The 69,048-nt window shown below is 32.7% G+C and overlaps 1 protein-coding gene and 1 long non-coding RNA gene across 5 annotated transcripts; one reads left to right on the top strand and one right to left on the bottom strand.

The window, feature by feature from the left end:
* Window positions 1-25,113: 25,113 nt before the first annotated feature.
* Window positions 25,114-27,046, bottom strand: LOC141451617 (uncharacterized). 4 transcript variants are annotated; one of them, XR_012456956.1, is made up of 6 exons: window positions 26,877-27,046; window positions 26,635-26,774; window positions 26,477-26,551; window positions 26,103-26,349; window positions 25,492-25,969; window positions 25,114-25,403 (listed from the first exon to the last, which is right to left on the bottom strand). XR_012456956.1 is itself a non-coding variant. In XM_074123080.1 (6 exons), exons 4-5 carry the CDS (start codon window positions 26,325-26,327, stop codon window positions 25,838-25,840), a joined length of 357 nt encoding a protein of 118 aa, XP_073979181.1. In that variant the 5' UTR covers window positions 26,328-26,349; window positions 26,477-26,551; window positions 26,635-26,793; window positions 26,877-27,035; the 3' UTR covers window positions 25,114-25,403; window positions 25,492-25,837. The 4 variants fall into 4 exon arrangements, 3 of the variants coding, with proteins under 3 accessions (XP_073979181.1, XP_073979182.1, XP_073979186.1); XM_074123080.1 differs by having other exon boundaries at window positions 26,635-26,793; window positions 26,877-27,035; XM_074123081.1 differs by having other exon boundaries at window positions 26,521-26,551; window positions 26,635-26,793; window positions 26,877-27,035.
* LOC141451628 (uncharacterized) lies at window positions 27,047-39,784 on the top strand. Its single transcript, XR_012456962.1, has 2 exons — window positions 27,047-27,709; window positions 38,208-39,784. It is a non-coding gene; the product is annotated as an uncharacterized lncRNA (long non-coding RNA).
* The last annotated feature ends 29,264 nt before the right edge of the window (window positions 39,785-69,048 follow it).

Here is a 69,048-nt window from a genome sequence, read left to right as displayed (position 1 = left end):
CCATACCAATACGTGGTTCGCAGTGGGAGATATAAAACGGCCACAATTTCATCAAAGGTAGAATTTTTATGAGCCAAAAAATCTGTGCAAAAAATAAGAATAGTTCATAATTGAGAAAAACAAAGTGTACAAGAGAACAATATTTCATACGAATACGCGGTTCACAGTGGGAGATATAAAACGGACACAATTTTACAGAATTTCATGACCCAAAAAATTTTCAACCCTTTATATCTTCTACCTTTTTAGATCTGTGCACAAAATAACAATAGTTTATAATCGAGAAAAACAAAGTGTACAAGAGAACAAAATCCCGTACCAATACATTGTACACAGTAGGAGATATAGAACGGCCACAATTTTACAGAATTTCATGACCCAAAAAATTTTCAACCCACTATATCTTCTACCTATTTAGATCTGTGCATAAAATAACAATAGTTTATAATTGAGAAAAACAAAGTGTACAAGAGAACAAAATTTCATACGAATACGTGGTTCACAGTGGAAGATATAAAACGGCCAAAATTTTACAGAGTTTCATGACCCAAAAAATTTTCAACCCTTTATATCTTCTACATTTTTAGATCTGTGCACAAAAAAAAATAGTTTATAATTGAGAAAAACAAAGTGTACAAGAGAACAAAATTCCATACCAATACGTGGTTCACAGTGGGAGATATAGAACGGCCATAATTTTACAGAATTTCATGACCCAAAAAATGTTCAACCCTTTATATCTTCTACATTTTTAGATCTGTGCACAAAATAACAATAGTTTATAATTGAGAAAAACAAAGTGTACAAGAGAACAAAATTCCATACCAATACGTTGTTCACAGTGTGAGATATAGAACGGCAACAATTTCACAGAATTTCATGACCCAAAAAATTTTCAACCCTTTATATCTTCTACCTTTTTAGATCTGTGCACAAAATAACAATAGTTTATAATTGAGAAAAACAAAGTGTACAAGAGTACAAAATTCCATACCAATACGTGGTTCACAGTGGGAGATATAGAACGGCCATAATTTTACAGAATTTCATGACCCAAAAAATTTTCAACCCTTTATATCTTCTACCTTTTTAGATCTGTGCACCAAATAACAATAGTTTATAATTGAGAAAAACAAAGTGTACAAGAGAACAAAATTCCATACCAATACGTTGTTCACAGTGAGAGATATAGAACGGCCATTATTTACAGAATTTCATGACCCAAAAAATTTTCAAACCTTTCTATCTTCTACTTTTTTAGATCTGCGCACAAAATAACAATAGTTTATAATTGAGAAAAACAAAGTGTACAAGAGAACATAATTCCATACCAACACGTGGTTCACAGTGGGAGATATAGAACGGCCATAATTTTACAGAATTTCATGACCCAAAAAATTTTCAACCCTTCATTTTTTCTACCATTTTACATCTGTGCACAAAATAACAATAGTTTATAATTGAGAAAAACAAAGTGTACAAGAGAACAAAATTCCATACCAATACGTTGTTCACAGTGGGAGCTTTAGAACGGCAACAATTTACAGAATTTCATGACCCAAAAAATTTTCAAACCTTTATATCTTCTACTTTTTTAGATCTGCGCCCAAAATAACAATAGTTTATAATTGAGAAAAACAAAGTGTACAAGAGAACATAATTCCATACCAATACGTGGTTCACAGTGGGAGATATAGAACGGCCATACTTTTACAGAATTTCATGACCCAAAAAATTTTCAACCCTTCATTTTTTCTACCATTTTCGATCTGTGCACAAAATAACAATAGTTTATAATTGAGAAAAACAAAGTGTACAAGAGAACAAAATTCCATACCAATACGTTGTTCACAGAGGGAGATATAGAACGGCCATAATTTTACAGAATTTCATGACCCAAAAATTTATCAACCCTTTATATCTTCCACCTTTTTAGATCTGCGCACAAAATAACAATAGTTTACAATTGAGAAAAACAAAGTGTACAAGAGAACAAAATTCCATACCAATACATTGTTCACAGTGGGAGATATAGAACGGCCATAATTTTACAGAATATCATGACCCAAAAATTTATCAACCCTTTATATCTTCCACCTTTTTAGATCTGCGCACAAAATAACAATAGTTTACAATTGAGAAAAACAAAGTGTACAAGAGAACAAAATTCCATACCAATACATTGTTCACAGTGGGAGATATAGAACGGCCATAATTTTACAGAATTTCATGACCTAAAAATTTATCAACCCTTTATATCTTCTACCTTATTAGATCTGTGCACAAAATAACAATAGTTTATAATTAAGAAAAACAAAGTGTACAAAAGAACAAAATTCCATTCCAATACGTGGTTCACAGTGGGAGATATAGAACGGCAACAATTTACAGAATTTCATGACCCAAAAAATTTTCAAACCTTTATATCTTCTACTTTTTTAGATCTGCGCACAAAATAACAATAGTTTATAATTGAGAAAAACAAAGTGTACAAGAGAACATAATTCCATACCAATACGTGGTTCACAGTGGGAGATATAAAACGGCCATAATTTTACAGAATTTCATGACCCAAAAAATTTTCAACCCACTATATCTTCTACCTATTTAGATCTGTGCATAAAATAACAATAGTTTATAATTGAGAAAAACAAAGTGTACAAGAGAACAAAATTTCATACGAATACGTGGTTCACAGTGGAAGATATAAAACGGCCAAAATTTTACAGAGTTTCATGACCCAAAAAATTTTCAACCCTTTATATCTTCTACATTTTTAGATCTGTGCACAAAAAAAAATAGTTTATAATTGAGAAAAACAAAGTGTACAAGAGAACAAAATTCCATACCAATACGTGGTTCACAGTGGGAGATATAGAACGGCCATAATTTTACAGAATTTCATGACCCAAAAAATGTTCAACCCTTTATATCTTCTACATTTTTAGATCTGTGCACAAAATAACAATAGTTTATAATTGAGAAAAACAAAGTGTACAAGAGAACAAAATTCCATACCAATACGTTGTTCACAGTGTGAGATATAGAACGGCAACAATTTCACAGAATTTCATGACCCAAAAAATTTTCAACCCTTTATATCTTCTACCTTTTTAGATCTGTGCACAAAATAACAATAGTTTATAATTGAGAAAAACAAAGTGTACAAGAGTACAAAATTCCATACCAATACGTGGTTCACAGTGGGAGATATAGAACGGCCATAATTTTACAGAATTTCATGACCCAAAAAATTTTCAACCCTTTATATCTTCTACCTTTTTAAATCTGTGCACCAAATAACAATAGTTTATAATTGAGAAAAACAAAGTGTACAAGAGAACAAAATTCCATACCAATACGTTGTTCACAGTGGGAGATATAGAACGGCCATTATTTACAGAATTTCATGACCCAAAAAATTTTCAAACCTTTCTATCTTCTACTTTTTTAGATCTGCGCACAAAATAACAATAGTTTATAATTGAGAAAAACAAAGTGTACAAGAGAACATAATTCCATACCAACACGTGGTTCACAGTGGGAGATATAGAACGGCCATAATTTTACAGAATTTCATGACCCAAAAAATTTTCAACCCTTCATTTTTTCTACCATTTTAGATCTGTGCACAAAATAACAATAGTTTATAATTGAGAAAAACAAAGTGTACAAGAGAACAAAATTCCATACCAATACGTTGTTCACAGTGGGAGCTTTAGAACGGCAACAATTTACAGAATTTCATGACCCAAAAAATTTTCAAACCTTTATATCTTCTACTTTTTTAGATCTGCGCCCAAAATAACAATAGTTTATAATTGAGAAAAACAAAGTGTACAAGAGAACATAATTCCATACCAATACGTGGTTCACAGTGGGAGATATAGAACGGCCATACTTTTACAGAATTTCATGACCCAAAAAATTTTCAACCCTTCATTTTTTCTACCATTTTCGATCTGTGCACAAAATAACAATAGTTTATAATTGAGAAAAACAAAGTGTACAAGAGAACAAAATTCCATACCAATACGTTGTTCACAGAGGGAGATTTAGAACGGCCATAATTTTACAGAATTTCATGACCCAAAAATTTATCAACCCTTTATATCTTCCACCTTTTTAGATCTGTGCACAAAATAACAATAGTTTACAATTGAGAAAAACAAAGTGTACAAGAGAACAAAATTCCATACCAATACATTGTTCACAGTGGGAGATATAGAACGGCCATAATTTTGCAGAATATCATGACCCAAAAAATTTTCAACCCTTTATATCTTCTACTTTTTTAGATCTGCGCACAAAATAACAATAGTTTATAATTGAGAAAAACAAAGTGTACAAGAGAACATAATTCCATACCAATACGTGGTTCACAGTGGGAGATATAGAACGGCCATAATTTTACAGAATTTCATGACCCAAAAATTTATCAACCCTTTATATCTTCTACCTTATTAGATCTGTGCACAAAATAACAATAGTTTATAATTAAGAAAAACAAAGTGTACAAAAGAACAAAATTCCATTCCAATACGTGGTTCACAGTGGGAGATATAGAACGGCAACAATTTACAGAATTTCATGACCCAAAAAATTTTCAAACCTTTATATCTTCTACTTTTTTAGATCTGCGCACAAAATAACAATAGTTTATAATTAAGAAAAACAAAGTGTACAAAAGAACAAAATTCCATACCAATACGTGGTTCACAGTGGGAGATATAAAACGGCCACAATTTTACAGAATTTCATGACCCAAAAAATTTTCATCCCTTTATATCTTCTACATTTATAGATCTGCGCACAAAATAACAATAGTTTATAATTAAGAAAAACAAAGTGTACAAAAGAACAAAATTCCATACCAATACGTGGTTCACAGTGGGAGATATAAAACGGCCACAATTTTACAGAATTTCATGACCCAAAAAATTTTCATCCCTTTATATCTTCTACATTTATAGATCTGTGCACAAAATAACAATAGTTTATAATTGAGAAAAACAAAGTGTACAAGAGAACAAAATTCCATACCAATACGTGGTTCACAGTGGGAGATATAGAACGGCCATAATTTACAAAATATCATGACCCAAAAAATTTTCAACCCTTTATATCTTCTACATTTTTAGATTTGTGCATAAAATAACAATAGTTTATAATTGAGAAAAACAAAGTGTACAAAAGAACAAAATTCCATTCCAACACGTGGTTCACAGTGGGAGATATGGAACGGCAACAATTTACTGAATTTCATGACCCAAAAAATTTTCAAATCTTTATATCTTCTACTTTTTTAGATCTGCGCACAAAATAACAGTAGTTTATAATTGAGAAAAACAAAGTGTACAAGAGAACATAATTCCATACCAATACGTGGTTCACAGTGGGAGATATAGAACGGCCATAATTTTACAGAATTTCATGACCCAAAAAATTTTCAACCCTTCCTTGTTTCTACCATTTTAGATCTGTGCACAAAATAACAATAGTTTATAATTGAGAAAAACAAAGTGTACAAGAGAACAAAATTCCATACCAATACGTTGTTCACAGTGGGAGAAATAGAACGGCCATAATTTTACAGAATATCATGACCCAAAAAATTTTCAACCCTTTATATCTTCTACATTTTTAGATCTGTGCATAAAATAACAATAGTTTATAATTGAGAAAAACAAAGTGTACAAGAGAACAAAATTCCATACCAATACGTTGTTCACAGTGGGAGATATAGAACGGCCATAATTTTACAGAATTTCATGACCCAAAAATTTATCAACCCTTTATATCTTCTACCTTTTTAGATCTGTGCACAATATAACAATAGTTTATAATTAAGAAAAACAAAGTGTACAAAAGAACAAAATTCCATTCCAATACGTGGTTCACAGTGGGAGATATAGAACGGCAACAATTTACAGAATTTCATTACCCAAAAAATTTTCAAACCTTTATATCTTCTACTTTTTTAGATCTGCGCGAAAAAAACAATAGTTTATAATTGAGAAAAACAAAGTGTACAAGAGAACATAATTATATACCAATACGTGGTTCACAGTGGGAGATATAGAACGGCCATAATTTTACAGAATTTCATGACCCAAAAAATTTTCAACCCTTCATTTTTTCTACCATTTTCGATCTGTGCACAAAATAACAATAGTTTATAATTAAGAAAAACAAAGTGTACAAAAGAACAAAATTCCATACCAATACGTGGTTCACAGTGAGAGATATAAAACGGCCACAATTTTACAGAATTTCATGACCCAAAAAATTTTCATCCTTTTATATCTTCTACCTTTTTAGATCTGTGCACAAAATAACAATAGTTTATAATTGAGAAAAACAAAGTGTACAAGAGAACAAAATTCCATACCAATACGTGGTTCGCAGTGGGAGATATAAAACGGCCACAATCTCATCAAAGGTAGAATTTCATGAGCCAAAAAATCTGTGCAAAAAATAAGAATAGTTCATAATTGAGAAAAACAAAGTGTACAAGAGAACAATATTTCATACGAATACGCGGTTCACAGTGGGAGATATAAAACGGCCAAAATTTTACAGAGTTTCATGACCCAAAAAATTTTCAACCCTTTATATCTTCTACATTTTTAGATCTGTGCACAAAAAAAAATAGTTTATAATTGAGAAAAACAAAGTGTACAAGAGAACAAAATTCCATACCAATACGTGGTTCACAGTGGGAGATATAGAACGGCCATAATTTTACAGAATTTCATGACCCAAAAAATGTTCAACCCTTTATATCTTCTACATTTTTAGATCTGTGCACAAAATAACAATAGTTTATAATTGAGAAAAACAAAGTGTACAAGAGAACAAAATTCCATACCAATACGTTGTTCACAGTGTGAGATATAGAACGGCAACAATTTCACAGAATTTCATGACCCAAAAAATTTTCAACCCTTTATATCTTCTACCTTTTTAGATCTGTGCACAAAATAACAATAGTTTATAATTGAGAAAAACAAAGTGTACAAGAGTACAAAATTCCATACCAATACGTGGTTCACAGTGGGAGATATAGAACGGCCATAATTTTACAGAATTTCATGACCCAAAAAATTTTCAACCCTTTATATCTTCTACCTTTTTAGATCTGTGCACCAAATAACAATAGTTTATAATTGAGAAAAACAAAGTGTACAAGAGAACAAAATTCCATACCAATACGTTGTTCACAGTGGGAGATATAGAACGGCCATTATTTACAGAATTTCATGACCCAAAAAATTTTCAAACCTTTCTATCTTCTACTTTTTTAGATCTGCGCACAAAATAACAATAGTTTATAATTGAGAAAAACAAAGTGTACAAGAGAACATAATTCCATACCAACACGTGGTTCACAGTGGGAGATATAGAACGGCCATAATTTTACAGAATTTCATGACCCAAAAAATTTTCAACCCTTCATTTTTTCTACCATTTTAGATCTGTGCACAAAATAACAATAGTTTATAATTGAGAAAAACAAAGTGTACAAGAGAACAAAATTCCATACCAATACGTTGTTCACAGTGGGAGCTTTAGAACGGCAACAATTTACAGAATTTCATGACCCAAAAAATTTTCAAACCTTTATATCTTCTACTTTTTTAGATCTGCGCCCAAAATAACAATAGTTTATAATTGAGAAAAACAAAGTGTACAAGAGAACATAATTCCATACCAATACGTGGTTCACAGTGGGAGATATAGAACGGCCATACTTTTACAGAATTTCATGACCCAAAAAATTTTCAACCCTTCATTTTTTCTACCATTTTCGATCTGTGCACAAAATAACAATAGTTTATAATTGAGAAAAACAAAGTGTACAAGAGAACAAAATTCCATACCAATACGTTGTTCACAGAGGGAGATATAGAACGGCCATAATTTTACAGAATTTCATGACCCAAAAATTTATCAACCCTTTATATCTTCCACCTTTTTAGATCTGTGCACAAAATAACAATAGTTTACAATTGAGAAAAACAAAGTGTACAAGAGAACAAAATTCCATACCAATACATTGTTCACAGTGGGAGATATAGAACGGCCATAATTTTACAGAATATCATGACCCAAAAAATTTTCAACCCTTTATATCTTCTACTTTTTTAGATCTGCGCACAAAATAACAATAGTTTATAATTGAGAAAAACAAAGTGTACAAGAGAACAAAATTCCATACCAATACGTGGTTCACAGTGGGAGCTTTAGAACGGCAACAATTTACAGAATTTCATGACCCAAAAAATTTTCAAACCTTTATATCTTCTACATTTTTAGATTTGTGCATAAAATAACAATAGTTTATAATTGAGAAAAACAAAGTGTACAAAAGAACAAAATTCCATTCCAATACGTGGTTCACAGTGGGAGATATGGAACGGCAACAATTTACTGAATTTCATGACCCAAAAAATTTTCAAATCTTTATATCTTCTACTTTTTTAGATCTGCGCACAAAATAACAGTAGTTTATAATTGAGAAAAACAAAGTGTACAAGAGAACATAATTCCATACCAATACGTGGTTCACAGTGGGAGATATAGAACGGCCATAATTTTACAGAATTTCATGACCCAAAAAATTTTCAACCCTTCATTGTTTCTACCATTTTAGATCTGTGCACAAAATAACAATAGTTTATAATTGAGAAAAACAAAGTGTACAAGAGAACAAAATTCCATACCAATACGTTGTTCACAGTGGGAGATATAGAACGGCAACAATTTACAGAATTTCATTACCCAAAAAATTTTCAAACCTTTATATCTTCTACTTTTTTAGATCTGCGCGCAAAATAACAATAGTTTATAATTGAGAAAAACAAAGTGTACAAGAGAACATAATTCCATACCAATACGTGGTTCACAGTGGGAGATATAGAACGGCCATAATTTTACAGAATTTCATGACCCAAAAAATTTTCAACCCTTCATTTTTTCTACCATTTTAGATCTGTGCACAAAATAACAATAGTTTATAATTAAGAAAAACAAAGTGTACAAAAGAACAAAATTCCATACCAATACGTGGTTCACAGTGGGAGATATAAAACGGCCACAATTTTACAGAATTTCATGACCCAAAAATTATTCATCCTTTTGTATCTTCTACCTTTTTAGATCTGTGCACAAAATAACAATAGTTTATAATTGAGAAAAACAAAGTGTACAAGAGAACAAAATTCCATACCAATACGTGGTTCGCAGTGGGAGATATAAAACGGCCACAATTTCATCAAAGGTAGAATTTCATGAGCCAAAAAATCTGTGCAAAAAATAAGAATAGTTTATAATTGAGAAAAACAAAGTGTACAAGAGAACAATATTTCATACGAATACGCGGTTCACAGTGGGAGATATAAAACGGACACAATTTTACAGAATTTCATGACCCAAAAAATTTTCAACCCTTTATATCTTCTATCTTTTTAGATCTGTGCACAAAATAACAATAGTTTATAATCGAGAAAAACAAAGTGTACAAGAGAACAAAATTCCGTACCAATACATTGTACACAGTAGGAGATATAGAACGGCCACAATTTTACAGAATTTCATGACCCAAAAAATTTTCAACCCACTATATCTTCTACCTATTTAGATCTGTGCATAAAATAACAATAGTTTATAATTGAGAAAAACAAAGTGTACAAGAGAACAAAATTTCATACGAATACGTGGTTCACAGTGGGAGATATAAAACAGCCAAAATTTTACAGAATTTCATGACCCAAAAAATGTTCAACCCTTTATATCTTCTACATTTTTAGATCTGTGCACAAAACAACAATAGTTTATAATTGAGAAAAACAAAGTGTACAAGAGAACAAAATTCCATACCAATACGTGGTTCACAGTGGGAGATATAGAACGGCCATAATTTTATAGAATATCATGAACCAAAAAATTTTCAACCCTTTATATCTTCTACCTTTTTAGATCTGTGCACAAAATAATAATAGTTTATAATTGAGAAAAACAAAGTGTACAAGATAACAAAATTCCATACCAATACGTGGTTCACAGTGGGAGATATAGAACGGCCATAATATTACAGAATTTCATGACCCAAAAAATTTTCAACCCTTTTTATCTTCTACCTTTTTAGATCTGTGCACAAAATAACAATCGTTTATAATTGAGAAAAACAAAGTGTACAAGAGAACAAAATTCCATACCAATACGTGGTTCGCAGTGGGAGATATAGAACGGCCATAATTTTACAGAATTTCATGACCCAAAAAATTTTCAACCCTTTATATCTTCTACCTTTTTAGATCTGTGCACAAAATAACAATAGTTTATAATCGAGAAAAACAAAGTGTACAAGAGAACAAAATCCCGTACCAATACATTGTACACAGTGGGAGATATAAAACGGCCAAAATTTTACAGAATTTCATGACCCAAAAAATTTTCAACCCACTATATCTTCTACCTATTTAGATCTGTGCACAAAATTACAATAGTTTATAATTGAGAAAAACTAAGTGTACAAGAGAACAAAATTCCATACCAATACGTGGTTCACAGTGGGAGATATAGAACGGCCATAATTTTACAGAATTTCATGACCCAAAAAATTTTCATCCTTTTATATCTTCTACCTTTTTAGATCTGTGCACAAAATAACAATAGTTTATAATTGAGAAAAACAAAGTGTACAAGAGAACAAAATTCCATACCAATACGTGGTTCGCAGTGGGAGATATAAAACGGCCTCAATTTCATCAAAGGTAGAATTTCATGAGCCAAAAAATCTGTGCAAAAAATAAGAATAGTTTATAATTGAGAAAAACAAAGTGTACAAGAGAACAATATTTCATACGAATACGTGGTTCACAGTGGGAGATATAAAACGGACACAATTTTACAGAATTTCATGGCCCAAAAAATTTTCAACCCTTTATATCTTCTACCTTTTTAGATCTGTGCACAAAATAACAATAGTTTATAATCGAGAAAAACAAAGTGTACAAGAGAACAAAATTCCATACGAATACGTGGTTCACAGTGGGAGATATAGAACGGCCATAATTTTACAGAATTTCATGACCCAAAAAATTTTCATCCTTTTATGTCTTCTACCTTTTTAGATCTGTGCACAAAATAACAATAGTTTATAATTGAGAAAAACAAAGTGTACAAGAGAACAAAATTCCATACCAATACGTGGTTCACAGTGGGATATATAGAACGGCCATAATTTTACAGAATTTCATGACCCAAAAAATTTTCAACCCTTTATATCTTCTACTTTTTTAGATCTGTGCACAAAATAATAATAGTTTATAATTGAGAAAAACAATGTGTACAAGAGAACAAAAGTCCATACCAATACGTGGTTCACAGTGGGAGATATAGAACGGCCATAATTTTACAGAATTTCATGACCCAAAAAATTTTCAACCCTTTATATCTTCTACCTTTTTAGATCAGTGCACGAAATAACTATAGTTTATAATTGAGAAAAACAAAGTGTACAAGAGAACAAAATTCCATACCAATACGTGGTTCACAGTGGGAGATATAGAACGGCCATAATTTTACAGAATTACATGACCCAAAAAATTTTCAACTCTTTATATCTTCTAAAATTATAGATCTGTGTACAAAATAACTATAGATTATAATTGAGAAAATCAAAGTGTAGAAGAGAGAAAAATTTCATACGAATACGTGGTTCACGGTGGGAGATATAGAACGGCCATAATTTACAGAATTTCATGACCCAAAAAATTTTCAACCCATTATATCTTCTAAAATTATAGATCTGTGTACAAAATAACTATAGATTATAATTGAGAAAAACAAAGTGTAGAAGAGAGAAAAATTTCATACGAATACGTGGTTCACGGTGGGAGATATAGAACGGCCATAATTTACAGAATTTCATGACCCAAAAAATTTTCAACCCATTAGGGTGAAGGGACCAGTAATTGACTGGGCACCAGTAATTGACATACCAGATATAAACTGGTATTATAAGGGATATGAGCCGTTTTTAGTGGTGATTCTTTCAATTTCGTTATTGAGAAGCCTTTAGGCAGCAGTTCCAGAAAAATATTAATTATTGGAATGTTCCTTGGTATCAGTGGAAGGTTATTTGTGTAAAAAGTTCAAAATCAAGGAAAAAACAAGCCGTTGCTAAGGAGGATTGATAAGAAAATAATTTTCCTTTTTTCTTATTTTTCGTTTATTTGTTCATATATTCGTGTGGTTATCAATGTTCTGTTATAATTAGTATCACTTGTAGATTTCATTTATGTAGTTTTTTTTTTAATTATAAGAAGCATTGAGCATTAAAATGGGGCTGTCAATCACTGGTCCTTGAAACGGCAATCTGCCCAGTAATTGACATGTATGTCAATTACTAGTCCTACAGCTTTTTTGTTTGAGACCAGTGATTGACTTCCTGGGAAAATGATAAGATGGGTTGGTAAATTTTATTATAATTAAAAATTCAATACATTGTAAAATAAAATCATTGATAAAAATCGGCAACATAAAATAAATAGTAAAACTTCCAACAAAATATGTTTAAATTAATGAATTAGCAAATGTACGCCTTATTTCAAGAGGGCATGCAGAATGATTATTCTGTACAGAACAACAATGTATGAACAACAAACTGGAATAGTCGAGATCGCCGAACAGTTTCACGAGGCCAACGTGAATGATAAAAACGACGCCCACTTATTGGAGTTTGAAAATCTCTCATTCTCCCTCAGTTTTGGGTCCTTGCCACATTCCAAAGAAGAAAGGGAGGAAATGGCTGTACCATAGAATTCCATCAAATAAAACGGCCAGGGGAAAAATGAAGCTCCCTCAAGAGAAGTACCAGGTGCGAAATTAAACAAGTGGAGAAGTTGGTGACTTAGTGATGTTACACATTACTTACTTTTTAATCTAGTTTTTTTTTCATTGATGTTTCATTTATTTATTACTGTTGTAAGTGCGAATGCTTACAACCTGAGGCGGGACGCGATTAACGTGCACACAGTGTATATATAAATGAGCCCAAGAGGTAACTCAGTAATAATAAACAATCAAATACTGTTTAGATGCAGAAAATAAGAATGAATTACATTCAGATAGTTTGGTTTCGAAGCAAATGACACTGGCAGCACAGATTGTGGAAAATATTAGCGAAGCGCTCCAAAAGAAGGGAAGCGTAGGAGAAATTTTGTTCACTAGAAAGCGAACCCAAGGACGCGTAGATGCCATCAGTAGCAACGTTATAGGCGGAATGGATAAAACAAGGATGTGACCACATAGTCTAATCGGAAGTAGAGAGTTTGGTAAAGTGAGAACCAAAAAAAAATTCCCAAAAAGAGGTTTAAGTAACAAAATATTTAGCGGAAACTAAAGGATAAGAGAGCGGAAGAGTTGAGAGAAAGAGATAAAAGCGAGCCGACAGACATTGTGTACGATCTAACATGTATGTTAGCTAATATCTCCTTGGCACTATTGAAAGTAAGGGCTGTTATTCAAATTACCTGTCTTGGCTTGGGGAACTTAATTAAAACTGTCCAGTAGGACAGTTGTGTAAGGGTTGGTCGTCAAAAACTGCATAAAATAGCGTAATGTTGAAAAATATTAGATTATTTAGGTTTGCCTATTTAAAAACTGATTAATTATGAATTAAGACCGATTTTTGTTATAAATCCAATTGAAAAAGTGATTTAGGTGATTTAAGTGATTTATTTAGATTTAAAAGTGATTTTGAATGCATATCTTATGTCGTTTCATGAATATATTTGTATGTCAATTACTGGTCCCACCCCATGTCAAACACTGGTTCCACCGAAAATTCGGTATGTCAATTACTGGGTCATTGACATATTTTCAAAAAAAATCATTTTTGGTTGACATAAAGATCGAATTTACTGCTTTTAAAATATTAATAAAATAAAATACATCCTACTGGAGCGGTACAATTTTACAACCTACACCTGGAGCCAAAATAACGGAAGTTATTCTACCTTAAACTCGAATTTTTTCTTAAGCAGTCAATTACTGGTCCCTTCACCCTATATCTTCTACATTTTTAGATTGCTCACGAATATTTCGGTAAGACGAATTCAAGACAGTAGCCTACTCTAACTTTGTCTTTTTCTACTTTAACATGCATGTACGTATATGTGATTGATCATAATTATAACAAAAAAATATTATAAATGAAGTGGCCAGCATAAGGGTCTGTGACATCTAATAAATTCTAAAAAATAACTTATTTATGAAAATTAATGCTGTAGAATTACTTAACTATCAATGAAGTATTAATGAAATGTTGGGTACTCGCTGATTTGTGTACCTTTTGGCGTTTAATCAACCCTTATACTTAACATTTTAAACTGTAAGTTTTTGTTAAGGAGATTTCCATAGAAAACTGTCTGAGTTAGTAGCCATTAAGATGCACACTATTTAAACAAGTTTTACATTTAATTATTTATTTAGATAGTTATTCCTTTTTTGTTTCTTATAATGAGTACAATTTTGACATATATTATAATTGCCAATTATGCTTTTAGTAGTTTAAATTTTCATTTTTTAAATCATTGCAGCACTTGACTTTGATTGAAATTGAGGTTTTTTTTAATGTTGCATTTTATTCATTTTAATACTTTTTGGAAGTTTTATTTTATCTCTTTAAAATTATTGCTTTGATTGATTTTTGTGCTAATTCAATAATATTATTTGATAAATTTAACTGTTTTACATTTTCATTAAAAAACAATTTCATTCCTCATTTCAATTGGTAATTGCGACTTGGTAATATTTTTTATACAATAATTGATTGACTTGAATAAGGAAAAAAGCGAATAATTAATAATTACATATCTTTTACTAGCAATCGAGCATGCGAATGCATTCTAGCGGAGTTTATTGGCACTACACTTTACATGTTAACTCACTATTTACTGAATATTCAATACATTTTTATTAAAATTATGGTCAGTAGAGTATTTCTAGAATGTTATAGTTTGACTTAAATTTCCTATTATTATTACTTTCACTATTTATTTTTATTACAGTGAAATAAATAAGAAAAATGATAGGAATTTATGACATTAACTATTTGCACTAGTGCTACAGGATCTGTAGTTGGCAACCTCTTCAGAAATTCCGTTTAACTGTATTATTAAACAGTAGCCGACCCTAACTAACTTTTCTTTTTCTACTTTAACATGCATATATACGTATGTGACAACTTCAGAATAAAGGGCATATTAAAGATAAATCAGAAGAATAATTTGGAATATAGTTAAAATAAAGTACCTATTTAATAACGAACGTATTAAAACTGTCCGGTAGGACAGTTGTATAAGGGTTGATCGTCAAAAACTGCACGAAAAAGCGTAACATTGAAAAACACCCAACTTTGATAATTTTTTTCTATTTTTCTATAAAAGTTAAAATTCCCAAATTTTCTTTAAATTATAGGGCAAACCCTCCTTTATAACTCTAATTTTTTTGCAACAACCCAGATCTAATAGGTTTCGAGAAAAAAGTTGCCGAAAATGAGCAAAAATGGTATTTATAGAAATAGTTGTTGTTCTTCTTGTTGATGTTGTTGTTGTTACCTTTTTTGTAAACAACGTAGCGCCTAAACGCGTGAACCGATTTTCATGAATGAGGTGTCATTCGATTCGGAATTTATGTAGATGTGCCTTTTGGGGGTCTCGACCCTGTACATCGAATGGGAGAGGAGTTAGCCCTCTTTATGTAAGGCCCCCTCCAAAATTATTATTACTAATTACTCATTAAAGATTTTGAATCGAACGACAATTTATTGATGAAAATCGGTTCACTCATTGATAATATTAACGATTGCAATACTTTCTCTTAGTAGGTGTAAGAGCATGATGGCACTTAACAGCCACGTAGAGGAGCTTTAACCACTTCTTCGTGCTAAATTTTATCAAAATCGGACTAAGCGTTTTAGAAATATTGGTAATAATCGTTTTAGAAAGGGCCTTACTTGTGAGGGGGAAACTCCCCTCCTTATGAGGCATAGCGTCGAGAATTTAAAAGTGCAAATCTGTAGAATATTTCGATTGGAATGACACTTGATTGATGAAAATCGGTCATGAAAGTCGATAATTTTAAACGATTGCTATACTCCCCCTTAAAAAGTGTAAGAGCTGAAAGTCGCTCTGATGTTACGTAGGGTAGCCCTAACCCTATCATCCTACCAAATTTTTTCAAAATCGGGCCAAGTTTACAGAGTAATTAGTAATAATAATTTTGGAGGGGGCCTTACATAAAGGGGGCTAACTCCTCTCCTATTCGATGTACAGCGTGGAGACCCCCAAAAGGCACATCTACATAAAATTCCGAATTGAATGACATCTCATTCATGAAAATCGGTTCTCGCGTTTAGGCGCTACGTTGTTTACAAAAAAGGTAACAAGAACAACAACAACAACAAGAAGAACAAGAACAAGAACATTTTTTGAAAATGCCGTTTTTGCTCATTTTGAGCATCTTTTTTCTCGAAATCTATTAGATCTGTGTTGTTGCAAAAAAATTACAGTTATAAAGGAGGATTTGCCCTATATTTTAAAGAAAATTTGGGAATTTTATCTTTTATAGAAAAAGAGAAAAAAATTGTCAAAGTTGGGTGTTTTTCAACGTTACGCTTTTTCCTGCAGTTTTTGATGATCAACCCTTATACAACTGTCCTACCGGACAGTTTTAATATTGGGACACCTATTAGAAAATGGTTTAAAAGGAAAATGAAAACTACATAGAAAAGTTTGTATTTTTTTTTTTTTAAATAAGATTAGCAACACCTGTAGAAATTATATATAAGTATAAATCGATGAAATTCCAAACTGTTGGGTAGCACTTTTTGAAAAAGTGTAAAATAAGGCTGTGAAAAATATTGGGACACCAGAAGTGGTAGAGTTTAAATGTTGAATATTTAAAATCTCCTACTATTTTGACTTACAACAGCCCTGAAACGATGAGGCATGGATGAAAGAAGTTTTTGGTTAATTGAGGTGGTGTTTTTTCCCATTCTTGCAGGAAACATGGTTTTAATGAATTTTTGTTAGATATTACTCGTTTGCTTAAAGCACTAGCTAAATATTGCCATAAATGTTGAATGGTATTAAGATGTGGAGACTGCGGAGAGGTTTGGAAAACTTTTGGGCAACTATATAACGGTCAGTGACGTATCACCCAAGCCAACATAACATTTGGGGTGGTTATCTTGGTAGAATTTAAAAGACCCGAAAATACCCAATTTTTTGGCACTTTTTTTCAAATTATTTTTTAATATATTACTATAAACCATTTTGTCCATCATGCCATCAATAAAGACTAATTGTGGAAATCCTGATGCGGACATCCAGCCCGAAACCATAACTGACCCACCTCCACCCGGAGGTGCAGCTTTAAAACCCTTTAAAGTTGGCTGTAAATTCTTGTTTTCGAGTTGAGCATTCGCTTTCCTCCAGACCATAACCCTTGCATCAGACTGAAAAAGATAAAATTTTGATTCATCGCTAGAGTATATGATTGCAAAAGTCACTATTTCCATTAAAATATTTTTCGGCAAATTTCACTGTCTTAATAGGATTTATGTTACTGACAAAAGAATCCTTCCAGGCTACCCTACGATGATAGTGGAGTTTTCTTAGCACTCTCCGAACATTTTCTGCTCCTTTTTTGCTCTGTGAACAAGTGAAAAATTTGACATTGAAGTTTGGGAGCACTAAGTCGGTGATCTTTTTTAATTCTTTTAATATATAACGCTGCTATATATATTTCCAAATTGTATAAATATTGGGGCAAAAGCTTGGACAAACTATGAATTATAATAGTGTCCCAATATTTACGAGAGGTAGAATTTGCACTTATTATTATATATATTTTTTTTTAATCTACCAAAACATTTTTATGTACTTATTAAAATAGTTTTTATTAATTAATAGTAACTATAAAATGAAATGAATTTATAAAAATTTGAATAAATTCGGTGCCACTTTTAATTTTCGTCAATTTTTAACTTGTGTATGTACTGTCTGTCTCAATATTAATGGGAGTATGTATGTATTTAAAAAAAATTTGCGCAACGCGCCCTGTAAAGGCGCATCCTGCTGCGCGCGGGAACATAAAATAACCACAGATGTGATAAACTCCAAGTGGCCAAGGCGGAAGTGCTGGGCAGCTAATGTTACTAGCACGTTAGCTAGCCTGAACTCCTGAACTCCTGACCACTTAGCACACGAGGCTTGGGCCCGAAGACACGTGTGCCACTGGCCAGCGAGTTTACCACACCTCTGAGATAAAGTCCCAAACTGCCTATAGTCGACTTGGTCTGCCACAGCCTCTAGAAACTGAGCCACACCAAGCAACACACCTCTATTCTTAAAGAACGGAAGACGTGTTTACAGGCCAGCAGGGGACTGTTCTCTGCTATTCCCACTTGTCTGATCAGCAACAAGCAACATATCTGCATAAAACAGGCAGAAGCCCACATGCAAAACCACACAAGTGGGCTAGCCCCTAACAACTCGAAGGCGTGCTGTGTCACCACAGCTTTGTTGAGGGGGGGTTCACCGAGTCCGAAGACCCAGCGAACATTTAAAAAATATCACCAGTAACTAGTACTGGGGTGTTACAGATGAGATGGTATTCCCACGTTGCGCCTTCGTCCAGGCGAATTTTAAAGTCCCACGTTGCGCCTTCGTCCAGGCGAATTTAAAAGTCCCACGTTGCGCCTTCGTCCAGGCGAATTTTATAGTCCCACGCTGCGCCTTCATCCAGGCGAACAATGACCAGCTAGCCTCTTCTCACTTGATTCTGCTGGCTTAGCTGTATAATCCCACGTTGGCAGATGTTCTGCATGAGATGTTCATTGTTTAAAAATTCTTGAGTGACTGACCAAAACGGTCAACTGGCCGTCTTATATAGGGCTCTATCTCAAATCCTATTGGCTACGTTCGTACAATATTTGTACTGCAGTAAAGTACTCTCCCTTGACGCAGACCACTCCAGCGGCCACAACTGCAATCTCTATTTATTGAAAATTCCATATTTTAATAATTATTTAATAATTCCTTATTCCTTTTATAATAAATATTTTTTCTCTTTACTATTTCACATTGTAACAACATTTGACAATATTTCAAGCCATAAATTTACTTTTTTCAATATTTGCAGAATTGACAAGCTATGAGTTACGAACTCAGCCAATAGAAAGTTTGTCTACGTTATGGTCCGGCTGTTTTCTAATATACATCGGAAAATCTGCCTAAATTTGAAGTTTTCTTTTATTATGTGCGCTACTTGCTGCTTCATTTTCCGCGTACAGTGTAGAAACAGTGCTAGAAAGCTTCCCTAGTTTAATGAATAAGTGGCCTTTTCAGGGCTTCGTTTTTGTTGGTGCTGTGAAGTGAAGTGATAGACTAGAATCATCGTCATCAACACTCATGTCACTTTTTTCGAAATTGATTAATTACAAAGTTCTTTATGAAACTATTTCATAATAAAAATAATACTTTCAAATGAAAATTTTTAGTACTTTTAATGTAATTATTCATTTTTAACTAGCTTGCTACATTCATTAAAGACTCGTTATGATGCATTTTTGGAATATTATTTAAGTTTTATAAAATAAGAGAATTTAATAGTAATTGTTATAATTTGTATCGGAGTAGAACATTTGTAGGAAATCAATTTTTGTCTTTTTCTTAAAGTTCTACATCTCATTTTTGAAATTTTCTATTTATTAACATTTTTGCTGTTAATGTGAAGAAATTTACATTAAACAGCTAAGGGAAACCCCACCTCCTGCCCACATAGCTGGCATTGTTAAGTAAGCCATTCTTACACCGGATCATACGAGAATCAAACGTATTTAATTATTGTATTTTATGGATTTTATACTTTTTAATTGTTCATTTTTATGTCTATTCAATCTTTTTAACTTAATACCACCTACTGATAATGAATTTAAGTGTTGTTTTCAATTGTACAAATTACTCTACTATTTCACTTTTTACTTTATCTCTTTTATTGATATTGTTAATATTTAATATTTGTTGCATTATTTATTTATTCTGTATTTAAAAAAAACAATAACAATTAAAAGAAAAAAGATCAATTATAACTTCTCTTGTTGCATATGTATCGGTATAGGGCCAGGTCATGCTTTCTAGCGGATTTTGGTGGCACTCATTGCTGCAATTATGAGATTTGTATTTCTTTTATTTCTTAATAATAGATCTCCTTAACAAAAACTGAAGAATTAAATGAATATAGTAAAGGAAAATGGTTATTTTGAATTGTTTGTTTGTGTAAAAATAATGACATTGTTTATAAGAAAGTTTAGGTATAGAGAAAGAAATAAGAGGAAGCCTGGCTGTGTGTGGTTGGGAAATGAAGGAAGTAATAAAAGGTTTTGGAATGTCGGTAGGTGGGAAATAATGTTTTAGAATTTTGTTTGGATTAGTTAAGTTAAGAGAGATAAGAGTTTTATATCTTAAAAGTTTTCTTTAGTGGAAGGAATAGGGTTAATTTATTTAGAGGACTGTAGCATTTACATGGGTATTGTTAGTGATGGGTCTCTTGGTATAGGTATGTAGAAGGGAAGGCAATGAATGAAGGGAGGCAGGCGTAGAGAGAGACGGACAGAAATATGGGAATGTGTGGGGAGATGTATTGGCGGAGCAGCGAAAAATCGTGTGAGGCAGTGAGAGCAGTGAAGGAGGCAGAACAGGCAGTTAGCCGGCGCGGCAGGCATATGTATATGTAGCTAGCTAGTTGTAAAGCGAGGCACACCAGCCAGCCAGTACAGTGACAGTGAGGTAGGGAGACTAGCTGTGTGGTTGGCTAGGAGGATTGCCTGGAAGGTTGAGATAAATGAAATGTAAGAGCAGTATAAGTTTGAAAATTGATTGATTGCAAGAAAGTAATTCATAGGTAAAGGTTATGTGTAAATTAATGGGGATGAATAATGAAATTTTGGGAAAATGGAAATAAAAAAAAATATAATAGATTTAGATAAATAAAGACAATAGGAAGAGAAATGGAGAATAAGGGAGACAGAGCAGAGCAGCATACGTAAATATTAAAGGTAGGTTTGTTGGTAAGAATTGTTGGAGTTTGATTTTGTTGAATTTTATGATTAACATTTATTTAATGGGGAAAAGAAGTGTTTTTTGTATTAAGGGGATAGGTAAGTATTGGAATAGTAGGGATTTTCGCTTAGTGGAAATGGTAGCTAGCTACATAGGTCACTTGAAAAGAGATGTTTTCTTTGGAAATAACATGAAGAGCGCTAGTGTGGATTATCACTTGATTTATTAAGAATGAAAATACATACAATTTAATAGAATTTGATATATGTACACAATTTATGTGTTAAGTTTATTTGATAGAGGAGGAAAAGAGATGTAAATGAAAGTTGAAATGACTTTTGATTATTGCTATTAAAGTTACATACGCTTTTGAGCAAGTGAGTGAAGCATAAAAGTACATAAGTAAAATAAAATAAGAGTAATAAAAGTTGTTAAAAAACTAAAAAATAATAATTATTATTATAAGTTGAAATAGGATAAGTAAAAGAGAGATGGTTGGAAATAAAATATAAAGTTGAAAATAAGATAAAAAGTTATGAGGAGAGAAATGAAGATAAACTAAAAGAAAGTATTCTGCCAAAAGAAAACTTGTAATTCTAAGAGACTGTTTACAATAATTGTATATGGCATTTACCTGATGTTTAGATTTTATAGTTTTTAATTTTTCAAAGAGAATTTCTTTTGGAGGATGAAAATGTGTTTGTAAAAAAGTTGGAAAGGAAGTAAGATCTAAGGTGATGGAGAGTTTTCGATTGGAAAAGAAAAAACATGATTGAATGTTGACAAGAAGAGGAGGAAATTAAGGAAATATCATTACAGTAAAATGTATATGTGGATCGGTTAAAATAAAGTTTTGTGCATTTTATTGTGCAAAGACGTATTTGAGTAATGAAGGTGAGTTTTATAAGATTGCAACCTAAATGGAAATACATTTGATTGATGGCTAAATTAGAGACATGTGTGTAAAATAGATTATATCTGCTATTGAAAACCTCTGATAGGAAGTTATTTATGAGTTTGCTGATGATGTTTTTCTTTTCTTTTGTTAAAATGAAAGGATAGTGGGTAAGTAAAAGATGCAGTGCGCCAATAGATGACATTGTGCTCTGAATGAAAGATATGCAAGTTTTATTATTATTTCTTTTGTGAGGATTTATTGAATATAAAATATTATAAGAAACATAAGGCAGACGTGTACTATTCATTGTGAGTATTTTAATGAAGAAATTATAAATTGACTTTTAAAGGGAAATTATAATGGGCGAAAATGGAAATTGTAATGGATCAAACGAATTGGGAGTAGTTTTTGGAAGGTAGTAGAGTCTGTTTAGAGATTGCAGTTTGAAGCAACTGGAAATAACTGTGAGCCCAGGTTTGTGAGTAATAGAGTAAAGTGAGCACACGTCCTTATTTTGGCGGGACAGTCCCGCTTTTTGGTGGACTGTCCCGCGTCCCGCCGATTTTTAAACATGTCCCGCTTTTTAGAAAATATCTGGATTTCTTAGTTTAAATGTAGTGTAGAAATTGCCATCATGCTCTTACGCCTACTAAGAGGAAGTACTGCAATCGTTAAAATTATGAATGGGTGAACCTATTTACATTAATGAATTGTCGTTCGATTCAAAATCTTTGCCTCTTTGCCTTTTAGGGAGAAGTACTTCAATCGCAGTTTATTTTTCTTACTCCTCTTAAAAGGAAGTACTGAAATCGCAGTTTAATTTTGCTATTTACGCACAAATACCTTCCTATTTTATTAAAAACGCTTTCTCAAAAAAATTGGTATTGAGGATGGCAACTATAATCATTCTTTAAAAAGATCTCTCCAATGGTAGTTATGGTTCCGACTTAACACCTTATCAGGTTATAATGATAGAATGGCCAATTCCAAATTTTAAAAAAATCTGTAAAGCAGATATGTAACTTTGGAAAATACTCAAAAAGAAAAATCTATCCAAAAGGTACAAAAATCTCCTTAACAAAAACTTACAGTCTAAAATGTTAAGTATAAGGGATGATTAAACGCCAAAAGGTACACAAATCAGCTAGTACCCAACATTTCATTCATGCTTAGTTGATATAATTTAAGTAATTTTGCTGCATTAACTTTTCCTTCACATTTTTTAGAATTTATTAGATGTCAAAGACCCTTATGCTGGCCATTTTCATCTACAAAATATTTGTTCAAGTAGCACTGTAGATTGACTTTAATATCTATTAATCTATAATAATCAAACTATTAATTACAGGTAAAAAAGAAAACGTTATAAAAAATTAAAAAAATTACGAGGCTGCAAAATTTAAAAACTTTTTTAAAAAAATGCTTACCCCAACATACATCAATGATTTCGATTATTTTATTTTTAATAAAAATCGTCTGTTTAAGTTTATTCTTCGATTAAAGTAATTGTTATTTTATGTAGGATTCAAACGTTTATAATAATAGGTAATAATTATCTGGCTTTATCGCAAATAATATAGTTTTCTTCAATCACACTCTCAATGTAGCTGTTCTTCTCACAATGTTATATATATGTTATGTAATATAAAATAAATAAGTATTGCATACTTTTAGGACAGCTAATTATTCCAGTATTTTACTATAATAATTGTTGTTGAATAATCTACTTGTGTGTTATTTGTGCTCACGAATATTTCGGTAAGACGAATTCAAGTCTGAAATATTGTTTTAAATCCTCCGTGATTCAAATTTAAACAGTAGCCGACTCTAACTTTGTCTTTTTCTACTTTAACATGCATGTACATATATGTGACTACTCTGAATAAAGGGCATATTAAAGATAAATCCGAAGAATAATTTGGATTAGAGTTAAAATAAAGTACCTATTTAAAAACGAAGATATAATATACATTCTATCATAATTATAACCAAATAATATTATGAACGAACTGGCCAGCATAAGGGTCTGTGACATCTAATAAATTCTAAAAAATGTGAAGGAAAAGTTAATGCAGCAAAATTACTTAAATTATATGAACTAAGCATGAATGAAATGTTGGGTACTAGCTGATTTGTGTACCTTTTGGCGTTTAATCAACTCTTATACTTAACATTTTAAACTGTAAGTTTTTGTTAAGAAGTAATTAATTAGTGTAATCAATTTATCATTATTTGATGCATAAATTTGTGCATCGAATTATATAAATGCTTGATTGTAAGCATTTTCTTTCATGATGGTATTTATTTTTGTTTTAGATTCTGTTAATATATCAGTAGATGAAGAAAGTATAGCGCACCGTATTTGGACAGCCCGGAGCACAAAGTTTTTCTTGGAACTCTTTAAGGAGCGCAAAAGCAAATTCCGAGATCCAAAAATTAAAAAAAGGACTTTGTGGACGGATATTATGCAAGAAATGCATAAAATCGGTTATACGGAAGTAAACGAGGATATTCTTGACCGAAAGTTACGAAATTTAAAGAAAACTTACCGTTCTATTAAAGATAATAATAATAAAAGTTCAACAGGAAGAAAGAGAATAACATGGGAATATTATGACATTTTTGAAGAACTCTTTTCTAACGATCGGACCATAAACTACGGTTCGACAATATCCTCGTTAGTTCCAGCCACAGATCAGCCATCTGCAATAGTGCCAGCACCTAGCAGCATTCTAACAAACTTTTGCAGATCCACACCTTCTCCATCTACTCCATCTCTACAGTCGAGTGCAAGATTTTCGCTATGGCCCAATCTGATTGATGCTGATTCATTTATAGAATCAAATACTGATGTTAATAATTCTAATATTACCTGAGAAAATGAATGTTTAAACGATAGACCGAGTTCAGCAGATTCGGTATATTCTGCTTCATTTAAAAAAAAAAAAAAAAGAGATACAAAGGAGAGCTACAATTTAAGAAAAAAATTAGTTGCAGTTAAAGAGGAACGCATAAAAGCAATAGAACAGTTGAGAAAAAGTGTCTAAGAAAATAATTCGATTCAAAGAGAAAGAAATGAACTTTTAAAAAAATTTATTGAAAAAATGTAACATTAAAATATTGTAATTATAAAATTGTTTTTATAATACACGTAACTTTTTTGTAGTGATCATCGCTCCGTCAAAGTAGCGATGAAAAGATCTTTTTTTCGGTATTTGGTTCGGTTCGGCATTTGTGCTGAAGAAGTGGATTCTGGTCGATCGTTAACTGTCGAAAAAGTGGACTTTTTTTGAATACACGTGCATTGTGCATTCTTCCCGGCATACCAATAAATACATCAATAAAACGTGCGGAATGATCACAAACTCCTGCAAAACAATGTTTTTTATCACTATAAATTAATAATGATGTTTAACTTTACTTTTAACTTAAAAAATATTAAATGTTTTCCTTTACCTTGTAATATAATCGAATGATATTGTTTTCTGTTATAAAAATCAATAGCATTTCTAACTGGTTGCTTTATCGGGATATGGCATCCATCAATGGCACCAATAACGTTACTTATGCCATAAGAACGTTCTTCAAATACCTAAATTATTAAATGATAAAATTCCTAATTAACAATATGTTTGCATGGTCATGAAAATAAAATATATATTAAACATATAAAATATAAATTCTTGACATAGCTTGTTGTTCGGCATTTGGCCATTATATGTATTGTGGCATTAATTCTGCTAAAGCATTAACGATGCTTTTAAAAATACCATGTCCAGAGCTTGTCGGTATACCGAACCGATCACCAACTGCGAGAAATGACTGGCTTACTCAGCAACCAAATTGTAAATAATATCCTCTTTGAAAGAGTAATATTATAATTTGGTTGTATATCAGCTTTTACAAAATGATTTCCAATTACATTTATCAATGTCTGAAATACATACATTGTATAAATTATGAATGTATTTAACATTTTATTATAATTTTACTTACAAAAATATGTATACTAATATGTACGTATTATGCATATACAATTGAGAGATAATTTAAACCCATGTACATACCTCAAAAGTAATTGGAGACATTCTAAAATGTTCTTTAAATTGTAAATCCGTGTAGGACGGAATAGTGACTTGATAATATTCTGCATTCCGCGATTTTTCAGGCCCACGTTTTCTACCATGCAACATTTCAATTTCTGGCAGCGGTATAATAAGATGGACAATATTTCTAATAATATTTACGTCCAGTCCATCATCAATCATGAATTGATAAATTATATTATTCATTTTTTATAATAATTGATTTTCACTAAACAATTCGAAAAAAGATTTCGTCAATTTCAAAGGACAATTTAATGCGATAATTTTTCAAGGTAAAGGCAAACATTTAATATTTTTTAAGTTAAGGGTAAAATTAAACATATTAATATACGTACATTTTATCATAATTATAACAAAAAAATATTATGAATGAACTTGCCAGCATAAGGGTGTGTAACATGTAATAAATTCTAAAAAATATGAAGGAAAAGTTAGTGCAGTAAAATGACTTAAATGATATGAATAAATTATTAAAGAAATGATGGGTACTTACTGATTTGTATTCTTTTTGGCGTTTAATCAACCCTTACACCTAACTTTTTAAACTGTATTTTTGTTAAGGAGATTATTGATATATTTATTAGTATAATTATAACATAGAAATATTATGAATGAACTGGCCAGCATAAGGGTCTGTAACATGTAATAAATTCTAAAAAATATGAAGGAAAAGTTAGTGCAGTAAAATGACTTAAATGATATGAATAAAGTATTAAAGAAATAATGGGTACTTACTGATTTGTATTCTTTTTGGCGCTTAATCAACCCTTACACCTAACTTTTTAAACTGTATTTTTGTTAAGGAGATTATTGATATATTTATTAGCATGCCGGTACCCGGGAAGAATGCACGATGCGCGTGAGGTTATGTTTAGGTTGTATTAAGTAGCAGAGCGTTCAGAGAAATAAAGCGCTCCCTTTGGTAGCGATCTGGTAGCGCTCTTGTCCGCTGAATGCGACCATTGTTGCGGTATATTGAAGAGAGGTAGCGCGTTTAGACTTGTAAAATTGTATCATATGGGAAGTAAATAGATTAAAGGGAAGAGGAGATAGATAGAAATAAGTTTTGATTTAGAGTTTGTATTAGATAAATTAAAGGATTATTTGAAAGAATTGGGAAGAGTATTAATATTAATGAAATGATTTGAGAGGAGTTTGGGTGTTGGCCAGTAGTGATGGGCTATTTGAGCGGACTCGTTGCAGTGGTACGAGTTGATTCAAATGCCTATTTAAAAAAAAAGTGATTCCGCCCCGCTGCAAAAAATTGAGGTAAATTAAAATGAAAATGAGGCAGGAAGGATTAAACATAAGAAGAAATGTGACGGAATTTAGTAAAATATATGATTAAAAGTTAGGTTTGCCATTTAATAAGAAAAGTATATTTGTTGAAGACACATTAAGTACTATCCCTAATTTGCAATTGCTGTGATAAATATAAAATGAAGAAGGTAAGAGAAAAATAGGCTACTGAAATATAAATTAAAGCAATGCAGTTTTATGATTATCTAGCTTGACTGGAGTTAACTTGCTTCAATTGAAGAGGATTGAAGATAGAGAAAGGGAAATGGGTAGGAAATTATTGCATAGAAATTGTAACTGTTGATAAAATAACGAGGTAACGAGGACTGACTCCTCCTGCATACTAGATCATTGTGTGTTTATATTTTATTTGAAATTGTTGGTATTTTATAAGAGTAATGGAGAAAAAGAAAGAAATTTGAAAAATGAAAATGATGTTAAGAAAGCGTTATAATGTTTTTTGTATTGAAATGAAAGGAATATTTAAGTAAAAAATATTTCCAATCGATGAATGTTTGTGAAATAGATGAAGTGTGGGAGGGATGGTGAAAAGGAGTGTAATAGGGGGGGGGTCAATTAATATAAAACAAAGTGTTGGACCATTCCAATTTTAATTTAGTTGAAGAAGGATCAGGGGTGGGGGACACCACCAACACTTGAAATACCCTTAGAAAAAATATAATTTATGTTTATTTAACAATTAAGGTATAAATGACAACGTTTACAATGCACTTAACAAAAGGAATAAAGTCTATATTACAATTAAAGAATAAATGACAACTTACAATGCACTTAACAAAATGAATAAATTCTATATTTAATTCTTTCTTAATTACTAGACACGGTATTGGGGATAATTATTCAAGGAACAATTAATATAACGAGAGTTCTGACTCTCTTTTAGCGCTAATACCAGGCACGGTATTGGAAAGGATAGTTTTGACAATGTATTAAATGTACAGGGCTGTGCACAGGGAATTCTCTAGTTACAAATACCATACAGGTATCCTGACATAAATTATTATTGGAATCATCAGAACCCCATACGGGGGTGGCAAGTAATTTTCTCTTAATAATGAATGTACAAGACTTACATACATGTCAGATACAGAAGGTACAATAAATGATAACAATATGGCCATTAAAGTCCAATTCTTAACAGACAATCTCTCCTCATTAGCACTGGCACATGTTCCTCCGGCGGAAGGACGCCATCAATTTGGCGGACCGACGCACAGCACTCAAAGTCAGTCTGCAGTTCCATCTCTGTTGAGGTGCCCAAGGGCAACTGAACTTCCTTGCACTGGCCACCATCACCACTATGTCCAAACTACCAATGCTGCCAACGGACAATTGACGCTCAAAGAAAATTCTGGTCAAGGGGGGCCGCAACTCCTTGCGAGGATCCAACAGTACACGTAACTTGGTGGTCCTGACAAGGACCAGTTACAAAAATACATCGGCCCACGAATCGCTTATGGCGCTCCCCAGCGGGGAAACCACACAGTTGAGTGGCCCTGAAAAAGGGCGATCTCGATGTTGGGTAAGGCCGCCCCGAGAATAGCTTGAAGACAGCGCGAGCCCACAGAATAAGTGAAGTGAGAGGCCCTGAAAAGGGCCGTAAGCTAATACCAGTCAACCGGCTTTGGGAGCCCCGGCAGTGTGGCCAGCACCCCGATAAACCCCGGTACCAATTGGCCTGGTCCTCGCTCGTATCTCACTCTGTGGTAGCGCTGGTGATTCTGCTTGCCTCTGAATACTGCACTTTCTTCTTTCTTCAATATATATGCAATAAGTGATGGATATTTTTTTTCTGGTCCGGTACAGAGATCCAGGTGGTTTTTAAAGTAAGGCCCAGTCAGCAACCTTCAAGCTTGTGTAGCCATTGTTGATGTTTCCATGTTTAAAAATTTTCTTTGACTGATGCAGACACGGCCGATTCTGCCCTTTATATAGCAAAGCCGACCGTGCCGTGCGCTGGCGACGCGACTGTTTCGCTATCTCTGAACCGTCCAAAGAACCAAACTGCCATTCCAGAGTGTTGAGAAAGACTTTTAAAATGGGCTATTTGCCTCTTTTTCTATTTTTTTTTATTTATTAAAAAAAACATAAATACATATAAAAATACATTGCTTATATTTACAAAAATTATGTAGCTGTTCAATTATATAGCAAAGTAAAGTTGGGGTTCCAACAGTGATTATTTGGTTAATGTTTTCGTTAGGGACTGCAGTTAAGAGATGATGGACATATTTGTACATAAATGGTATTTGAAAGGAAAGTTGTTTAAGGCAAGTGTGAAGTATTGTGTGATTATGATGTCCGTTAATATTGGGCTGAGACAAGTTGCGATGGCTACGCGGAAATTTTGTTTGTAGAAATGTTGTTTGTAGGAAAAATAGCCTCGGTGACAAGAATGTTTGAAAAGTTGTAGAAAGTTGTGAAGCGGTATCTGTGTGTATTGTTTTATGGTGTTGCATTTTTTGGGAATTATGTTGAGTACTAATTGTGTACTCTTTAACAAAAACTTACAGTTTAAAATGTTAAGCATAAGGGTTGATTGAACGCCAAAAGGTACACAAATCAGCAAGTACCCAACATTTCATTAACACTTCATTGATATTATTTAAGTAATTTTACTGCATTAATTTTCATTAATATTTTTTAGAATTTATTAGATGTCACAGACGCTTATGCTCGCCATTTTCATCTACAAAATATTTGTTCCAAGTAGCACTGTAGATTGATTGTAATATCTATTTATCTATAATAATCAAACTAATAATAACAGGTTAAAAAGAAAAACGTGATAAAAAATAAAAAAAATTACTAGGCTAAAAAATTCAAAAACTTTATTCAAAAAATGCTTACACCAATATACATCAATGATTTTGTTTATTTTATTTATTTATTTTTATTTTTATTTTTAAATAAAAATCGTAGGTTTAAGTTCATTCTTCGATTAAACTAATTGTTACTTTATGCAGTAGTCAAACGTTGATAATTATTAAAACTGTCCGGTAGGACAGTTGTATAAGGGTTGATCATCAAAAACTGCACGAAAAAGCGTTAGGTTTAAAAACACCCAACTTTGACAATTTTTTTCTCTTTTTCTATAAAAGATAAAATTCCCAAATTTTCTTTAAAATATAGGGCAAATCCTCCTTTATGACTGTAATTTTTTTGCAACAAGCTAGATTTGATAGATATTGAGAAAAAAGATGCTCAAAATGAGCAAAAACGGCATTTTCAAAAAATGTTCTTGTTCTTGTTCTTCTTGTTCTTCTTGTTGTTGTTACCTTTTTTGTAAACAACGTAGCGCCTAAACGCGTGAACCGATTTTCATGAATGAGATGTCATTCGATTCGGAATTTTATGTAGATGTGCCTTTTGGGGGTCGCGACGCTGTACATGGAATGGGAGAGGAGTTAGCCCCTTTTATGTAAGGCCCCCTCCAAAATTATTATCATTAATTACTCTGTAAATCTTAGCCCGATTTTGATAAAATTTGGTAGGATGACAGGGTTTGGGCTCCCCTACCTAACATTAAAGCGACGATCTGCTCTTACACTTGTTAAGGGGAAGTATAGCAATCGTTTCAAATTATCGAAACGTAAACCGATTTTCATGAATAAAGTGTCATTCGAATCGAAATTTTGTACAGATTTGCACTTTAAAAGTCTCGACGCTGTGCCTCATAAGGAGGGGAGTTTGCCCCACCCAAGTAAGGCCTTTTCTAAAACTATTATTACCAATATTTCTATAACGGTTAGTCCGATTTTGATAAAATTTAGTAAGAAGAAGTGGTTAAAGCTCCTCTACGTGGCTGTGAAGTGCCATCATGCTCTTACACCTACTAAGAGGAAGTATTGCAATCGTTAAAATTTTCAATGAGTGAACCGATTTTCATCAATGAATTGTAGTTCGATTCAAAATCTTTGCCTCTTTGCCTTTTAGGGAGAAGTACTGTAATCGCAGTTTATTTTTCTTACTCCTCTTAAAGGGAAGTACTGAAATCGCAGTTTAATTTTGCTATTTACGTACAAATTACCTTCCTATTTTATTCAAAACGCTTTCTCAAAAAAATTGTTATTGAGGATGGTTTGGGGACCGCAAATATAATCATTCTTTAAAAAGATCTGTCCAGTGGTAGTAACTCCGACTTAACACCTTTTCAGGTTATAATGATAAAATTAAATTTATTATTCCCAATTTTAATAAAATCTGAAAAGCAGATATGTAACTTTGCAAAACATACAAAAAAGAAAATCTATCCAAAAGGTACAAAAATCTCTTTAACAAAAACTTACAGTTTAAAATGTTAAGTATAAGGGTTGATTAAACGCCAAAAGGTACACAAATCAGCTAGTACCCAACATTTCATTGATATTATTTTAAGTAATTTTACTACATTAATTTTCATTAATATTTTTTTGAATTTATTAGATGTTTCACAGACCCTTATGCTGGCCAGTTCATTCATTTTCTTTTTCTTTTCTTTTATGATTTAAGTCGCGTCAACATCAAGGTTATTGGCGCCCGGAGCTTTTTTCAGTGCACTGCCGGCCTCCGGACAGTGTTCTCTCGTTACAGACAACTCTGTCCATCACCCGGACAGTGAGCTGTAAGAAGCTCTTAGAAAGAGAAAATCTAAGGGTCAGCAGCTGGATTCGAATCCGGAACCTCCACGTGGGAATCCAATATGCTAACCGCATAGCTAATCCCTTCCCTTCGTTCATTCATAATATTTTATTTTTTTGTTATAATTATGATAAAATGTATATTATATTTTCGTAATTAAATAGGTACTTTATTTTAGCTTTATTCCAAATTATTCTTCTGATTTATCTTTATTATGCTCTTTATTCTGAATAGTCACATATATCGTATGTATGTACATGCACGTTAAAGTAAAAAAAGACAAAGGCAGAGTCGGCTACTATTTAAATTTGAATCACGGATTTAAAACAATATTTCAGTCTAGAATTCGTCTTTCCGAAGTATTTGTGAGCACAAATAACGCGTAGGTAATATCAAGTAAATTATTCAACAATAATTATTCATTTCTCAATTGTAATTTAATGTAGTCCCTCTAATTTTACTTATAGTAAAATACTGGAATAATTATGTTAGCTGTCATAAAAATATGCATATCTTATTTATCTTATTACAGTCATTCTAAGTTAAATGGTGTTCTACTTGAACAAATATTTTGTAGATTAAAATGGCCAGCATAAGGGTCTGTGAAACATCTAATAAATTCAAAAAAATATTAATGAAAATTAATGTAGTAAAATTACTTAAAATAATATCAATGAAATGTTGGGTACTAGCTGATTTGTGTACCTTTTGGCGTTTAATCAACCCTTATACTTAACATTTTAAACTGTAAGTTTTTGTTATAGATAATAATTAATCTGACTTTATCATAAATAATATAGTTTTCTTCAATTACATTTTCAATCTAGGTTTTCTTTCCACAATGTTGTACATACGTAATATAAAATAAATAAGTTATTCATTTTTTACTAGCTTGCTGCCTTCATCAAAGACTCGTTATGATGCATTTTTGGATTATTATTCAAGTTTTCTAAAATAAGAGAATTTAATAGTAATTGTTATAATTTGTATCATTTTGCTTCAGTAGAACATTTTTATGAAATGTATTTTCTTAAACTTGTACATTTCATTTTTGCTGTTAGTATGAAGAAGTTTACATTAACAGCTAAGGGAAACCCCACCTCCTGCCCACATAGCTGTCATGGTTAAGTAAGCCATTCTTACACCGGATCATACGAGAATCAAACGTATTTCATTATTGTATTTTATGAATTTTATAGTTTTTAATTGTTCATTTTTGGGTCTATTCATTCTCTTTAACTTAATACCACTCATTGATAATGAATGTAAGTGTTGTTTTCAATGGTAAAAATTATTCAACTATTTCACTTTTTACTTGATTTTGATTTACGGAACTTATTATTATTTATTATTTGTTGCATTATTATTCTTTATTTTAAAAAAAGTATTAATAATTGAAAGAAAAAGTAAAAATGATCAATTATAACTTCACTTGTAAATGTACGCGCATAGGGCCAGGTCATGCTTTCTATCGGATTTTGGTGGTACTGCACTGCTGCAATTGTGAGATGTGTATGGGAGCAATGAATAGATTTTTATTTTAAATTATGACCATTATTGACCAATAATGTACATATTTCTATTACTTCTTTCATTTATTTAAGATTAAATTATAATTTATGAATGCATTTATTTCTACAATTTTACTTTTGTTAATTGTATTAAAACTGTCCGATCGTCAAAAACTGCACGAAAAAGCGTAACGTTGAAAAACACCCAAATTTGACAATTTTTTTCTCTTTTTCTATAAAAGATAAAATTCCCAAATTTTCTTTAAAATAAAGGGCAAACCCTCCTTTATGACTGTAATTTTTTGCAACAATCCAGATCTAATAGGTTTCGAGAAAAAAGTTGCCGAAAATGAGCAAAAATGACATTTATAGAAATAGTTGTTGTTCTTGTTGTTGTTGTTGTTGTTGTTACCTTTTTTGTAAACAACGTAGCGCCTAATCGCGTGAACCGATTTTCATGAATGAGGTGTCATTCGATTCGGAATTTATGTAGATGTGTCTTTTGGGGGTCTCGACCCTGTACATCGAATGGGAGAGGAGTTAGCCCTCTTTATGTAAGGCCCCCTCCAAAATTATTATTACTAATTACTCATTAAAGATTTTGAATCGAACGACAATTTATTGATGAAAATCGGTTCACTCATTGATAATATTAACGATTGCAATACTTTCTCTTAGTAGGTGTAAGAGCATGATGGCACTTAACAGCCACGTAGAGGAGCTTTAACCACTTCTTCGTGCTAAATTTTATCAAAATCGGACTAAGCGTTTCAGAAATATTGGTAATAATCGTTTTAGAAAGGGCCTTACTTGTGAGGGGGAAACTCCCCTCCTTATGAGGCATAGCGTCGAGACTTTAAAAGTGCAAATCTGTAGAATATTTCGATTGGAATGACACTTGATTGATGAAAATCGGTCATGAAAGTCGATAATTTTAAACGATTGCTATACTCCCCCTTAAAAAGTGTAAGAGCTGAAAGTCGCTCTGATGTTACGTAGGGTAGCCCTAACCCTATCATCCTACCAAATTTTATCATAATCGGGCCAAGATTTACAGAGCAATTAGTAATAATAATTTTGGAGGGGGCCTTACATAAATGGGGCTAACTCCTCTCCCATTCGATGTACAGCGTCGAGACCCCCAAAAGGCAAATGTACATAAAATTCCGAATCGAATGACCTGATTCATGAAAATCGGTTCGCGCGTTTAGGCGCTACGTTGTTTAGAAAAAAGGTAACAACAACATCAACAACAAGAAACAAGAGCAATTTTTGAAAATGCCGTTTTTGCTCATTTTCAGCAACTTTTTTCTCGTAATATATTAAATCTGGGTTTTGCCAAAAAAATTACAGTTATAAAGGAGGAATTGCCCTAAATTTTAAAAGAAATTTGAGAATTTTATCTTTAATAGAAAAAGAGAAAAAAATTGTCAAAGTTGGGTGTTTTTCAACGTTACGCTTTTTTGTGCAGTTTTTGACGATCAACCCTTATACAACTGTCCTACCGGACAGTTTTAATCTATGTTGGTTGCAGAGGGATGAAAGATGGAAGGAGATGAGTAAATGTTTGTGTGGTATTATGAATTTGCCTTTAAGTCGTAAGGAATTTTGAAGATTATACTGGTTGTTGGATAAGGGCTGTAGAATGTTGGGTAAATATTTGGTAAGTTGATAGGTGGGTGAACATATGAAAGAGATGATGGGCCTAAGAGGGAAGTTATGTTTATGTGTTTTAAGCAAGCGATAGATTATTGGAGCTAATGGGGAGTTGTTGATTAAGGATTTTGGTTCTAATGTGTTAATAAAGCCGTGATTGAAAATGCAGTTAATAAGTTGTATAGTGATTTTATTGATTGTATTGGTAGGATGGTTTTTGAGTTTTGTACATATTATGTATGTTTGTGGGAAATGAGTTGTAGGATTTTACTTTGATAATAAGTTTTTTTAATTGCTACCGTTTGATTAGTTTTGTGAGAGGGTAGGATTAATATGTCCGGGTTATTGGTTAAGTAAGTGTGTGTTTGGTTGGATAGTTTGTGAAGTAAGTGGTGTGTTTGTGTATGTTGTTGTTTGTGGTGCATGTACACAGTTAGTAATGGCGTTAATTGATTGCGATGGGATAAGATGCCTATCACTGTGTATTATGAATAAATAATAAGGTATATTGAAGGCTACTAGTGAAATGAAAAGTTGTAACGTTTTTGACATTGTGATCCATGGCAAATTTAGGACAGAAATTGACTAAGATTTTGAGGAATTGCTGTGTGAGTTAAATTGACTAAGGAATTTTCTTTTGTTAGCAGAGATTGTTTCTTTGGCTATAGCAGACTTAACTTTTTGATGAGATTTGTTTTGTTGTGATTAAAAATTTGATTGTGGGGTGATAGTTGTGTTGGTTGAAAATGTTTTATGATATTGGCTGGAATAAGTTGATGTGCAGGAGATTTGTGTAAGTGAATCGGTTTGTTGATTTGTTAAAGGTTGCAATAGCAGATTTTAATTTGAATATTTAAGAAGCTTTTTTGAAAGTTGTGTGTGGACTTAATGATAGATTGCGTAAATTTGTGTACATGACTGGCCCACGATTTCAATAAGATTCAAGAGCAAATTGGAGAGTAATGTGTTTGTAAAATGGCATATTAGCACTAATATTTGTGGCTGTTAGTTTGTGTAACTCAAGCAAGCTGCCTAGCGACGTAAGTTTGAATAATTATAAAGAATTTATTGTATTTTACTGTTTATTTTTGTATTACTGGTTTTTTTTTTTCTATGTTAATGACTGTGAAAATTGTTTTGTACTTGTAATATGGAGGCACTGAAGAGGACAATATATTTGTGGAAAGGTTGGGAAAAAGAGGAGTTGTTTTATTTGAGCGATTGATGGGAAATGTTGGATGGTAAATTGTTGATAATTTGTTATATTTGTATTAGATGGTTATTTTATGTATTTTGTTGAAGTGAAAAAAGTATGTAGGAAATGGATGTAATAATTTAGAAGAAAGTGGAAGAGAAGAAGTTGTAGTGACAAATGATCGATATGTAATGACGGGTCGATATGGACATAGCAACGTGCAAAAAAAGGTTATAGAGTAACCTAGCTGGGGTGAGCAATATAAGTTTATTTGTATTATTATTACAAAAATATAGTGTTCTATCGAGCTGTGTGTTATTTCCTTGTTTGTTTCACCACATTACAAAAAAGTGATGATGGAAGGTGAAAATTGTGAAAAGTAGGAAAAAGGAAATGTTAATGAGTTTGTTTATTGAAATTTGATGTTTTTCTCGTTAGTTGGAAGTTAAATTGGTTGTTGGATGTGTTAGTGAAGCATTAAAAATATGTAATAATAATAAGGAGAAGGATATGATGTATAGTAAAGTAAAGTATACATTTGTAATAAGTTTTATGGAAGGAAGTAGTTTTGTTGAAGTAGGAGTGAATTATAGAGAGGGAGTGAGTAGATGAAATTAGAATTGAGAAATGAATAATTTATGGTGAAGAATGAAGTGAGCATATTTTCATTGAGACAAAGCGGGACAAATGAGAATTAGAATTTAGTTATATATATTTTATTGTATACCTGCAGAAAAATGTATTTATTATTAATTGTTGGTAACTGTTGTATACTTATGTGGCCGAGGGATGTAGTCCAGTATAGAAGCTATTTTTTTTCACCGCTCGAAGGTACACGTAACTTGGTGGTCCTGACAAGGACCAGTTACAAAAATATATCGGCCCACGAATCGCTTATGGCGCTCCCCAGCGGGGAAACCACATAGTTGAGTGGCCCTGAAGTGAAGTGAGAGGCCCTGAAAAGGGCCGTAAGGTAATACCAGTGAACCGGCTTTGGGAGCCCCGGCAGTGTGGCCAGCACCCCGATAAACCCCGGTACCAATTGGCCTGGTCCTCGCTCGTATCTCACTCTGTGGTAGCGCTGGTGATTCTGCTTGCCTCTGTAGCTGGTGTACTAATGCGGCTCTTTCTACTGCACTTTCTTCTTTCTTCAATATATATTTACCGTCGAAAGAAGCAAACTGCCATTCCAGAGTGTTGAGAAAGACTTTTAAAATGGGCTATTTGCCTCTTTATCTATTTTATTTTTATTTATTAAAAAAAACATATATACATATAAAAATACATTGCTTATATTTAAAAAAATTATGTAGCTGTTCAATTATATAGGAAAGTAAAGTTGGGGTTCCAACAGTAACTATAAAAATATTTGTAAAAAATAATATTTGAACATGATGATTTTTAATGAAATAAAATTTTTGATTTAAAAAAAATTGTGATTTTCTTTGACGGTGATATTTTTGATTGGAGTGAATACTCTGCAATAGATTGGGATCATTTATTAAAATGTGTTGAAATATTTGACATGAATTGGTGAAATTATATTTTACACTTAATATAGATTTAAAAGTTTTAATGTTGAACTGCATTTTTTCAGTTGTCCATATTTTATTGATACTAGAAAAAAGATGTTCTCTTGCTGCATTTGTTGGTGGAAGGGAGAGCAGGAATTCTAGAATTTTCAAAATATTTTGATAAGGAATATTATTGTGTTTAAAATGAAGGAATAACTCTGTCCATTTTTGACTGTTTCCACATTTGCAGACAAGCCTTTTTACCAATGACACCTCATGAAAAAGATAATTTTGGCAAAGTTACTAATATATTGAAAAGATTTTTGCACATATTATGTGAATTAAGCCGAGACGTAAGGACAATGATGGAACACCAGCGAGTAAATCTAACTCGGTACATTGCCTGATTTAGTTTACTCTGCATGCATTTGATGTGTTTTTTGAATGTATTTTTTATTTATTTATATTCACCATAATTTGTGTTTTGTTGTATTGTGATGATTTTTGTTGGAGAATAAAAGATAATTGAGTTGATATAGTTAAAGAAGAAAGTTGATATTGTATTTATGTAGATTGAATATAATAGAAATGTTGTTATTATTATTGTAAGAGAAATAGTTGTTATGAATTTTGTTTTAAGTATGATTTTTGAAGAAAGTTTATGAGAATAAATGATTAAGTGAGTATTTGAAGAAATAAATGTTGAGAAGGAGCGAGTATAAAGCCCGACCCCAACCCGGTGAAGAGGCATTTGACTAGTAAGGGAGAATACAAGCGGACCGTACGGGAATCAATGTAGATTTAATTGTAATTTTTGAATAGAAATAAATTTGTGATAATTTTTGTTTTGTTTAATAATTTAGTTAAAGTCGATGGGATTGTTTGATGAATGTTTTTATTATGAAAAAAGTAAATGAATGAATTGAATTTTGATATATGTAGATAGAGTGCGTAAAAAAAGTTTACATATTTGTGTTTTATCTCGGTGGGAAAGGATATGTGAAGTGGCTTGTTTGATTAATGTTTGGAATGTTAGGATATGAAAATGGTTGATTATTTAATTTAAGTATTAATGTGCGTTGTGACACATGAAATACGTAAGATGAGAGCGACGTTGTGCTGTTACAGTTTTTAAGGGGAAGTATAGGAATGGTTTTAAATTATGGACAAGTGAAGAGATTTGAATGAATTGGAATGTAAATATTGTGGAGATTTGCACTTTTAAAGTGTGGAGGAGGGGAGTTTGGCCGACCGTTTGTAAAACTATGATTAGGAATATTTGTAAAAGGGTTTGTGGGATTTTGATAAAATTTAGCAGGAAGTAGTGATTAAAGGTGCTGTAGGTGGCTGTGAAGTGCGATGATGCTGTTACAGGTACTAAGAGGAAGTAGTGAATGAGTGAAGGGATTTACATGAATGAATTGTGGTTGGATTGAAAATGATTGCCTTTTAGGGAGCAGTAGTGTAATTGGAGTTTATTTTTGTTACTGCTTTTAAAAGGAAGTAGTGAAATGGGAGTTTAATTTTGTGTATCTTTTGGCGTTTAATCAACCCTTATAGTTGAGTTTTGAAAGTGTAAGTTTTTGTTGAGGAGATACATATATTTAGTAAGAATAGTTTGAGATTTTGACTGTAATAAGTGTTTATTTTGAAAATTTGTGAAATATTGTGGGGTATGTAGACACTGTATGTATATTATAGAAATTTGTGAATATAGAAATATAGTTGAGAATTTGTATGAATGTATAAAATTGATTGTACATTGATGAAATATGATGAAGAAAGAATTAAAGTATGATGTGTGTAGTGAGTGGTATGTTTTGTGAGGGAAGTAGAAGTGGTTGTGTAGTGTGTGAAGTTTGATTGAAATATGTTTGAAAAAAATGAATTTGGTTGTTGATGAATGTGTGTATAATTTGAGGAAAGTTTGTTTGTTTGTTGGTTGGAGTAGTTTATTTGATGCGTGATTATGGCGCGAGTTTGGTGAAATTGTAACCAGATGGAAGGTTTGAGTGAGTGTGTTTTGGTTGTTTAATGTTTTTGAATGTAGTGAAATTGGGTATTTTGATTAATATTAGTGTTTAAAGAATAGTACTGTTATGATTAGTTGTTTGTATTGATTATGAATATTGAGAATATACTATGTTTGTTATTTGATTGATATAAAAAAAGAAATGTATATTTTTGTGGATGATACTATGTAAATTTTTGAAGAATTAAATGAATATAGTGAAGGAAAATAGTTATTTTTTGATTGTGTAAAAATAATGACATTGTTTATAAGAAAGTTTAGGTGTAGAAAGAAATAAGAGGAAGTGTGGCTGTGTGTGGTTGGGAAATGAAGGAAGTAGTGAAAGGTTTTGGAAGTTAGTTTTGGAAATAATGTTTTATAATTTTGTTTGGGTTAGTTAAGAGAGATAAGAGTTTTATATGTTGAAAGTTTTGTTTAGTGGAAGGAATAGGGTTAATTTACTTGTAAGATTGTAGGATTTACATGGGTATTAGTGTTGGATGAGTTGATGTAGGTATGTAGAAGGGAAGGCAATGAATGAAGGCAGGCAGGCGTAGTGACGGACAGAAATATGGGAATGTTTGGGGAGATGTATTGGCGGAGCAGCGAAGAAGCGTACGAGGCAGTGAGAGCAGTGAAGTAGGCAGAACAGGCAGTTAGCCGGTGCGGGCAGGTATATGTATATGTAGCTAGCTAGTTGTAAAGCGAGGCACACCAGCCAGCCAGTAGAGTGAGAGGGAGAGTGAGGTAGGGAGACTAGCTATGTGATTGGCTAGGAGGATTGTGCTTGAAGGTTGAGATAAATGAAATAATGGTTTTTATGTAAGAGCAGTATAAGTTTGAAAATTGCTTGATTAAAAAAATGAAGAAATGCATAGGTAAAGGTTATGTGTAAATTAAAGGGTACTTGTAATGAAATTTTGGGAAAATGGAAATAAAATGTAATAGATTTAAAGAAAGGAAGAGAAATGGAGAATTTTGAATGATTTTGTTGAATTTTATGATTATTATTTATTTAATTGGGAAAAGAAGTGTTTTTTGTATGAAGGAGATAGGTAAGTATTGGAATAGTAATAGCGGAAATGGTAGCTAGCTACGTAGGTAGGGACAGTTGAAAAGAGATGTTTTGTTTGGAAATAAGATGAAGGCAGTGACTGGAGCAACTACTGTCCCGCTGGTGGCGCTAGTGTGGATTATCACTTGATTTATTGTTAAGAATGAAAAATAGAATTGAATAGAATTTGATATAGACAATTTATGTGTTTAGTTTATTTGATAGAGGAGGAAGAAAAAGAGATGTAAATGAAAGTTGAAATGACTTTTGATTTATTAATTTATTGCTATTAGGGTTACATACGCTTTTGAGGAAGTGAGTGAAGCATAAAAGTAGATAAGTAATAATAATAATATTAAGTAGAAAATATAAAAATAAGAATAAAATAGAAATACAAAAGTAAAATAAAATAAGAGTAATAAAAGTTTAAAAAAAAAAATGAAATAAAATGAAAAGAAATAATAATAATAATAATTATAAGTTGAAATAAGATTTGTAAAAGAGACATGGTTGGAAATAAAATATAAAGTTGAAAATAAGAAAAAAAGTTATGAGGAGAGAAATGAAGATAAAGTAAAAGAAAAGTTGTAATTGTAAGAGACTGTTTAGAATAATTGTATATGGCATTTACCTGATGTTTAGATTTTATATTTTTTATTTTTTTAAAGAGAATTTCTTTTGGAGGATGAAAATTGGTTGTAAAAAATGGAAAGGAAGTAAGATGGATTGGAAAAGAAAATGCATTATTGAATGTAGACAAGAAGAGGAGGAAATGAAGGAAATATGATTGTAGTAAAATGTACAGTGACTGCCATTAATACTACATAGAAAAGTTTGTATTTTTTTTTTTTTTAATAACATTAGCAACATCTGTAGAAATTATAAGTATAAATGGATGAAATTGCAAACTGTTGGGTAGGACTTTTTGAAAAAGTGTAAAATAAGGCTGTGAAAAATATTGGGACACCAGAAGTGGTAGAGTTTAAATGTTGAATATTTAAAATCTCGTACTATTTTGACTTACAACAGCCGTGAAAGGATGAGGCATGGATGAAAGAAGTTTTTGGTTAATTAAGGTGGTGTTTTTTCCTATTCTTGCAGGAAACATGGTTTTAATGAATTTTTGTTAGATATTACTCGTTTGCTTAAAGCACTAGCTAAATATTGCCATAAATGTTGAATGGTATTAAGATGTGGAGACTGCGGAGAGGTTTGGAAAACTTTTGGGCAACTATATAACGGTCAGTGACGTATCACCCAAGCCAACATAACATTTGGGGTGGTTTTAGGCTAAAATACCCAATTTTTTGTCACTTTTTTCAAATTAATTTTTAATATATTACTATAAACCATGAGACTGAAAAAGATAAAATTTTGATTCATCGCTAGAGTATATGATTGCAAAAGTGACTATTTCCATGAAAATATTTTTCGGCAAATTTCACTCTCTTAATAGGATTTATGTTACTGACAAAAGAATCCTTGCAGGCTACCCTACGATGATAGTGGAGTTTTCTTAGCACTCTGCGAACATTTTTTGCTCTGTGAAGAAGTGAAAAATTTGACATTGAAGTTTGGGAGCACTAAGTCGGTGATCTTTTTGAATTCTTTTAATATATAACGCTGCTATATATATTTACAAATTGTATAAATATTGGGGCAAAAGCTTGGACAAACTATGAATTATAATAGTGTGGCAATATTTATGAGAGGTAGAATTTGCACTTATTATTATATATATTTTTTTTTAATCTACGAAAACATTTTTATGTACTTGATAAAATAGTTTTTATGAATTAATAGTAACTATAAAATGAAATGAATTTATAAAAATTTGAATAAATTCGGTGTCACTTTTAATTTTGGTCAATTTTTAACTTGTGTATGTACTGTCTGTCTGAATATTAATGGGAGTGACTGTATATGAGGATGGGTTGAAATAAAGTTGTGTTTATTTTATTTTATTGTTGATGTACCATGAGAAAATGATTTGTAGTAAACATGTGCAAGTAGATTTTGCTTGGGAAACAGCAGATTGCTTAAATAAAAAGTGAATAAAATCGATTGAGAATCATGCCTCTGAGTTTGGTATGTTTAAACATGTGAAATATGGTGAAAATAATTTGAAAAAAGCATGGTTTGACCGGGAATGCTATAAGTGTAAAAGTTTAGTTGAAAAAAATGATAGAAGCTGGAAATGTAATAAATAAGTTGCAAGCGTATATTATTTGTAAAAAAAACTATATGAATGTTATAAAGTTTAAAAAAGTTGAGTTGTAGGAAGATATTTGTAACAAAGTTTGAGATTGTAGGAAGAGTTGAGACTTTTGGAAAAGAATAAAATATACTAGAAGAGGTTAAAATGCCTTCTCCCATTGCTATGGAAGCTTGGAATACCTATCTATTAAATTGATACCCTCCTAATATTTATTTATTTTATTTATTTATTTATTTATTTATACTACATTAAAGCGTGAGGCTTATTGTAGGGAGTTGGGTAAAGTATTTACATAAGTATTTAGAAAATTGAAGAACATAAAACAAAAGAAAAAATGAAATTCCATAAAAAAGAAAGAGAAAGTAACATCTTTATCAGTATAATAACTTAGATAAAATAAAACCAATACTTAGTAATAATAGTAATAATAATATTACAAGAAAATAATCTAAATGAACCAGCACAGGATACTAAATGAATTTTTGAATATTATAAAATCACACATTTAGGTTTATACATTTTTTTTTTTTTTTTTTTTTTTATAATCAGTTAAATTTGTAACTTTAATTTGCTTAAGTTAAGGCTGCTATGAATATAGAAGTAAATATGATTGAGTTGTTGAATAGAAACAATATCCAGTATGGTGATGACATTACTACAGTCGTCCACATTCTTTATATATTTACTTAAATATTTAGTTCTAGCTGTAGAATATAAAGGACAGTTTAGCAGAAAGTGAAGAATATCCTCTCTATGTGGAAGTGAGCAACAACGGCATTGTTCTTTGTGGAAAATAAACTTTTCACCTTTAATGTATAGTCTGGTATGGTGCTTGGAGGCTAAACGTAACTAACAGACAGCTCTAATTTTGTTAATATGAGTGTTAAATAATATATATGAGTTATGAAAATTGAAATAACACAAACTTGTATAATAATTATTATAACTAGAACTGATAACTTTGTCAATATCTTGACTTAACAAATTGTTACTGTACGCAAATACCATATTATGAAATTCACTTTCAATTAACTTGACATCTTGATCATCAGATCTGCCAATAGAGGTTAAACAGTTTCTGAAGTCATGGGTGGAGTTAAAGGGCAAGTGAAAAGTATGGAAGAGTGCAGCTAGTCTGTTGTAGCAGATCTTAGGGGTTCTATCATGTGACATATTAAGCAGACAGACCCACCATTTGAGCATTCTCTTAAATATCTTGAATTGGGTGTGAATACGGCCAGTCTCGAATCTCACATACGAGTCTGGGGTTGATATAGCTGCTAATATTGAATACGATTACTGCTTGAAGTTAGATGTTAGTGAGCCTCTCTTAGACAATGCTATTAATGCTAATGAAATGGCAGGTTGTTTAAAAAGATGTAAACTAGGTAAAGCTGGTGGGCAAGATGAAATAAATGATGACTTTTTTTATAAATTGACCTGAAAATTGGCTACTTTATTTGGAAGTGTTTTTTAATAAAATAATGGAATGTGAAGATATTGGTGTAAAATAGTGATGTTTATGTTGGATAAAAAAGGGGATAAAATGTGCAGAGATAACTACAGGGGTATTGGTGTGGTTAAGATTTTGACTGAGATAATTTTAAGTAGGAAAATGTAGTTGCAGAGTTTGTGAACTCTATAGCTGAGATAAATTATGGTATTAAAAAGAAAAATCTTGATTGTCTTTTGGTAGGCTTGCAAAGAGCATTTGACTGGTTTTGTGAGTATTAGAGATAATAATGGATATTGTATAAAGGTGAAGCTGAAGGAAGGAGTAATTGAGGGAGAAATTTTGAGTGCCATTTTTTGTAACCTATTGGTATCCGATTTGGAGGGTTATTTGAGAATTGGAATTGATGAGAAAAAGGATATTATCCTATTGGCTTTTTGGAGATAGCCCCTCCGATTTAAGAAAGAAATGAAAAGTATTAGAGTGCTATTGAAGCTTAAACTAATTGCAGGTTAATACAGGGAAAGTTAAAAGTTGTGAAAATGTTTACTTTGGTTGTTCCAGGCTGGAGATGGTTTGCTATTTTAATTATTTGGGCATTACATTTTGTAGATGTTGACTTTTTAAAGAGGCTAAAGATGAAGGAAGCGGTTAGGAAGGCGAACTGTGCAATGGGCTGATTGTTTAATATTTTTTAGAAAAATAATTAAAAATGTTGGGAATGAAGAATGTATCTTTTTAATTGAATAATTAGAAATGCTGTGCTGTATGGTGCTCCCGTGTGGATGATTTGGATGCTGTAGAATGTAGATTTATTAAGAACCTTTATTTATTTATATTAAAACTGTCCGGTAGGACAGTTGTATAAGGATTGATCGTCAAAAAGTGCACGAAAAAGCGTAACGTTGAAAAACACCCAACTTTGACAATTTTTTTCTCTTTTTCAATAAAAGATAAAATTCCCAAATTTTCTTTAAAATATAGGGCAAACCCTCCTTTATAACTGTAATTTTTTTGCAACCCCCCAGACCTAATAGATTTCGAGAAAAAAGTTGCCAAAAATGAGCAAAAACGGCATTTTCAGAAATTGTTGTTGTTCTTCTTCTTCTTCTTGTTGTTACCTTTTTTGTAAACTGCGTAGCGCCTAAACGCACGAACCGATTTTCATGAATGAGGTGTTATTCGATTAGGACTTTTATGTAGATGTGCCTTTTGGGGGTCTCGACGCTGTACACCGAATGGGAGAGGAGTTAGCCCCCTTTATGTAAGGCCCCCTCCAAAATTATTATTACTAATTACTCTGTAAATCTTGGCCCGATTTTGATAAAATTTGGTAGGATGATAGGGTTAGGGCTCCCCTACCTAACATTAAAGCGACGATCTGCTCTTACACTTGTTAAGAGGAAGTATAGCAATCATTTCAAATTATCGAGGCGTGAACCGATTTTCATGAATGAAGTGTCATTCGAATCGAAATTTTGTACAGATTTGTACTTTAAAAGTCTCGACGCTGTGCCTTATAAGGAGGGGAGTTTGCCCCACCTAAGTAAAGCCCTTTCTAAATCTATTATTACCAATATTTCTATAACGCTTAGTCCGATTTTGATAAAATTTAGCACGAAGCAGTAATTAAAGCTCCTCTACGTGGCTGTGATGTGCCATCATGCTCTTACACCTACTAAGAGGAAGTACTGCAATCGTTAAAATTATCAATGGGTGAACCTATTTACATTATGAATGAATTGTCGTTCGATTCAAAATCTTTGCCTTTTAGGGAGAAGTACTGTAATCGCAGTTTATTTTTCTTGCTCCTCTTAAAAGGAAGTACTGAAATCGCAGTTTAATTTTGCTATTTACGTACAAATACCTTCCTATTTTATTCAAAACGCTTTCTCAAAAAAATGGTTATTGAGGATGGTTTGGGGACCGCAACTATAATCATTCTTTAAAAAGATCTCTCCAGTGGTAGTTACGGTTCCGATTTAACACCTTATCAGGTTATAATGATAGAATAGCTTATTCCAAATTTTAAAAAATCTGTAAAGCAGACGTAACTTTGCAAATAGACAAAAAGGAAAATCTATCCAAAAGGTACAAAAATCTCCTTAACAAAAACTTACAGTTTTAAAAGTTAAGTATAAGGGTTGATTAAACGCCAAAAGGTACACAAATCAGCAGTTCCCAACATTTCATTAATACTTCATTGATATAATTTAAGTAATTTTACTGCATTAACTTTTCCTTCACATTTTTTAGAATTTATTAGATGTCACAGACCCTTATGCTGGCCAGTTCATTCATAATATTTTTTTATTATAATTATGATAAAATGAGTGATGAATTATTCTGAGTAGTCACATATACATGCATGTTAAAGTAGAAAAAAACAAAGTTAGAGTCGGCTACTGTTGAAATTTGAATCACGGAGAATTTAAAACAATATTTCAGTCTTGAATTCGTCTTACCGAAATATTAGTGAGGACAAATAACACACAGTTAATAACAAGTAGATTATTCAACATTATTTATTCATTTCTCAATTGTAATTTAATTTAGTTTCCCTAATTTTACTTATGGTAAAATACTGGAATAATTAGCTGTCCTAAAAATATGCATATTTTTTTATTTTTTATAACGTTTTCTTTTTCACCTGTAATCAATAGTTTGATTATTATAGATAAATAGATATTACAGTCAATCTTAGTTAAATGGTGTGCTACTTGAACAAATATTTTGTAGATGAAAATAGCCAGCATAAGGGTCTGTGACTTCTAATAAATTCTTAAAAAATATTAATGAAAATTAATGCGGTAAAATTACTTAAATAATATCAATGAAGTATTAATGAAATGTTGGGTACTTGCTGATTTGTGTACCTTTTGGCGTTTAATCAACCCTTATACTTAACTTTTTAAACTGTAAGTTTTTGTTAAGGAGATTTTTATAGGGAAGCTTTTGATGGCCAGCTTAGCATGGAGAGAGTAGTTACGAATGAGAAGAAAGCCTTTTCCTGTTGTAGAAATACATGAATTTTTCGCTAAAATTAAGAGAATTTCTATTATTATTTTGTATTTCTTAACCTTATATTTTTGTTTATTTTATTTATATTTTAGTAGTGTATTCATGATTAGTAGTTTTTGTTTGTAAACACAATTCGATTGTAACGACTGATAAATGTAAAATGTAATAAGATGTTTTATGGGAATAATTTGTTAGCCATTTGCAAATGAAGTTACAATAAGGACAAAACTGGAGTTTGTTTAATTTTCATATTTGACTGGCCTATTTTTGTTAATATTTGGTTAGGTTGTTAATTTGATATTTATGAGATGAATTGGAAATTAGGTAACTACTTGATGTGTTGACAGACTGGAATTAATAATAATAATAATAATAATAAATTGTTTATTAATCTTGAAATTATTTATTTATTGATAACTGTTTAAATACAATTGTATATAACAGTGAAATTTGACCCAACAAAAGAAATAAACTAAAAGTGTATAAATTATAAACATAAAGAATAAGTACATAACTTTTATAAATATAATAGAAAATTCCATATAATATTATAATGTCAATTAATCTTTAAATTATAAAATTTACATAATGAAAAAAAATAACCCTTAAAGAGACAAAGTGCATGGACATAAATAGTCCATCTGCAGAGTTGCACTAATTATAAGTCATACAATCTATTGACTTTCACGAAATACATAATAAAAAATAAAATGTAAAATTAATAGAAATTATAAATTGTGTTTGAAGAAAAATAGTGAAGAAAGAGAATTAAAATAAAAATACTCTTTTTTACATACACATAGCCAATTAGTAATTGAATTGTCATTTTTCTATAATTACTAGCTGAAGGAATAAATTTATTTAAGAATAGCCAATCATTTGCATTTAATTGATCTATTAGTTGTGCCATGCTTAATTCTACTTTGCCAAAACATCTGACTCTAAATTCCCTGATAATTGGGCAAACCGCTATAAAGTGATTGGAGAAGATTCGGAAGGACTAATTGGTCCTTCCAAGACCCTGACGATCTTTGGGAGAGCAAAAGGAGTAAACTATAATTTGAAGACTGATAATAAAAGGGAAATTAACGTATTATAAATGTTGAGGACTTACATGAACTGGCATTACATGCTTATTACTATGGTCATGACCAAATATGAAATTAAACATGGAATGAACACAAAAAACTATCTTAGTGAGCGGATCACAAACACGAGGTTTTTCACATAACCGGAAGAACGCCGACAGTATATTCCGTTGTTGAAGCCCACAGCATGAAAAACGAATTCTGAATATTCCTCGAAGAGGGAGGAGGGACGATTAGAAATAATATTTTAAATTAAGCGTTAAATAGGGGATGGAACTAGGTGGGGGACACCACCACTCAAAATACCTTTTACAAAGAAGCAAATATTTATTAATTTTGACAATCGGGAATACTTAAAGTTAGAATTCAGAATAAGAAAAACATTTCCTGACGAAATAGGAACACACTAGGCTATGGCGTGTTATAAAGTTTTAAGACTTACAAGAGCAGACATTACATTATTTTCTGCAATGGTCATGACCAAATATAAAAATTAAACATCCAATGGATCCAAAAGATGACTATAGTGATCTGATCACAGGCACAAATTTCACACCTAACCGGAAGAAGCCCGATAGTATTTTTTGATGCTAAGCACAGAGACACAGCCAAACACATGAAAAACGACCAAACACTTTCGTCAAGTGAAGCACAACCACCTGCACTTGGTCACGTACGCAGTCCCTTTTTTCCTACAGACCTCCAATGCAGCCAACCCTCCACTGCATGAACCTAAATTTCCCACAAGGGGGCCGCACCTCCTTGCGAGGATCCAACAGTGATAAAGATTCTCCACAGCCCCCAAATTACACATGGAAGAGTAATGCTGTGCCTCTGTACGCGTTATGTTGTAATTTAATTTAAGAAGCTGCCCTCTTGCTTTAAAAATATTACTCATTAGATAAAAATGATTGTCATCAGATATATAATGCTTATCCAAACATAATTTAAGTTGTTTGTACAGAGAGTGAAAGGTTGAATGGAAAGCTTTTTTTAGACAGACATTCTTCTTTAAACTCTTGATTATTTTCTCAAACAATCCATTGAACGAATCGAAATTCAACGATGGATTTCGTACTTGCAATACTTGTCCATTCACTTTTGCTGGGTTGCTGCACATAAAGGCACAGTTGGAGATGAGATGGCCGACAAATTAGCGAAGGCTGCCTCCAGGAACATGGATTTGGATTGTACATGTATAAAAATTCCGCGCTCAACTATAATCTGGAATTTAAGATGTGAAAGTATTAGTGAGTGGAATGAATGGTGGCAAGCGAGCGAGAAGGGAAGCACCACTAAACTCTTCTTCCCTACCATCTATGACCGACTGAAAGTGAGCCAGCTTCCGCTCGGCTTTAAGTTAACGCAGGTGCTGAGTGGCGATGGCAAGTTCCGACAATACCTTCATCGCTTGCGCATTATTAGTGATCCCAGCTGCCAGTGTGGAGATTTATCGAGTCAGACGGTCACCCGATATATTATTTTTGATTGCAGGCTGTTTGAAAATTTTCGCCTTCCTTTAGTTGGGGCTATGCTGTTAAATAACTTTGAATTGAATCACTTGTCACTGGTGCATAGCGAAATTCTACCGTTATTTGTAAAATTTGTAAATAACATGAATTTTGATAAATTGTAAATTAAGTGAATCGACCCAAAAGTAAATTAACATTTTCATTTTATTATTTAATTAATTTGACTAATTTAATTATTTTATTTAATTATATTAATTTCAATTCTATTTCGGTTGATTCTGTAATTGTTTCAAGTTTCTATATATTTTTGCATTATTTCAATTTAATTTAGCTACTTTTATCATTTGATTATTTTAAGTGGCGTTTTCTAATTTCATTATTTATCTTTGATTATTATGATTTTAATATTCTTTATTTTATTATCATTAAGTATTATCTTCTTATATCATTTAATTTAATATCATTTTGTTAGTATTATCAACTATTATATTCTACTCTAAATTATTATTTGATTATTGATGGTAAATGTTGTATACCAGCATGTATTATACATTGTATGGAGCATGCAGAAATAAAAGTTAAAAAAAAAAAAAAAAAAAAAATACTTGTCCAAATTTGTCAAGTCAGTGTCGCACTTTATTAACAGCTAAAAATATTGTTCTTTGATTTTGGGGTTGTTCTTTTAAAAAAACATAGGCTCAGCTCAGACTGGAATTAGTGAACGAGTTGTTGGAATGGATTCGAACCCTGGAACTGATTCAAATCCAACGACTCCAAACGCGACTCGTTCTGGCGATGACTAATTGGTTGGGCTGTTGTGTTATGCGTGGGGTGGGTAGGAGTTTTAAGGGAGACAAGTGTGAGTTGGTGGAGGGGATGAGAGTGGGGATGAATGGAGTGGGGGTTGCGCAGTGCGCAAGCGCGAATCCCCTCTATATAAGACGGTGTACTGTGCGGAGCAGCTCATTCATTCAAGAACAATCAAAGGAGTAACATCTGAGGAAGAAGAAGAAGGAAGAAAAGCAGGAACACCTTAAGCCAGCAGTATCAAGTGAGAAGAGGCAAGGCTTGGAAGCAGATAGAAAAAGGATGCACTGCTAGCTAGCAGACTCTAAGAAGAAGAAGAAGAAGAAGAAACAAGCTGAGCGGCTGAAGATGAGATATTGTCATCCTAGCAAGCAGCTACGTGTTCGCCAGCGGATAAGATCAGTGCTACCAGCTAGGACAACGAAGGGCCCTTTTCAGGGCCAAGAACCTTTGATGCCAGTGGTTGGGGATCATCATCCTTGACAAGTGAAGTCAGAGTCGAACTTACGAGACTTCTCTTCAAATTTGCCAACTCAGAGTCGCACTTATTAACAAACAAACAGCCTATAATATTGTTTTTTGATTGTGGGGTTTAGTTCTTTTAAAAAAAGAAACCGCGCGAAAAGTTTGAATTTAAAAAAGCGCGGGAAAGTTGTGTTAGAATCAGAAAGCACCAAAAAAATTTTTCTTGGCCGGCGGCACAGCCGCCGGCCAAGATTTATCATATATTATATAAAAAAATGTGCGCAACGCGCCCTGTAAAGGCGCATCCTGCTGCGCGGGCAAGGGAAAAAATAACTACAGATGGGAAAACTCCAAGTGGCCAAGGCGGAAGTGCTGGCCTGAACTTCTCACCACTTAGCACACGAGTCTTGGGCCCGAAGACAAGTGTGCCAATGGCCAGCCAAGAGTTTACCCCACCTCTGAGGCAAAGTTCCAAACTGCCTGTAGTTGATTTGGTCTGTCACAGCCTCTAGAAACTGTGCCACACCGAACAACACAAGTCTCTATTCATAAAGAACGGAAGACGTGCTTACAGGCCAGCAGGAAACTGCTCTCTGCTATTCCCACTTGTCTGCCTTGACCAGCAACAAGCAACATATCTGTATAAAACAGACAGAAGCCCACATGCAAAACCACACAAGTGGGCTAGCCCCTAACTCGAACGCGTGCTGTGTCACCACAGCTTTGTGAGTGGGGTTCGCCGAGTCCGAAGACCCAGCGAACATTTCAAAAATATCACCAGTAACTAGTACTGGGGTGTTACAGATGAGATGGTATTCCCACGCTGCGCCTACATCCAGGCGAATTTTATAGTCCCACGCTGCGCCTACATCCAGGCGAATTTTATAGTCCCACGTTGCGCCTACATCCAGGCGAATTTTATAGTCCCACGTTGCGCCTACATCCAGGCGAATTTTATAGTCCCACGTTGCGCCTTCATCCAGGCGAATTTTATAGTCCCACGCTGCGCCTTCATCCAGGCGAACAATGGCCAGCTAGCCTCTTCTCACTTGATACTGCTGGCTAAGCTGTAAAATCCCACGTTGGCAGCTATTCTCCTTGAGATGTTGATGGTTTAAAAATTCTTGAGTGACTGACCAGAGCGGTCAACTGGCCGTCTTATATAGGGCTCTATCTCAATTCCTATTGGCTACGTTCGTACAATACTTGAACTGCAGTAAAGTACCCCCCTTTGACGCAGACGACTCCAGCGGCCACAACTGGAATCTCTATTTATTGAAAATTCCATATTTTAATTATTATTCAATAATTTCTTAGTCCTTTTGTAATAAATGTTTTTTCTCTTTAATATTTCATATTGTAAAAACATTTGACAATATTTCAAGCCATAAATTTACTTATTTCAATATTTGCAAAATTGACGAGCTATGAGTTACGAACTCAGCCAATAGAAAGTGTGTCTACGTTATGGTCCGGCTGTCTTGCAATACACATTGCAAAATTAATTATTATTCAATAATTTCTTATCCTTTTTGTAATAAATGTTTTTTCTCTTTACTATTTCACATTCTAACAACATTTGACAATAGTTCAAGCCATAAATTTAATTATTTCAATATTTGCAAAATTGACAAGTTATGAGTTACGAACTCAGCCAATAGAAAGTTTGTCTACGTTATGGTCCGGCCGTTTTCTAATATACATTGGAAAATCTGCCTAAATTTGAAGTGTTCTTTTATTACGTGCGCTACTTGTTACTTCATTTACCGCGTACAGTGTTTCTAGCTTCCCTAGTTTAATGAACAAGTGGTCTTTTCAGGGCCACCTTCGTTTTGTTGGTATTGTGCAGTGATAGTGTAGAATCATCAACACAGGTGTCTCTTTTAGCACACTTACCAGAGAAAGGAAGCGCGCTAAATTTCCACTTTCATTTAATAGCGCGGGAGAAAATTGGCGTCTTACCAAGTGAGTTGATTTTAATTATTACGGTGTTATTTCTGGATTTTAATAGTTTCACATTATTTGAAATATCAATTTTCATGTCTTTAATGATTTTAGAATACATAATCATTGAAATATATTTTTATTTTGCTATTTACGTGAAATTAGTAATTATTACAATCAATAAAGATGAAGATTATTTATCAATAATGAATCATCTACCAATTTATATGATACTATTTAAAAGACTTAGATCTACAAAAAGTGATATTACTCCTGTTTGTTTGTTAAATAATTAGTACTTATTGCAAGTAATAAATGTTGTTATTTATTATTATATTCAAGCTTAATGTGTTTCTATTATCAATACACTAGCTTTTCTACCATTTTAATACATTATTAAACAAGTAAAGGTTCAACAAGTGTTTGAATATGTGGAGAAACGCGCCAAACTAGTAACTTGTGATTACGTCATTTCCCCCTAGGAGTTTCCAAACTAGTTAACCATACACTTCCGATTGTATTACCCTTGTTTACTTTCCACAAAGAGCTTAAGCTCAAGCTATGTGTGTCTGTGTGAGTAGGGCTACTCGGCTAGTTTCCAGAATATCGATATGTATCTTCGATTTTATTTACCTTCACATGTAACCTAACCTTTTCTTCTTATTTATTTATCCTTTTATTTATTCCTTATTTTCAAGCTAAATATTTGACTGTTATTATTTCTAATGGCGAATATTATGGCTAAATTCTTAAAGAAATTGATTAATTGCAAAGTTATTTATGAAACTATTTAATAATAAAATAATACTTTCAAATGAAAATTTTTAGTACTTTTAATGTAATTATTCATTTTTTACTAGCTTGCTACATTCATTAAATGCTGCATTTTTGGAATATTATTCAAGTTTTATAAATTAAGAGAATTTAAAAGTAATTGTTATAATTTGTATCAGAGTTCTACATCTCATTTTTGAAATTTTCTATTTATTTCATTTTTGCTGTGAATACGAAAAAGTTTACATGAACAGCTAAGGGAAACCCCACCTCCTGCCCACATAGCTGGCGTTGTTAAGTAAGCCATTCTTACACCGGATCATACGAGAATCAAACGTATTTAATTATTGTATTTTATGGATTTGATACTTTTTAATGCTTCATTTTTATGTTTATTAATTATTTTTAACTTAATACCACTCATTGATAACGAATTTAAGTGTTGTTTTCAATGGTAAAAATTATTCAACTATTTCACTTTTTACTTGATTTTGATTTACGGAACTTATTATTATTTATTATTTGTTGCATTATTATTCTTTATTTTAAAAAAAGTATTAATAATTGAAAGAAAAAGTAAAAATGATCAATTATAACTTCACTTGTAAATATACGGGCATAGGGCCAGGTCATGCTTTCTATCGGATTTTGGTGGTACTGCACTGTTGCAATTGTGAGATGTGAATGGAGATTCATTGGAATAGATTTTTATTTTAAATTAAGGTCATTAATGTATTTCTATTACTTCTTTCATTTCTCAATAATAAATTATAATTTAGAAAAGCACTCATTTCAACAATTGTACTTTTGTTAATTGTTAATTGTATGTATTTCCATACAAATTAAGATGTATACTCTTTAAACAAGTTTTATATTTAATTATTTATTTTCATACTTATTTCTTTTTTCTTCCTTATAATAAGAACAGTTTTATTATTAGTGTCGATTATGCTTTTGAGTAGTTTAAATTTCAATATTTGAAATCATTGCAGAACTCGACTTTGATTCATATTGAGGCTTTTTTAAAGTTGCATTTTATTCATTTTATACATTTTAATACTTTTTGCATGTTTTATTTCTCTTTAAAATTATTGCTTTGATTGATTTTTGTGCTAATTCAATAGTATTACTTGATCAATTTAACTGTTTTACGTTTTCCTTATTTCAATTGGTAATTGCGACTTGCTAATATTTTTTATACAATAATTGATTGACTTGAATAAGGAAAAAAGGGAAAAATTAATAATTACATTCCTTTTACTAGCAATCGAACATGCAAATGCATTCTAGCGGAATTTATTGGCACTACACTTTACATGTTAACATCTCACCATTTACTGAATATTCAATACATTTTGATTTCAGTAGAGTATTTCTAGATTGTTATAGTTGGACTTGAATTTTCTATTATTATTACTTTCACTATTTATTTTTATTACAGTGAAATGAAGAAGAAAAATGAGAGGAATTTATGACATTAACTATTTGCACTAGTGCTACAGGATCTGTAGCTGGCAACCTCTTCAGAAATTCTGTTTAACTGTATTTTTTTGGAGGAATGTTGCTTTGTATTTGTCAATGTACACTTGTTTTAGCTTTTCTTCTTTATTATTTCTCTTTTACGCTTTTTAACAGTTACGGTAATGCATCATGTACTTTGACACTTGGTGCTTTGTACTTCAACGATGATGGGGGTGTGGGGGCAAAGCCCCCACAAAGAAATGAAAGGGGGCGTGGGGGCGAAGCCCCCACATGAAATAAAAATAATTAAGAATGATTTGTTAAATGTAACTAAGTTTTTGTCGATATGCTTGTTATGAAAAGGTGTAGTTTTCTTTAAATACGATTATTTTAGAGTATAATTTTGATTCTTACTCCTTTTCATCCAATCAATTACTCTCTTTCTCTCGAATGTAATCCCTAATTCTACATGTTCATTCTAATTTCTAATCCACAAATCTGCAGTTCCTACAATAATAATACGCCTTTATTTACATATGAAACTACACTGATATAAATCATTGTTGATTGAACCATTCTGCTGGAAATATGTAGGCGAGCTTTACTCATCCAGTTGACTGACTCCCTCTTCTTTTTTCACTTCGTCTCACCTCACCATCTTTTGCCTTCTAAACGTAAGAACTCTGTAACCATTCTTGTCAAATTTCTATTCTCTTCTCTACTGCTTTGTGGTCGACCAACTTTGGCATCCATACGTCAGTTAATTACATAATAAAACAAATCATTCAATTTATTTAATGAACTTATTTTAAGAATGCTATAATTTTGATTATCATAATACTTGTCAATGAATTGCTTTCTTATGTTATTATAAACAGGACATGAGAATAGAAAGTGCTGTAGAGTTTTAAACCTAATGTATTCCTCACCACTATTTAGACTACTAATGCTCCTATACAGAGGGTTAAATCTTTTTTTGTTTTCCTGTATTGAGTACTTAATTCTAAATCCTTGAGACTGGCACCTACATCAAAAAGAAACAGATCTACCTGACTGTACCAGTTATGTTCTATTTTATTATAAGACAATCCATTTATTTCTTTAAGTTTATTGAACAACACTTTAGGTAACCTATCGTCAGACATTTCCATTAATTTACCAACATAATTTAAAATTCTGTTAAATATGTTAACAACCATTGGAGTGACACTGATTATGATATTGATTTACATATTCCAAATTTATTTGATTGAGTGAAAGAGGTTTCAGTTTTTTCACTTTAAAACTTCTCCGAAAAACCATTACTTTAGATTTATCGGCATTCACTTGTAAAGAATTTATATGGCAATATTCAGAAACAATTTGCAATAAAGAGAATAAACAATTTAGTTATATCAATCTCCCAGTTCGATAAAACATTATTCACTGATAATTTAAATGAGGCATTTTTGTATAATTTACTAAATAATCTAATAAATTTACCACTCACTCACTCCAAGAGAATCTAATTTAGCCCATAGTTTATTATGATCGACTGAATCGAACGCTTTTCTAAAATCAATAAAAATACCAAATAGATACTTTTTTTTAATTTGAGATTGAATGCTTGCCACTGAAGACAAAATAAACAAATTATCCACACAGGAGCGCCCATGTCTGAATCCAGATTGTATAATACCGTTTAGCTCTACCCAAGTCACTAGTCTTGTACGTAGTATTGAAGTGAATAATGAAGTGCGATAACAGTTCGGGTCATGAGCATCTCCTTTTTTAAATAACAGAACAGATACTACTCTTACCCAGTCTTGAGGTATATTTTCTGTTTCAAACACAACATTAAATAGATTTCATGAAAAACTTCATACGGGATCCCATCTAGTCCTGTGGACTTTTTATTTCGGGACTTACCTATCGCATACTGGAGTTCTGACAAGGTTATATTACCATCAAGAGAAGGATTTGAATTATTGCATAAAACAGAGAGTGAGGGGGACGAAGTAGTAAAATGTTCACAAAAAAAGTTATACCATTACCAACTACTGCCAAATTCTTTTTTATTTCCTCATAATATTGTTTTTTAACTAACTTTAAATGTTTTCTATAAGTATTTCTCAATGTTATATAATTTGTCAATTCTGAATTAGAAAAACATGATTTTTTCCATTTACGATAGGCTACACGCATTTCTCTTTTAAGAATTTTACACAAGTTGTACCATCGGTTCCTATCATTTGAACAATCCGCAACAGTTTCATTTTTTATCGGTAATCCAGAGGAACAAACAGTATTAACGAAATTACAGTATAACTCATAACTATCGACACTATTAAAATAAATATTGGAACTATTTTGTAAATTTTCATGAAATATTTTAATTAATGAGTTATCCCATTTCAAATATTTTAAGTTTTAAATTTTACGTCACCGGATGTACACAATAATTTTCCCAAAGATTCCATGGTAGATGTCAGCTGCTTCCCTTTCTTATTAATTACTCTATCCAGCGCTGTTCGCGGATGATTGAGAGAGGTTTCTATAAAAATAGATTCTTCTGTTTCATCTAAATCACCGATGCGACAGTTAAAATCACCGGCAATAACATATTTAGTGTCAATTGGAAATTTTTCATAGGGTCTATGTATGTATTCTGTTAGTGATTCAGTACAAAATATAATATCACAACTAGGGGGCCAATAGTTAATTCCTATTACATACTCCTTAACAAAAACTTACAGTTTAAAATGTTAAGTATAAGGGTTGATTAAACGCCAAAAGGTACACAAATCAGCTAGTACCCAACATTTCATTGATATTATTTTAAGTAATTTTACTACATTAATTTTCATTAATATTTTTTTGAATTTATTAGATGTTTCACAGACCCTTATGCTGGCCATTTTAATCTACAAAATATTTGTTCAAGTAGAACACCATTTAACTTAGATTGACTGTAATAAGATAAATAAGATATGCATATTTTTATGACAGCTAACATAATTATTCCAGTATTTTACTATAAGTAAAATTAGAGGGACTACATTAAATTACAATTGAGAAATGAATAATTATTGTTGAATAATTTACTTGATATTACCTACGCGTTATTTGTGCTCACAAATACTTCGGAAAGACGAATTCTAGACTGAAATATTGTTTTAAATCCGTGATTCAAATTTAAATAGTAGCCGACTCTGCCTTTGTCTTTTTTTACTTTAACGTGCATGTACATACATACGATATATGTGACTATTCAGAATAAAGAGCATAAATCAGAAGAATAATTTGGAATAAAGCTAAAATAAAGTACCTATTTAATTACGAAAATATAATATACATTTTATCATAATTATAACAAAAAAATAAAATATTATGAATGAACAAAGGGAAGGGATTAGCTATGCGGTTAGCATATTGGATTCTCACGTGGAGGTTCCGGGTTCGAATCCAGCTGCTGACCCTTAGATTTTCTCTTTCTAAGAGCTTCTTACAGCTCACTGTCCGGGTGATGGACAGAGTTGTCTGTAACGAGAGAACACTGTCCGGAGGCCGGCAGTGCACTGAAAAAAGCTCCGGGCGCCAATAACCTTGATGTTGACGCGACTTAAATCATAAAAGAAAATGAATGAACTGGCCAGCATAAGGGTCTGTGAAACATCTAATAAATTCAAAAAAATATTAATGAAAATTAATGTAGTAAAATTACTTAAAATAATATCAATGAAATGTTGGGTACTAGCTGATTTGTGTACCTTTTGGCGTTTAATCAACCCTTATACTTAACATTTTAAACTGTAAGTTTTTGTTAAGGAGATTTTTGTACCTTTTGGATAGATTTTCTTTTTTGTCTATCTTGCAAAGTTACATATCTGCTTTTCAGATTTTATTAAAATTGGGAATAATAAATTTAATTTTATCATTATAACCTGAAAAGGTGTTAAGTCGGAGTTACTACCACTGGACAGATCTTTTTAAAGAATGATTATAGTTGCGGTCCCCAAACCATCCTCAATAACAATTTTTTTGAGAAAGCGTTTTGAATAAAATAGGAAGGTAATTTGTACGTAAATAGCAAAATTAAACTGCGATTTCAGTACTTCCCTTTAAGAGGAGTAAGAAAAATAAACTGCGATTACAGTACTTCTCCCTAAAAGGCAAAGAGGCAAAGATTTTGAATCGAACTACAATTCATTGATGAAAATCGGTTCACTCATTGAAAATTTTAACGATTGCAATACTTCCTCTTAGTAGGTGTAAGAGCATGATGGCACTTCACAGCCACGTAGAGGAGCTTTAACCACTTCTTCTTACTAAATTTTATCAAAATCGGACTAAGCGTTATAGAAATATTGGTAATAATAGTTTTAGAAAGGGCCTTACTTGGGTGGGGCAAACTCCCCTCCTTATGAGTCATAGCGACGAGACTTTTAAAGTGCAAATCTGTACAAAATTTCGATTCGAATGACACTTTATTCATGAAAATCGGTTTACGTTTCGATAATTTGAAACGATTGCTATACTTCCCCTTAACAAGTGTAAGAGCAGATCGTCGCTTTAATGTTACGTAGGGGAGCCCTAACCCTGTCATCCTACCAAATTTTATCAAAATCGGGCTAAGATTTACAGAGTAATTAATGATAATAATTTTGGAGGGGGCCTCACATAAAAGGGGCTAACTCCTCTCCCATTCCATGTACAGCGTCGCGACCCCCAAAAGGCACATCTACATAAAATTCCGAATCGAATGACATCTCATTCATGAAAATCGGTTCACGCGTTTAGGCGCTACGTTGTTTACAAAAAAGGTAACAACAACAAGAAGAACAAGAAGAACAAGAACAAGAACATTTTTTGAAAATGCCGTTTTTGCTCATTTTGAGCATCTTTTTTCTCAATATATATCAAATCTAGGTTGTTGCAAAAAAATTACAGTCATAAAGGAGGATTTGCCCTATATTTTAAAGAAAATTTGGGAATTTTATCTTTTATAGAAAAAGAGAAAAAAATTGTCAAAGTTGGGTGTTTTTAAACCTAACGCTTTTTCGTGCAGTTTTTGATGATCAACCCTTATACAACTGTCCTACCGGACAGTTTTAAAAATAATTACTGCATTCATTCCTAAGTCATTAATCTTACTGCACTTCTTCTGATCCTAAGTCATTAAACCAAATCCAATTATGCTTAGTCACTAATCCTAAGTCATTAATCTTAGAGCACGTCTTCTAATCCTAAGTCATTAAACCAAATCCAATTATGCTTAATCACTAATCCTAATTCAATTATCCTAAGTCTAAGTCATTAATACTAATCCAGTGATCTTAAAGTTATTTATTTTAATCCAATAATCATAATCTTAAGTCAATTATCCTAATCCAATAATTGTAAAGTTATTTATTGATTCTAGTCCAATTTTCCTAATCCTAAGTCAGAACGTAATCCTAAGCCATGTATCCTAATCCAATAAGCGTGAAGTTATTTATTCTAATCCAATTATTGTAATCATAAGTCAATTATCCTAAAGTAATAATCCTAATGTAACTATCCTAATCCTAATTCAATTATCCTAATCCAATTGTCGTGAAGTTATTTATTCTAATCCAATTATTGTAATCATAAGTCAATTATCCTAAAGTAATAATCCTAATGTAACTATCCTAATCCTAATTCAATTATCCTAATCCAATTGTCGTGAAGTTATTTATTCTAATCCAATTATTGTAATCATAAGTCAATTATCCTAAAGTAATAATCCTAATGTAACTATCCTAATCCTAATTCAATTATCCTAATCCAATTGTCGTGAAGTTATTTATTTTAATCCAATGATCCTAATCCTAAGTCAAAAATCTAATCCTAAGGGTTTCCCCTAAAGTCATAACCCTAATCCAATTATCGTAAGGTATTAATCCTAAGTCATTATGTTAATCCTAAGTCAAAATCTTAATCCAATTGCCGTACTTCTAAGGTATTAATCCTAAGTCATTTTCTTAATCACAAGGAATTAATCCTAAATCACAATCCTAATCCTAAGTCATGAATCCGAAAATAATTATTCTTATTAATTTTTTAGTCCTAATTAATCTAGTTATATTAATCCTAATGTAATTATCCTTATCGAGTTATCTTAATCGTAAGCCCAATATTGTTAAATTTAATCTTAATAACCCTAAGCCAGCCCATGATTCCTCAATGTAATCCTAATCCAATTATCCTAATAAATCGTAAGCTCTTCATCCAAAATTTAATCGTAAATTGTAAGTGAACTTAATCATAAGTGAATTATCCTAAGTCACTTAGACCAATCTTAATTTATGTTATTTTTAAGTTATTTTCAAGTTATTTTTAAGTTATTTCCAAGTTATTTTCAAGTTATTTGTAAGTTATTTTTAAGTTATTTTTAAGTTATTTTTAAGTTATTTTCATGTTATTTTTAAGTTATTTTCAAGTTATTTTTATGTTATTTTTATGTTATTTTTAAGTTATTTTTGAGTTATTTTTATGTTATTTTTGTTATTTTTAAGTTATTTTTAAGTTATTTTTAAGTTATTTTTAAGTTATTTTTAAGTTATTTTTGAGTTATTTTTAAGTTATTTTTAAGTTATTTTTGAGTTATTTTTAAGTTATTTTTAAGTTATTTTCAAGTTGGTTAGGTTAGGTTAGGTTAGGTTAGGTTAGGTTAGGTTAGGTTAGGTTAGGTTAGGTTAGGTTAGGTTAGGTTAGGTTAGGTTAGGTTAGGTTAGGTTAGGTTAGGTTAGGTTAGGTTAGGTTAGGTTAGGTTAGGTTAGGTTAGGTTAGGTTAGGTTAGGTTAGGTTAGGTTAGGTTAGGTTAGGTTAGGTTAGGTTAGGTTAGGTTAGGTTAGGTTAGGTTAGGTTAGGTTAGGTTAGGTTAGGTTAGGTTAGGTTAGGTTAGGTTAGGTTAGGTTAGGTTAGGTTAGGTTAGGTTAGGTTAGGTTAGGTTAGGTTAGGTTAGGTTAGGTTAGGTTAGGTTAGGTTAGGTTAGGTTAGGTTAGGTTAGGTTAGGTTAGGTTAGGTTAGGTTAGGTTAGGTTAGGTTAGGTTAGGTTAGGTTAGGTTAGGTTAGGTTAGGTTAGGTTAGGTTAGGTTAGGTTAGGTTAGGTTAGGTTAGGTTAGGTTAGGTTAGGTTAGGTTAGGTTAGGTTAGGTTAGGTTAGGTTAGGTTAGGTTAGGTTAGGTTAGGTTAGGTTAGGTTAGGTTAGGTTAGGTTAGGTTAGGTTAGGTTAGGTTAGGTTAGGTTAGGTTAGGTTAGGTTAGGTTAGGTTAGGTTAGGTTAGGTTAGGTTAGGTTAGGTTAGGTTAGGTTAGGTTAGGTTAGGTTAGGTTAGGTTAGGTTAGGTTAGGTTAGGTTAGGTTAGGTTAGGTTAGGTTAGGTTAGGTTAGGTTAGGTTAGGTTAGGTTAGGTTAGGTTAGGTTAGGTTAGGTTAGGTTAGGTTAGGTTAGGTTAGGTTAGGTTAGGTTAGGTTAGGTTAGGTTAGGTTAGGTTAGGTTAGGTTAGGTTAGGTTAGGTTAGGTTAGGTTAGGTTAGGTTAGGTTAGGTTAGGTTAGGTTAGGTTAGGTTAGGTTAGGTTAGGTTAGGTTAGGTTAGGTTAGGTTAGGTTAGGTTAGGTTAGGTTAGGTTAGGTTAGGTTAGGTTAGGTTAGGTTAGGTTAGGTTAGGTTAGGTTAGGTTAGGTTAGGTTAGGTTAGGTTAGGTTAGGTTAGGTTAGGTTAGGTTAGGTTAGGTTAGGTTAGGTTAGGTTAGGTTAGGTTAGGTTAGGTTAGGTTAGGTTAGGTTAGGTTAGGTTAGGTTAGGTTAGGTTAGGTTAGGTTAGGTTAGGTTAGGTTAGGTTAGGTTAGGTTAGGTTAGGTTAGGTTAGGTTAGGTTAGGTTAGGTTAGGTTAGGTTAGGTTAGGTTAGGTTAGGTTAGGTTAGGTTAGGTTAGGTTAGGTTAGGTTAGGTTAGGTTAGGTTAGGTTAGGTTAGGTTAGGTTAGGTTAGGTTAGGTTAGGTTAGGTTAGGTTAGGTTAGGTTAGGTTAGGTTAGGTTAGGTTAGGTTAGGTTAGGTTAGGTTAGGTTAGGTTAGGTTAGGTTAGGTTAGGTTAGGTTAGGTTAGGTTAGGTTAGGTTAGGTTAGGTTAGGTTAGGTTAGGTTAGGTTAGGTTAGGTTAGGTTAGGTTAGGTTAGGTTAGGTTAGGTTAGGTTAGGTTAGGTTAGGTTAGGTTAGGTTAGGTTAGGTTAGGTTAGGTTAGGTTAGGTTAGGTTAGGTTAGGTTAGGTTAGGTTAGGTTAGGTTAGGTTAGGTTAGGTTAGGTTAGGTTAGGTTAGGTTAGGTTAGGTTAGGTTAGGTTAGGTTAGGTTAGGTTAGGTTAGGTTAGGTTAGGTTAGGTTAGGTTAGGTTAGGTTAGGTTAGGTTAGGTTAGGTTAGGTTAGGTTAGGTTAGGTTAGGTTAGGTTAGGTTAGGTTAGGTTAGGTTAGGTTAGGTTAGGTTAGGTTAGGTTAGGTTAGGTTAGGTTAGGTTAGGTTAGGTTAGGTTAGGTTAGGTTAGGTTAGGTTAGGTTAGGTTAGGTTAGGTTAGGTTAGGTTAGGTTAGGTTAGGTTAGGTTAGGTTAGGTTAGGTTAGGTTAGGTTAGGTTAGGTTAGGTTAGGTTAGGTTAGGTTAGGTTAGGTTAGGTTAGGTTAGGTTAGGTTAGGTTAGGTTAGGTTAGGTTAGGTTAGGTTAGGTTAGGTTAGGTTAGGTTAGGTTAGGTTAGGTTAGGTTAGGTTAGGTTAGGTTAGGTTAGGTTAGGTTAGGTTAGGTTAGGTTAGGTTAGGTTAGGTTAGGTTAGGTTAGGTTAGGTTAGGTTAGGTTAGGTTAGGTTAGGTTAGGTTAGGTTAGGTTAGGTTAGGTTAGGTTAGGTTAGGTTAGGTTAGGTTAGGTTAGGTTAGGTTAGGTTAGGTTAGGTTAGGTTAGGTTAGGTTAGGTTAGGTTAGGTTAGGTTAGGTTAGGTTAGGTTAGGTTAGGTTAGGTTAGGTTAGGTTAGGTTAGGTTAGGTTAGGTTAGGTTAGGTTAGGTTAGGTTAGGTTAGGTTAGGTTAGGTTAGGTTAGGTTAGGTTAGGTTAGGTTAGGTTAGGTTAGGTTAGGTTAGGTTAGGTTAGGTTAGGTTAGGTTAGGTTAGGTTAGGTTAGGTTAGGTTAGGTTAGGTTAGGTTAGGTTAGGTTAGGTTAGGTTAGGTTAGGTTAGGTTAGGTTAGGTTAGGTTAGGTTAGGTTAGGTTAGGTTAGGTTAGGTTAGGTTAGGTTAGGTTAGGTTAGGTTAGGTTAGGTTAGGTTAGGTTAGGTTAGGTTAGGTTAGGTTAGGTTAGGTTAGGTTAGGTTAGGTTAGGTTAGGTTAGGTTAGGTTAGGTTAGGTTAGGTTAGGTTAGGTTAGGTTAGGTTAGGTTAGGTTAGGTTAGGTTAGGTTAGGTTAGGTTAGGTTAGGTTAGGTTAGGTTAGGTTAGGTTAGGTTAGGTTAGGTTAGGTTAGGTTAGGTTAGGTTAGGTTAGGTTAGGTTAGGTTAGGTTAGGTTAGGTTAGGTTAGGTTAGGTTAGGTTAGGTTAGGTTAGGTTAGGTTAGGTTAGGTTAGGTTAGGTTAGGTTAGGTTAGGTTAGGTTAGGTTAGGTTAGGTTAGGTTAGGTTAGGTTAGGTTAGGTTAGGTTAGGTTAGGTTAGGTTAGGTTAGGTTAGGTTAGGTTAGGTTAGGTTAGGTTAGGTTAGGTTAGGTTAGGTTAGGTTAGGTTAGGTTAGGTTAGGTTAGGTTAGGTTAGGTTAGGTTAGGTTAGGTTAGGTTAGGTTAGGTTAGGTTAGGTTAGGTTAGGTTAGGTTAGGTTAGGTTAGGTTAGGTTAGGTTAGGTTAGGTTAGGTTAGGTTAGGTTAGGTTAGGTTAGGTTAGGTTAGGTTAGGTTAGGTTAGGTTAGGTTAGGTTAGGTTAGGTTAGGTTAGGTTAGGTTAGGTTAGGTTAGGTTAGGTTAGGTTAGGTTAGGTTAGGTTAGGTTAGGTTAGGTTAGGTTAGGTTAGGTTAGGTTAGGTTAGGTTAGGTTAGGTTAGGTTAGGTTAGGTTAGGTTAGGTTAGGTTAGGTTAGGTTAGGTTAGGTTAGGTTAGGTTAGGTTAGGTTAGGTTAGGTTAGGTTAGGTTAGGTTAGGTTAGGTTAGGTTAGGTTAGGTTAGGTTAGGTTAGGTTAGGTTAGGTTAGGTTAGGTTAGGTTAGGTTAGGTTAGGTTAGGTTAGGTTAGGTTAGGTTAGGTTAGGTTAGGTTAGGTTAGGTTAGGTTAGGTTAGGTTAGGTTAGGTTAGGTTAGGTTAGGTTAGGTTAGGTTAGGTTAGGTTAGGTTAGGTTAGGTTAGGTTAGGTTAGGTTAGGTTAGGTTAGGTTAGGTTAGGTTAGGTTAGGTTAGGTTAGGTTAGGTTAGGTTAGGTTAGGTTAGGTTAGGTTAGGTTAGGTTAGGTTAGGTTAGGTTAGGTTAGGTTAGGTTAGGTTAGGTTAGGTTAGGTTAGGTTAGGTTAGGTTAGGTTAGGTTAGGTTAGGTTAGGTTAGGTTAGGTTAGGTTAGGTTAGGTTAGGTTAGGTTAGGTTAGGTTAGGTTAGGTTAGGTTAGGTTAGGTTAGGTTAGGTTAGGTTAGGTTAGGTTAGGTTAGGTTAGGTTAGGTTAGGTTAGGTTAGGTTAGGTTAGGTTAGGTTAGGTTAGGTTAGGTTAGGTTAGGTTAGGTTAGGTTAGGTTAGGTTAGGTTAGGTTAGGTTAGGTTAGGTTAGGTTAGGTTAGGTTAGGTTAGGTTAGGTTAGGTTAGGTTAGGTTAGGTTAGGTTAGGTTAGGTTAGGTTAGGTTAGGTTAGGTTAGGTTAGGTTAGGTTAGGTTAGGTTAGGTTAGGTTAGGTTAGGTTAGGTTAGGTTAGGTTAGGTTAGGTTAGGTTAGGTTAGGTTAGGTTAGGTTAGGTTAGGTTAGGTTAGGTTAGGTTAGGTTAGGTTAGGTTAGGTTAGGTTAGGTTAGGTTAGGTTAGGTTAGGTTAGGTTAGGTTAGGTTAGGTTAGGTTAGGTTAGGTTAGGTTAGGTTAGGTTAGGTTAGGTTAGGTTAGGTTAGGTTAGGTTAGGTTAGGTTAGGTTAGGTTAGGTTAGGTTAGGTTAGGTTAGGTTAGGTTAGGTTAGGTTAGGTTAGGTTAGGTTAGGTTAGGTTAGGTTAGGTTAGGTTAGGTTAGGTTAGGTTAGGTTAGGTTAGGTTAGGTTAGGTTAGGTTAGGTTAGGTTAGGTTAGGTTAGGTTAGGTTAGGTTAGGTTAGGTTAGGTTAGGTTAGGTTAGGTTAGGTTAGGTTAGGTTAGGTTAGGTTAGGTTAGGTTAGGTTAGGTTAGGTTAGGTTAGGTTAGGTTAGGTTAGGTTAGGTTAGGTTAGGTTAGGTTAGGTTAGGTTAGGTTAGGTTAGGTTAGGTTAGGTTAGGTTAGGTTAGGTTAGGTTAGGTTAGGTTAGGTTAGGTTAGGTTAGGTTAGGTTAGGTTAGGTTAGGTTAGGTTAGGTTAGGTTAGGTTAGGTTAGGTTAGGTTAGGTTAGGTTAGGTTAGGTTAGGTTAGGTTAGGTTAGGTTAGGTTAGGTTAGGTTAGGTTAGGTTAGGTTAGGTTAGGTTAGGTTAGGTTAGGTTAGGTTAGGTTAGGTTAGGTTAGGTTAGGTTAGGTTAGGTTAGGTTAGGTTAGGTTAGGTTAGGTTAGGTTAGGTTAGGTTAGGTTAGGTTAGGTTAGGTTAGGTTAGGTTAGGTTAGGTTAGGTTAGGTTAGGTTAGGTTAGGTTAGGTTAGGTTAGGTTAGGTTAGGTTAGGTTAGGTTAGGTTAGGTTAGGTTAGGTTAGGTTAGGTTAGGTTAGGTTAGGTTAGGTTAGGTTAGGTTAGGTTAGGTTAGGTTAGGTTAGGTTAGGTTAGGTTAGGTTAGGTTAGGTTAGGTTAGGTTAGGTTAGGTTAGGTTAGGTTAGGTTAGGTTAGGTTAGGTTAGGTTAGGTTAGGTTAGGTTAGGTTAGGTTAGGTTAGGTTAGGTTAGGTTAGGTTAGGTTAGGTTAGGTTAGGTTAGGTTAGGTTAGGTTAGGTTAGGTTAGGTTAGGTTAGGTTAGGTTAGGTTAGGTTAGGTTAGGTTAGGTTAGGTTAGGTTAGGTTAGGTTAGGTTAGGTTAGGTTAGGTTAGGTTAGGTTAGGTTAGGTTAGGTTAGGTTAGGTTAGGTTAGGTTAGGTTAGGTTAGGTTAGGTTAGGTTAGGTTAGGTTAGGTTAGGTTAGGTTAGGTTAGGTTAGGTTAGGTTAGGTTAGGTTAGGTTAGGTTAGGTTAGGTTAGGTTAGGTTAGGTTAGGTTAGGTTAGGTTAGGTTAGGTTAGGTTAGGTTAGGTTAGGTTAGGTTAGGTTAGGTTAGGTTAGGTTAGGTTAGGTTAGGTTAGGTTAGGTTAGGTTAGGTTAGGTTAGGTTAGGTTAGGTTAGGTTAGGTTAGGTTAGGTTAGGTTAGGTTAGGTTAGGTTAGGTTAGGTTAGGTTAGGTTAGGTTAGGTTAGGTTAGGTTAGGTTAGGTTAGGTTAGGTTAGGTTAGGTTAGGTTAGGTTAGGTTAGGTTAGGTTAGGTTAGGTTAGGTTAGGTTAGGTTAGGTTAGGTTAGGTTAGGTTAGGTTAGGTTAGGTTAGGTTAGGTTAGGTTAGGTTAGGTTAGGTTAGGTTAGGTTAGGTTAGGTTAGGTTAGGTTAGGTTAGGTTAGGTTAGGTTAGGTTAGGTTAGGTTAGGTTAGGTTAGGTTAGGTTAGGTTAGGTTAGGTTAGGTTAGGTTAGGTTAGGTTAGGTTAGGTTAGGTTAGGTTAGGTTAGGTTAGGTTAGGTTAGGTTAGGTTAGGTTAGGTTAGGTTAGGTTAGGTTAGGTTAGGTTAGGTTAGGTTAGGTTAGGTTAGGTTAGGTTAGGTTAGGTTAGGTTAGGTTAGGTTAGGTTAGGTTAGGTTAGGTTAGGTTAGGTTAGGTTAGGTTAGGTTAGGTTAGGTTAGGTTAGGTTAGGTTAGGTTAGGTTAGGTTAGGTTAGGTTAGGTTAGGTTAGGTTAGGTTAGGTTAGGTTAGGTTAGGTTAGGTTAGGTTAGGTTAGGTTAGGTTAGGTTAGGTTAGGTTAGGTTAGGTTAGGTTAGGTTAGGTTAGGTTAGGTTAGGTTAGGTTAGGTTAGGTTAGGTTAGGTTAGGTTAGGTTAGGTTAGGTTAGGTTAGGTTAGGTTAGGTTAGGTTAGGTTAGGTTAGGTTCGGTTAGGTTAGGTTAGGTTAGGTTAGGTTAGGTTAGGTTAGGTTAGGTTAGGTTAGGTTAGGTTAGGTTAGGTTAGGTTAGGTTAGGTTAGGTTAGGTTAGGTTAGG

Source organism: Rhodnius prolixus, unplaced genomic scaffold, assembly GCF_049639745.1.
Source record: "Rhodnius prolixus isolate KJV_2025 unplaced genomic scaffold, Rpr scaffold_1, whole genome shotgun sequence".
NCBI lineage: Eukaryota > Metazoa > Arthropoda > Insecta > Hemiptera > Reduviidae > Rhodnius > Rhodnius prolixus.
The sequence above is the reverse complement of the archived record's forward strand: the minus strand, read 5'-3'. Positions and strand labels throughout refer to the sequence as shown.

What these genes read in the sequence shown, in the direction of transcription:
- LOC141451617 (XM_074123080.1), bottom strand. Translation starts at nt 26,327, where the DNA reads ATGAATAATATAATTTATCAATTCATGATTGATGATGGACTGGACGTA. An exon ending in TGTCTCCAATTACTTTTGAG is followed by an intron (nt 25,970 to 26,102) that starts GTATGTACATGG and finishes TATGTATTTCAG; the next exon opens with ACATTGATAAATGTAATTGG.